The sequence below is a fragment of the Pseudonaja textilis genome, chromosome 1 (assembly GCF_049901715.1).
Source record: "Pseudonaja textilis isolate UNSWEBS1 chromosome 1, rPseTex1.2, whole genome shotgun sequence".
NCBI classification, from domain to species: domain Eukaryota; kingdom Metazoa; phylum Chordata; class Lepidosauria; order Squamata; family Elapidae; genus Pseudonaja; species Pseudonaja textilis.
Window position 1 is genome coordinate 60361728 of NC_141990.1, and position 70721 is coordinate 60432448.

The following is a 70721-nucleotide window of genomic DNA, read 5'->3' on the forward strand; positions in this document are numbered from 1 at the left end:
CTTGGATCCACCCAGTGCAAGCTACCTATGTTCTCCCAAAGCATATGTTAGGGCTTCAGGAAATGAGGCATTCCTATGATAAAATAACAGCAGCTGGAGCATCCATGGAGATTTGCCTTGTCTGCGCTCAACCTTATCTCCTACAAAAGGCCTTTTGAGCAAGTCTGGAATTCTGGTAGGACTTGATTTGCGACAGGAGGAAAATCTTCCATCTGATGGGTGAAATGGGGGGTCCTGAGCTTTGCATGCAGTAGGCAACAGCAGCTGGCACAAGCAGGTGAGCACAGGCTGGGTGGATTCCCCTCCACCCTGTGTTTGCTCAACTGCTGACTGATTTGGAAGAATTATGCAAGCAGTTGCTTGTTGGAAGAAAAAGCAAGTGGTGGGGATGGAGCCAGGCAGCTGAACGTTTAAAGTGCTAAGGGTTCTTTGTGATTGAAGTGCCTGGGGAGCCGGCCAATGGCCAAGAGGAATGGTATGTCAAGGAGAATGTGCTTAGTGGCATTAAATGACATGGCTCTGGAATTCTGAAGCATTATTTTTATACATATATACAAAGGCCCAAATGATAAAGTATGTCTGCATATGTTGTAATTAGACTGCCTTCTCCATTAGTCATACATTTTTCTCTATTAAATGAATATACACAATATTGCATACAGTATAACCCCATTTTGTAGGTGAAACATGAATGCATGCTTTTCATTTGGCCACATTTTTAACTAAAAAGCAATTCTGAATCCCAGCAGATATGGTGGGTGCAATTTAAATGTGAGCGCTCATACTGAATTGCATCATTATTAGTTAGGATATCTCATATGGATGAATTCATTTTCCTAATTTGGGTTTCTTCAAATGCAGTATTGTTCCACAAAAACAACGTAAAAGGCCCCACCACCCACCACCATATGTCTTCAACAACTGAAAGAAGCCAGTTTTTAATGAGAAGGGATTAACAAGTCTATTCAATTCAGCACAGAAATAAACCTTGCTATATCTTCTGAGGCTTGAAACTTTCCTGAATATGCATAGGTTTAAAGAATTGCAGGAGGAAATGACTTCAGCAACAGAGTGGTCAACGTCTGGAATACTCTACCTGACTCTGTGGTTTCTTCTTCCTAAGAGGTCTGTAGGGGGTGTGCATAAGCGCACCAATGTGCCTACTGTCCCTGTCCTATTGTTTCTTTTATTTTTCTTATATGTGACCATTTCATGTATTCATAACTATGTATATACTTACACCTATTATCTTGTAAGCAATTGACAAAAATAAATAAATAAATAAATAAAAATAAATAAATAAATTTAGAAGCTTCCATACATTGTCCAGCATCCTACCAAGGCCAAAGGGTTTCCATGGCTTGAAGGTCCCTGAGATATTTTACTCTCTATATAGTAAGGGCAGTACAAGGTGCACCAATAGTGGAGAACTCCAGAACTCATGTCATGGCAGTCATACAGGTCAGGCTTACCTGTTCCACTAAACAATTATGGACTTGACTTTTAATGTGTGTATGAAGAACTCAGACATGATTTGTAGCCTGTGGCTCGGTCTGATGATAAACCAATTCCTGCTTATAACAGTGCATTGGCATGGATCCTGTTTAGGGTAGCTAGGTCCAACAGAAAGCCCCAAAGGTATTTTCCAAAAGACAACTGGTCTTTCTTTTTTCTTTCCTTCCCTTCCCTTCCATTTTCTTTCTTTCCTTCCTTCCTTTCCTTCCTTCCTTCCTTCCTTTCTGTGTGTTTGTGAAAATGTTTTACTTCTCATCCAAAAAGCTTCTTCAATTCTGAGAAGCAAACTGAAGAATTAAAGAAGCTTCTTGGATGAAAAGCTAAATGTTTTCAAATGAGCACACCCCCCGCCCACCCGAAAGTCCAGTTGCTTTTTGGAAAAGCATCTTCAGGACAACCATGACCTGGATGATTGAGAATCTCCATAGACCTCAAACAGAAAGGCTATTTTTCAATTTTTAAAAATGTTCTGGAAACCTTTTTATTATTGTATCTGGTCAACCTGATCTACCTCGGTGGATTAGGTATTTCGGGCATGCTAGTTTGAATTTTATTGTAAGCAGACTTTAATTATGAATTGCTTTGTTTTTCTTGTAGATTGTCCTGGAAATCATTACAAAATAGCACGCTATTAATAAACAGCATATAGGTATGTGACAAAAGTGAAATGCCAAGCAAGATACTTCCAGTAGTTTGTTTTTTAGACAGTCCCAGGGGGGTTCTTTGAAATGCAGCTCTGTTTGGCAAGTTCTGAATAAGAAGTCACTTGCCCGAGTGTCACATCTCCTTTCAGCACGCCATTCTTTATTGGAATATGCCTAGAATAAAGTTTTACAAGTGGAGGAAAAAAAAAAACCTCTGTCCTCTGTCTCCTCTCCCCAACACACTAGTCCAATTTGAGATTCTGGAACTGTTGATGGCAGCCTGCCAACCCTGGCTAACTGGTGCCACAGCCTCCAGATGGCTTTGTTGACACCTCAAAAGCTGATGCATTGGGGCTGTTCAGAGACCCATACACGAGAAAAGAGGAATGGAAAAAAGATGTTGCCAAACACTGAATTACATTCGGTGAGCCACAGAAAGCTCCACCTTCTCCATTCATACAAGTTTCCTGGAAGTTTTTCATATCCAGCTGTGAGGTGCAGCTTAATCCCAAAACACAGGAAAAGCATACTGGCCTCCTACAAACCCCTACCAGGGCAATGCTTTGTGTGGTGCTAAATATACTGTCTCTAAAGACTGAACGTCAGGATCCTTTCTTACTCCCAGAGTTCTGGACTGTTGAACCGAAACAGAAGCAATATCCAGGAAAGGAAAGAACAAACTGTGCTTGTTGGAGGCTTGGCACACGGTTTTTCAGTTGTAGCCACCTAGCATGATGAATGCTCATGCTAAACGAGCACAGGAAGTCCATGAAAGCTTATTACTATTCCAAGCTGAAGGATATTAAGAGTTAGTTTTTTTTCTCTATTTAAATAAATACTTAAGATAAACATTAAGAGCTGGTTTCCTACAACAGCTGACTTTTGGACCAAATTTTAATTTCTGGATGACTCAAACTGCTGCATATATATATATATATTTGAGTCATCCAGAAATTAAAATTTGGTCCAAAAGTCAGCTGTTGTAGGAAACCAGCTCTTAATGTTATATATATATTTAATGCCACATAGGAGAAGCTTTTCTTTTCTCTAGATCGCTCTCTGGGAATTCCCCCCCAAAAAAAAACACTTTCAAATTGGGAATAACCTGGATTCCAGTTGAATTGTTTAGAGAAAAATCATACTGTAAACTGGCAGCTGATTTAAAATTATCAGTCAGGAGCAGTGCCATGGCAAAGCTAAAGAAGAAAAGTATTTCTAATGTTTTACAGAAATAATCCCTATGTCATTTCTACTTTCCCAAAAAGGATAATTCTAAAAAAAACCCACGATTGGAGTAGAGCGAAAATAACACACAAAAATCAGAAAGCTCAAGGCACATCAATTTTGTATTAAATTCTTTCAGCCTTTCCATATGATATGAATCCAAACTAAGAAAAAAAAAAGGGACTACTTGCTTGGAATACTATTTTACGTATTGCTTTATATTAGTCCAGCATAAATTTAAGATAGCTATTTGTAAATTCTTTGAGGATCTATAAATCCTCATTCTGAATTATATATTACAGCAATGACTGAGCATAATTTCCCTTAAGCCAATCCAACAAACTCTTCCCTATATTCTTAAACCAAGCCACAGTAATCTTCCAGGCATTTTAGGAACCACAATGTTAAGAGGCAGGATTGCAATCTGTGTTAAAAGAGATACTATGCCACCTGCTGGTTTCTGGATAAAATATAGAATTGGATTGGATTTTATATTTTCATCAGCTTTTGTGTATGTGTAGTGCTATTTCAGAGCAATCAATTAAGACTACCACCTATTGCTACAGTACACTTTGACATGAGGATCAGTGTAAACTCTATAGCTTTAATAGCTCTACCTTTTCTACTCTTTCAACTTAATTACTTTGATGACATTTATGAGCTTACTTTGACACGTATTGATTAGTTCTGTTACACTTGTTGATAGACTACGATTTCTGGTCTAAAATAAAAAAAAAATGAAAGCAACCATGCTGATTATGGCAGGTAAAACAATTCATATCTATATTAAGGCAGAAATATTGTAATCAGTCCAATAGAAACTTATGAAATAATATTCAACCCTTGGAGTTTCCAAGAATCTTTCATCAGAACCAGGTTTTTCTATCTGCAGACAATTCCCACTATTTTTAAGATTGTAAAATAATACAGCTATTGTTTGGAAACAGATATGGCTTGGTAATTCTATTTACTTCCCCCCCTTTTCTGAATTTTAACCATCTTACCACATACAGCAAATACATGGTAAATACAACCTTGGAACAGCACCCTTCCATTATGTTATTTTTTTCAGTTTAACAAAAACATAAATGGTATTTTTATCCCTGGATTTTTCATAATTAGTTGTTGGAAATGTACAGTACATTTCAACATTTTTCATGGAACCGATCGGTAGATTTTTTTTCCTAGTCTAAATTTTTATAGAAATATTTATGAAATCTGCTTTAACAAATAGTTCCTAATAAAATCCATTTGTTTCCAATAATTTTAACCACTATTAATAAAATTGCACGCATACATGCACAAACACAAACACCAAACATGAACAGAATTTGATAAATTTCTATAATTTTACATAGGTTGCAATTTCGACTAAGGCAGCAAGAGAGTATATACATCCTTGCAAGAAAGCTGTAAGGTCATTGCCAGCCTCTGGACACAATCAAGGGCGTGAATGAGTTTGGACCAATATTGCACAGGGGAATACTCTATTATTACAAGCGTAATGGTGGAGGCTGTGGATGATTACAATGTCAAATGAAACAGATGAACAAAATGATGCCATTTTGCACTTCTAAAGCCCAAATCTGGTAGTCCTAGTTCTCCTGCAACAGTAAAGATTTCTGAAAACCTAACTCTTCACAAAAGAATTTACTGTTTACTGTGTGCACTTTGCAAATCTGCACTTTCTTAGTGTATATGACTTGAATACAGAAAACAGCCCCCTCTTTTTCTGGGGAGCAGATTACGGAGTGGTGACCTCATCCTTTTAATCAAATGAATAATCTTCCTAGGAAAGCCCAGAAGACATAAATACTTCCCTTATTTGGTTAGTAAAGCATAAGACTTTCAATCTTCCTTTAATGTCAATAACGTAGTATCCCCTCTGCAACATTTCTAATTAAAGCATTAGGCTTTAGTAGATATTCTTATAAATAGTTGTTTTGCACTTGTTAATCAAAAATGAGACCACAATTTTGAGATCATATCTGTATAGTACAAACTCCCCTTTTGCACAAATTACTTAGTGATGCAAGTTGGACATTTGGAGAAAGATGAAACTGCAGGTTAAATGGGAACATTTAGCCTGACCCTATTCAATCAATGTAGGATGGGCAGCATTACTTGAAAGGATATTCTATTAAATATTACTGCAGCAACTTAGTAGTAAAGAAGTGATCTACAAGTCATGTATTTCATGTGAAGACATTTTATTCCACTCTGATACATTCAGAATATTAAAGCTACTAGCAGAAAAAAAAAGATATATTTTTAGCCAAGGATAAGTCAAAGGCATGACAGGAAACAACACTCAGAAATAACATTTTCCTTCAATTAAACCACATTGTTTGTTGTACATAGATATTGCTCTTAAAGCTTGGAATACAAGGCATGTAGTGACCTGATCTATGTTGACAACTTCAACACTAGCCTAGCCCATTCACCAAGCTCCGTCAAAACAACATCCTTAGTTGCATAGGAACAGAAAATATTCTGAAATCGAAGGCTATGTTTGCAATATGTTTATGTTCTCAATTACTGTGTATAAAACATAAAATTCAAGAGACACTTTAGTTTTGCTTTAAAAATAAGTATTTTCGTTGTTAAAAATCTCCAAGTCTAATGGAGATAAATAAAAAAAATACAGGAGAGCATACCCTTAAGCACACTTCACCATTTTCTATGTTAGTTTTTAAAACTTTAAATTAATAAACCCAGAAAGACTGTTCTTACATTAGATGCAGGGGAAGGGGGTCACTGTCTCCAATGTGGTCATTGGTAAAGATGTTTTCCAACCATTTTCTGCCTAGGATTTTGTATAAATCTAGCAGGGCAGACTGCTTAGCTGAGTCTGTTCTAATGACTTGGATGAGTAGCTTTTCTAATTGAATAGTGAAAGAAAATCAGAAACCTCAATATGGAGCACTTCTGTTTCTGGTACAGTTTATGAACTGCAGGGACTCTCAATGCAGCCCTATCTCTTGGAAGAAACAGAGCTTGTAAACTGAGCATTATGCCTCTGCCTCTGTTGAGTTCCTTCATGGAGTGAAAATAGTGGCTCTTCGTGACAGCGGAGTTTCTTAGTCACCTTGGCAAATGCCTGATTTCACCAACCTTTGGCACAACTTCAGAGTGTCACTGCATTACTTTAGAAAGCATTGTGTTGAAAGTTGAATCGGGGATACAATTCCCTTTGTAACTTTCCCACAGAAAAAAAGCAAAGTAGTGAACTGCCCAGCAAAGAGAAAGCAAGTGAGGCTTTCTTGCAAGATCAAAATCAGCCATAGCCAGTGAAGAGGGAAAGACTAACTGATCATGAGAAATAACTGAACTGCAATCCTGCCTCTTGCTAACTCTGAAGGCTTGATAAGCTCAATAAAATCACTAAAACATGCATGCAGTGAATCAACAAACATGCATCTCAGCCCCCTCAGTCGTTTTTTCACCAGTTCCTAAAATGCTGCTGTCAAGACTTATGCTAACAGCAGGAAAAAGCCTGCTTCCTGAAGAAGCTCTGACATGTAAATCTGAGAGAACATAAATCACAGGATTTTTTGGGTCTATTGCCAAGAGGAAGAAAAAAGCAGGTTCTGGACTGGATGCGGTGGCAAAGAATGGATCAGGTTGATGGGCCATCGGATGTCTGCAGATCTGACATATGGAAGGCACTCAGGATAGTCCAGTCCCATCTGGTCGTCTTCATGAATTTCCATCACTGCATTAGCCGCACATCGTGAATGTCAGCCACTGTGGAGAAAACAAAACAACAAAGAAACTCAGAATGATACACTAGGCTATAATCCGCCCTATTTTTCAGAATTATGTAGGAATTAAGTGTCAAAGCTACTTTAATTTTCATAAGTTGTCAGAATTATTTTTTTATAGACCTCCAAATGTTTTTCCTTTTTGGATATAGAAATATCTCCTTGGATATTTCACGAGTATCTTAAGAATAAAGTACTCAAAGCAAAACTTAGCTTTCTCTCAAGTCTTTCTCTCCTACAATTCAATAACAACACTGTTATCTATCAAAGCAGATCTAAACCTTGTTTTTCCCTTCCGTCTCTTTTAATTTCTTCATTTTTTCTGCCATATCCAGTTGATGTCCAAGAGACTCTAAAAATAAAAAAAAAAACAGTCTGGTTCTCCTTACCTCCCCAAGATTCATCACAGCACTCCCAGAACCTTCTGGATCCAAACTACGGAAGAATCCTGAAAAATTTGTAAAAAAATAAATAAAGAGAAAAGCCATTTAGCTAAAGAATTTTTATTCCAGCATTATCATCAACTACTCCCCAAAGAAGCTCACACATCAAACCTTGAATAGTCAAAGGAATAGATAACTATTTAAAAAATGAGGTGATTTTGGTAATGACCCAATTTACCTCAGTAGTAATAGAGCGGTCATCTGGGGAGCTAAAATGGCTGTGCTACATCAATATCTATGGAGGTTTAAATGAATTGTATAATCAGCTGATTTTAGAATTCATTTATACCTCAATAGGAGTTTCCTTCCTTCCCTCCCTCCCTTCCATTTCACAGTTTAAGGATTTGGTGTAGCAAGGCTGTTTTTTTTAAGCATCAAATTGTTTTTGCTGCACTGCAAACATAAAGCAGAAATTCACATATTGTGATTGGATATGAATCTACATGAAATGAGGGTTATTAATTGCCTCTGGGGGTGGCTGCCTTATCAGCCCCTTCACTGTAAACACTTACTGAACATAGTTTCCAGCTTGACTAGACAGCAGACAAAGTTATCAAAGTCCACACCCATTGATTCATCAGCATAGCGTGCCACTATCACTTGATGCAACTTGTTGTCCAGTTTAAAACCTAAAGATTTAGAAATGGAACATTAATCTTGACAGAGTGAAAGTCATGAGGTGTACTAGAAGAGATTCAGGAAATGATTTAAAAACTCAGGAAAGTTGAAAAATACTAGGTATAACCCCATTAGATGACATATCTTAAAAAGGAGCCTAGAATCACTCAGTTGCTGGAATTATCTATATTTATAATGCACAAGCAGGTGCTCCGAGTGAATTCCTGCTAGAGGCTTGAAGCAAATCCTACCATGTTTGTAAAAAATGCAATGGAAATACTAACTTATTGATCTGCATGTATTTGCAGTAAGAAATCACATTAGTGTTTGTTTTGTTTTACCACAAAAGCAAATAATCCTTGGAGTGAGCAAAGAGAAACTCTAGGATAAGATGTTTTTCCTAAGAATCTTTCTTACAGAAATCATATCTTAAATGCACAATGGAGGGGAAAGGATGTGTCTATCTTACTCCTCCAGGGAAAAGCTCTCTAATAGTGCATCATGAGTTATATTATTAAGTGAGATTTTCCTTGGAGGAACAAGATTGAGATGTAGAAAGGAGTCCTTTTCATTTAATTGAACAAGCAATTATTAAATTACCTATACAAGATTAAGAGTGCTGACTGGGAACTTGAACTCTCAAGGCAATATCCTCAGAATTAGAGGAGTAAAAATTCTCTTCTAGATCATGTCTAGTAAAAATAGAAAATGGAGGATCAAGCCTACAACTTTCTATTGAATCATAAGGACAACTAAGTCTGGATTTCTCTTAGCACTTCCTGAAGATAAAGAGAGGAAAGGCAAAGCCACACCCCATACTTGGAGGTACCTGAATAGTCAAGGCTTTTTCATTAAAAAGTTGTACAATCAAGGACAGGAGAAGCTCCACAATGCTTATTTTATTTCTTTTGTTTCCAAACAAACTATGTAAAAAAAAGGGGGGGGGAGATTCTGGCAGGAGCAGAAATGATTGTACTATCTGGAGCTTTGCACGGTTAAGTTCAACAACATGAATAACATATTTTCATTTGTCACAGAACTGCAATTTTCATTAATGTTCTCAAATGCAAAGATGTCCAAATCAGAATGTGAAAGTAGCATTAGCATCGGTGCCCAAGCACTTTCCAAAGTTCTCATAGCCAATCTGGGAGGCTGGAAACCAACCCATATTTATGATTAGCTTTATTTTCCATGCCTGAGAAAGGGATTTCGCTCTCCTTTCACCCTCCATTGATTGTTTTTGCAGGAAATAATAGAACAGTTCAATAAAGCCATTATTCAGCATAAATGAAATAAATGAAAATTCAAACTACGCTGCATAATTGTCAGTCTCTTTGGCTGATAAAGATTCCTACACCTATCAACTCAGCGTTTTCTTTTTTTATATATATAAATTTTATTGAATTTACAATTAAAAATAACATAACAACATTACATATGTAACAGAGAGAGAAAAAGAAGAAAGAAAGAAGGGAAAGAGAGAGGAAAAAACGCTCGGTCTTGGAACCGAAAAAGGAGAAAAAGAAGTATAAAAGAGAGAAAAAAAACAAAGAGACGGAAGAAAAAGAAAATACGTTAAAACCAGACAGATATTCTTTTTGACAGTCTGCAAGATCCAATTCTCCTACCTTACTTTAAATATACACATCTTATCACTATTTATGCTTAAATTACCCATTATTCATTGAACAGTTTATCTCTGATATAACCAATTATACCACGCATTCCAATTATTATCAAATGCTGAAGACTCTTTATTTTTAAGAGCTATGGTTAAATTGTCCATTTCTGCGCAGTCACATATTTTCTGAATGACCAATTGATCTGTAGGTAAACAGGATGATTTCCAGCACTGGGCAAATGCTAATCTGGCCGCAGTTAGAATATGAATTATTATATATTTCGTCTTTTTAGGAAAATGTTTATCAGAGATCCCTAGTAGGAAGAACTCTGGTTTGTATTCGATTTGTTCTTTGGTTATCTCCTCCAGCCATTTTCTAATTTTTTGCCAGTATTTCTGGGCTTCTTTACAGGTCCACCACATATGAAAGTAGGTTCCCTCTATGTTTTTACATTTCCAACCATCCCTTCCAGACTTACCAGTTGATTCCAAGGCCAGACGCATCTCATAAGAGCTCATAGTTCCTGATTTATCCAGGTCATGCTGGCGAAATACATTCTGCCCCACACATAAACAAAAAACCAAAAAAGTGCTTAAGATTACTTTTCCCATACCCTCTTGTCATCTTTAAACACCATCTTCCACCAAAAGCTGTGCTGACCACACACATATGCAACATATCTCTCTTACCAGCCAGTTCCTGATTTTGTTCCACAATATCTGAAATTCTACAAGACCCAGACGGGCACTGCCATCTTTCTGAAGAGCAAAATAGTCAAGGAGAGAACCTCAAAAGGTAAAAAGAATGGCCTATAATCTGAAAGTCTGGGGAAATATTGGTAAATTGATGGGAAAATAGTACTCTACCTCTTTATGAAGTCCAGAACATGCATACAGAACCCATAAATAATGTTGGCAGGATTCTGGGCTTTCTATGTTCATCCAATATAACCTGCTCTTTCATACTATTTCTAAAATTGTTTATTGGTACCTTAGAATGAATTTGACTATATGTCTATGACATATGACCCAGACAACTAAGTCTAGAGTTGTTATTACAATAGGCTCTTCTCAAACCAAGGGAAAAATAAAACAGCAGCAAGTAGTTACAGATAATCAGAATTGGAAGGGACCTTGTAGGTCATCTAGTCCAACCTCCCTCCCAAGCGGGAAACCCCACACCATTTCTGACAAATGGCAGTCCAATCTCTTCTTGAAGGTCTCAAGAGATGGCGCTCCCACAACTTCCGAGGGCAAGGTGTTCCGTTGGTTGACTGTTCTCACTGTCAGAAAGTTTCTCCTTATTTCCAGATTAAATCTCTCCTTGTTCAGTTTCCACCCATTATTCCTTGTCTGGCCTACAGGCGCTTTAGAAAATAGCTTGACCCCTTCCTCTTTGTGGCACCCGCTCAAATATTGGAAGACTGCTATCATGTCTCCCATGGTCCTTCTCTTTACTAGAGTAGCCATGCCCAGTTCCTGTATTATTATACTTCCGTGATGGTGAACCTATGGCACGCATGCCACAGGTGGCATGCAGAGCCATTTGTGCCGGCACATGAGCTGCAGGCAAACTTACCACATTGTGCACATGCATGCCTCACAGCTCATTTTTGGCCGGTTTGAGACCTTTTTCGGAAAAACAGGGAAAACAGGAAGTGATGAAATGGGGCTAGATTTCGGCCTACAAAGCTTGTGGAAGCCTTCCTCAAGCCTTTGGGAGGACGAAAAAGGCCTCAAACCCACTGAAAATCAGCCTTGAGGTGCAGTGTAGGTAAGGGGGCGGTGGGGGTGGGGATTGCATGCACATGTGTAGGGGACGTGGGGTGGCGCACGCATTGCAAGTGCAAGCATGCAAGCGCACGCACAATTTTTGGCACAGGAGCCCCAAAAGGTTAGCCATCATTGTTATAATTATTGGTAAGAAAAATGTGTTGCCTTGCTAAAGCTTGTTTACAAAGCCACTTGCCAATCACTGTTGTTCCTGAAGGGGCTTGAATCAATATAATGAAAAGTAGTTTCATCTCATAGCTTAATTCCATTTATTTGTTCAGAATTTTTCCCCCAGTGATCAACTCTAGGTTCCTTATGCTACATCAGTGCTCCTATTGAAGAAAAAAATCTGAACAAGATAACAGAAGTAAAGATAAGGGTATTCCTCCCCCCCAAATAAGATCTGTAATTAATTTCCAACTAACTCTCAACCCATAACATTTGTAAAGCCTTACTACTAGTGCTAGAATGAATACTTTTGTGAGCAGAGTATCAAGACAATATACAAAACATGAATAAACTCTAGTACAGTATCGTAAACCACCTTAACACATATCTGGACCACTTATCAGCCAGGACAAACTCCACAGAGAGACAAAACAAGCTATACACTAGCTTAAATGGTGGCGCAGGGGTTAGAGTGCAGTACCGCAGGCTACTTCTGTTTACTGCTGGCTGCCTGCAATTTGGAAGTTCAAATCTCACCAGGCTCAAGGTTGATTCAGCCTTCCATCTTTCCAAGGTAGGTAAAATGAGGACCCAAATTGTTGGGGGAAATATGCTGACTCTGTAAAACTGCTTTGAGAGGGCTGTAAAGCACTGTAAAGCAGTATATAAGTCTAAGTGCTATTGCTATTAAATGGGTTTGGATAATTTGCAATTTAGAACAATGTAGAAGCCCAGGGGCTTAACATGGGATAAGCTATATAGAATATATTTTGCTTGTCTGTTTTATTATGACCAGAAAATCCCTCTCATTTATAGCAGAGAGGATACATCCATCAGATTGACCATGTTGCGACAAGAGTCCATGCTGAATCCATCAGTCTTCAGATCTTTGTCTAAACAAAGTAAGAAAAAGAGCCATAGTTATAAAGGAAGTTATTTCTAAAGTAGAACTTGGAATACATATATGAAAAAGAAGATGTAACAATCTCACTCCCTATAATCCTGAATCAACTAAGCAGTACTTACGTCTAGCAATGACTCTATTCAAAATAGTTCTGAGTTCAAAAACACTGATTTCCATGTCCTGGAATAATGGAGAAAAGAGAATTAATTGCTTATAAAATGTCAAAAGTATTAAAAGTCTCATTTTCTTCTGAAAGTAGATTACTGATAATTTCTCACACGTTGACACTACCTAGGGTGGTCTACAAAAGTGTGTCAAGGGATGGCTGCAACATCACCGAAGATGGTCATAACACTGGATACAGTCATGGGAATTCTGAGTGTGGAACTCTGCAGTCCATATAGTTTATTCCAATAACAACCGCTTTTTAAAAAAATTATACCATGATATATGAATTTTAAATTAAATGTTTGTTTCGCTTTCCCAAGCTTCTGATGATATAGACGTGCTTTTAAGTCTCATTTTATCCCCACAATATCCTATGAACCAAATTAGGTTCAGAGATTACTTTGAAGGCAGTTAAATCAAAGAGATCTTTGATTCAAGTGTACAGATAGTCCTTGACTTACAATCACAAACTGACTCCAAAATTTTGGTTTAGACATGTTAATTGAGTTTTGCTCCATTTTATGATCTTTCTTGCCATAGATGTTAAGTGAATCATTACACATAATAAATTAAGTAATCCGGGTGTTAAGTGAATCATTGCAGGTAACAAGTTAGTAATCTGGCTGTTAAGTGAATCTCTCCCCATTGATTTTGCTTGTCAGAAGGCCGCAAAAAGTGATCACATGACCTTGGGACACAGCAATGGTCATAAATATGAACCAGTTGCCCAGCATCTGAATTTTGATCACATGATCAGCGGGATGCTGCAAAGGTTGTAACTGTGAAAAACGGTTATAAGTCACTTTTTTCGGTGTCATTATAACTTTTAACGGTCACTAAAGAAGCTGTTGCAAGTTGAAGAGTACCTGTATTGCTTCTTCTACTAAATTGATTTAAATGGCAATGGCCTTAAAGCCTCCTCAATATTATGTTAGTCACAGCAACTAGCTGCTATTTTCCATACTCCTCATTCTACGCAACAACGGAAGAAGAAAGAATCCACAGGAAAGCTAAGGCACAATACTTACTTCTCCTGCAAGCTGCTGGAACATATTCCTGAAATTTTCATCTATATCATCCTCAGATATTTCTTCCTGAGAAAACAAAAAAAATAGAAGGACTCGATTAAGCCATTGATATGCTACTTCTGGGCAAGGGCCCATTAAATGTAATGGAGGAGGCACAAAGAATAACCTGCCTCATCTATATGTTCCTTATTTCCCAAATGCTGGCTATGGTCCCATGATTAATTCAAGTCCCTAAAATGTGAATTTGATTAGAGAGCCAGTTTGATCTAGTGGTTAAGGCTCCAGGCTAGAAACCAGGTGCCAGTGAGTTCTAGACATGAAAGTCAGCTGGGTGGTTTGAGGCCAGTTCACATATTCAGACTCAGGTGACAAGTAAATTGGTTAATCCCTATTGCAACCACTGGAGCAACACTCAGTTATTCTAAGACAGGGATCAAGATTCTGACAGTCACCCCCATTTAAATCATGAGTCTTGAGCCAAACTTCCAAAACTTCAAAAGGATTTATTGGGAGTTAAAACATCCGGTACTGCCGACTCTGGGTGTAACTGACTCTGGGACACATAATTCATTATCACCCTTGACCCTGGTTTTCCCCCACCCTCTGGGTGAATCGTAATTCATATTCTCCAATGGGACACATCCGTAGCCAAGAGTCATCAATCATGCTCTCCAGTTAGAATTTTGCGTGGCAGAAACTTCAGTCACCTAGTTACTGTCTTTTACTATCTTTGAAAACTATGGAAAGTACTTTCAGTTTGCAAGCTGTCACACTGCTCCCCCTTTCTGTTGGCAACTCTAAAAACACCATAGAAATATTTTATAAGTTGACAACAGGGGTGTCAAACTCACAGCCCGTGGGCCAGATGTGTCACATACTGGCCACGCCTACTCGTTTTACCAAAAGGGAAAAAAGTTTGTGATACATCACGTGACGACAATGTGTTGTCGCAAGTTTGACACCCCTGATGTAAAAAAAGCAGACCCTGACTTACAGCAAATGCTAGGAAGAAAAACAAATATGTCAGGAAATCCAGACAGCCAAGGGGAGGGAAGCTCCACTGACAGCAGAGCTACAGCAATTCTGAATTCCCTTTGACGCAAGGGAAATTCTGGGCTTGGATGAGACAGTGAGATTCAATCAAGCTCAATCCTTTCTTTGCTTACACCTAATGGAGAAAATCTTGCCAAACTAAAGCTGTAAGTTTCTAAGCTACTAGATATAGCTCGAGAGATTCTAGGGTGTAGTTACCCTGAACCTCTCCTTCTCCCCCCTCCCTCCGTCCTTTGGGACTGTGCAGTCTCTTAATCCAGGTCTCTCTCGGGGAAAGCTCTGCGTTGCCAAAATGCTCTCTCTCTGCTCCTGCAGGTGTCCATTCCATCACAGAAATTGATACTTTAAAGCTTCTTTTCCCCTCTCAATTAAAAGGAATGAAATTAGGATAAAGGGCTTATTTGGTCAAAGTTGGATCCACACGAGTGCCAAGGGGATTATATGGACGCTGCAGGGGACTAAGCAAAACTTGAATACTTCTATGTTAAACAATACTTGGCTAAAACAATGTTTAGACTAAACTATTCTTGGAATATTCTAGAAATGTATAAACTTAAACTGAGGATATGTTCTATCCTCCCAACATTAAAATCAACTTAGAACCTTCTTACACCCATTACCTGGATCATCTTGTTTCTGTTCTTTCTTATTTTTCCTTCTACCCAAGCCTATTTTAATTTGTAAGAGAACCTTCGGGTTTTCAGAAAGGTAAACCAAGTATGGAAACATGTGAATTGGAAGCAAGCATTACCAAGTTTTTAAAAAACATCTGCCAATCTTACAGCTTTTAAAACCCCTCTATAGAACAGCTCTTTCTCAACCTCTGCCTGTAAAGTGGGTTGAATTTCAATGCCAGGATGCAAGAAGATTACGAGAACTCAAGTCCAGGCCATTTGGCAGATACTGCACTGAAGAAGAACAATGAAAGAAAAGAACGGCCCCTGGTAGTTCAACTTCACCTCATCTGGTAGATCTGCGGAGATCTCATCATCAAGCACCCTAAAAAAGAAAGAATACTTAGAGACTCCAATGCTTTTGTAAAAATGAGAAGACATGGGAAACATTCTCTTTCTACTGCCTTCTATTCAGAGATGGATGCAACTGAAGTCTGTTTATTACTTTGTGCCCAATGCCTTCTTTTTCCTCCAAGAAAACTCTTTAACACCCCAGGAGATTTTTGGACTGAAGGTGCAAAGCCTAAAGGTTACTTATAGGTCTCTGGAAAAAAAACCACCCCAATATTAGAGGAAGGTCACAAAGCATGGACTCACTCTGTGTCTGACTGTTTCTCTGTGAAGACACGCAGGATGAAGTCTGCTTCTTTGTTAGGCTCAAAGGTAGAGGGAACTATGATGTATTCACCAGGTGGCAGACGAATGTGATTGCTCACTTCTCGCAAGTTGATAAAGGTCTCTGAACGTGCTTGAGATTGGTTCCTCAGAAAAAAGTCCTTCTTCAGATGAACGCTTTGACAGCCCTGGGCCTGGGAGAGAAGCAGTTCAGGGGTTCTATACAGCTGGTTCAACCATCAAGGTACCAACCAATGTATGCATGTGTGTATAACCACACTCACACACAATTCAAAAGCATAAAGGAGAAGATACAAGTCAAAACAGTTTTCTTGAAATAAAAAATACACACTCAATTATTATTTTTTTACATAGGCAGGTTTCTGTGCCCCCTTAATAACTGACTCTTTTAAGTTTCAGAAGATACACAGCATTGAGTATCTTAATACACTGTAACCATCAAAGTAGTTGTGGCAACTTATGATGGTTTCAAGTAAGAGGAGAGGAACTTCTTATGAGAGTTGACTATCTGCATTTCAACCTATTTCAGTCAGCCATTGTCCACCTTCACAAAAAGATCAAATAATGGATTGGTAGAGCTCAGGTATACCTCTTCAGGAACCTATGGGGTGGGGGGGAGAGAGGGGGGGAAGAGAGAGAGGGAGAAAGATTAGGAACAAATTTCTGTAAGCTTTGCTGCAGAATAGGAAAACCAGAAAACCATCTGGTGTTACCTCATAGACAGCAAAGCCAATGGTATGCATGTCTCCTCCAGCGTGGCGTTCTTTTCTTCGATGTTTTTGCATCAGAGCCACTAAGAAGCTGCATGCCAGTTCATTGTCGTCTGGGTCATCATCTTCTTCTAAAAGCTTGATTTTGAATTGTGGATTAATCCAGAACGTAGCTGCAAGACAAAGGGATAAGTGTAGTGAATCTCAGTACCAAACCTAGATAGCATCACTTGAAATGAGTAAGATCCGGGAAGAAGCCAAGTCAAGGAATAAAAATCAATGGAGGAAAAGAGAACTGACTTTCAGACTTCTACCCTCTCAATAGGGTCAAAATGGTCCCCCCTTTTAATCTAATTGCATGTGATGTAGGTAGGTAATCCTCAAATTATGAATATAATGGAGGCTGCCTCTCCGTCGCGGTTTCTTTGCCTGCTTGTAGTCTCAACGTGAAAAGCGTTTGCAACCTGAAGAGACTTTGGGGCAGTGATATCGCATTGCTTCAAACCTCCCAAAGGCTTGCAAATGCTTTTCACGCCAAGACTAGAAGCTTCTGGGGGCCATGACCTCATCCCTGAGAAGCTTCCACTCTCGGTGTGAAAAGTATTTGCAAGCCCACAAAACTTGAAGCAATGAAATTCTACTGTCCCAAAGTCTCGTCAGGTTGCAAATGCTTTTTGGGTGGATTTGGTACAGGTCTTAGTTCATCAAAAATAGAGGCTTAAAGATCTCGCATGATCTCCCACTATTTTAGGCCCCTGTTCTGCACGAATCCACTAAAGCAGACAAAGGAACCGGTGGCTCGTTAGATCATCACAAGGTAAGTGAGTCTCCACAGGACCAGTTCCTGTGGAGACCTGGTGGGTTGGGGTTGAGGAATAGGCAGGGTGAATGTTGCAGTGACTCTGCCATCATTCATAAGTGTGAATGACTATTGCGGCACTGCAACATTCATAACTTCGAGATTGTGTCGTAAGTACTTGGGGAGTTATGTTGTAACCTCAAACAGTTGCAAAGTGAACTGTCGTAACTCAAGGATGATATGTAATCTATAGCAGGGGTCTCCAACCTTGGCAACTTTAAGCCTGGTGGACTTCAACTCCCCTGGGAGCTGAAGTCCTCCAGGTTTAAAGTTGACAGGGTAGGAGACCACTAGTTTATAGTAATCCATCAAGCATGAGGCAGAAAAGACAGGAGTAAGTAGAGAAAATCTCTGTTACCTGGATGGTTTCTGCAGCCTCCAGCTGTACTGCCCCGTCGCCAGCTCCCCTCAAATAATGTAGTGTGCCATTTTTTTGTTTCCTCCACTGTCAGAGCATCTGGGGTGAGATTACAGATCTCAAGTCTAGAAAACTCACGCATAAAGTCTCGAAAAGACATCCTGAAGGAGCAGAAGACATAGTAAGAACAATAGCAAAAGTACATATGATGGTCTCAGTGCTACTTTACAGCAGAAGAAAATAATCAGTACAACTACTCTAAAACTGTAATAGTAGTCCTGCCAGACCAGGTTAAAGCCCGTCTTAGTCCCTCATTTGCTTTTTTCACACGAGCCAACCAGCTGCCTCCTGGGTGCTTGCAAGCAGGAAGTAGAAACATAACTTCTTCCAAAATGCAATAGGTTTTGGGAAACTTACTACAGGAAACTTGCATGCAGTATGAAGCAGCGTTTCTTTTATCTATATATATAAAAACGGATATGTGTATGTGTTTGTGTATGTGTGTGTGTGTTACTCTCTGGAAACAAATACTGTGGGGGTAAGACACCCTTAACACCCCTCGGGGAGTGGTGGTGGTACACGTTAGATCATCACAAGGTAAGTGAGTCTCCACAGGACCAGTTCCTGTGGAGACCTGGTGTGTTGGGGTTGAGGAATAGGCAGGGTGAATGTTGCAGTGACTCTGCCATCATTCATAAGTGTGAATGAGTACTGCGGCACTGCAACATGGTAACGGCTTCACAGTACTCCACAAGGGGGCTCCCTCTCAGCTCTTCAAAGAAACATCAGGCGATTGGCTAAGTGTAATAAAAAAAATGAAACACCAGTATAGACAACAAACTCCTGAGCAGAGGAATAGAAGCCTTGCAACACTGCGAGTCCTGAATACACGATTTTACCCAGGCAATGCCGGGTTATCAGCTAGTCTGTTTTAAATTTCCTTCCATGCAGATACCTAGTTTCACTGAAAACGATTCCTTGCTTATATTTTCCCAACCACATGTGATTTTATATAGTTTTATCAAGTTGCCTTTATTCCAAACTAAAGAATTTCAAGCATTCTAGTCTGTCTTTGTAAAATATCCAAGTCTCCTTATTGCTTTAGCTGCTCTTACATATGTCTTCCAGCTCTATTATATCTTTTTTAAATACAGTGATCAGAATGTATTCAAAATCAGATAGAGAATTGATTTGTATAATGTTGACTGTTTCATTTTTAATTGCTTTTCTAATATACTTAGCATGGAATTCACTTTTCACAGCTGCTGCTTACTCATTCTGATCTTGGGATACTTTCCCTGCAGACAGCTCTGTTCCCATCAGTGGTTTTTTATTTCTCAAACGTGCGTTTTACTTATCCTGAACTGCATTTATTATATGATTGACCGTTTAACCTATTTTTAAAAGATCATCCTGGAGCTTTTCACAATCATTTTTTATATTTATCACCCTGAACAGTTTAGTATCACCCACATATTGGACCAATACATGCACAACAATATCAGGAGTGCCTCCATCCATGTCTGGAGATGCTCTCAACATTAAAAAGCTGATGAGGCAGGGTTTACTTTTGCATTCTGATTTTCCTTTACAAAACTCATTTGTTGTTCATTATGGTTGGTTGCAGAGTCTGCCAGATGTTTAGACTGAATCCGGCATTTTTATCTATTTCTATTTACAAGTATTTGCATTTCATAATTTCCTCCAGTCTTTTCTCTTATCTTCTGTTTTCTTCACGTATTGCCACATCCACTATCCAGCTGTGTTTTATCTTTTTTATCAACAGTTGTAAATCTGGCGTGTCAGATGCAGATGCTTGTCTGTGTGACTGCTAAAGCCTCAGAGCACTTTAATTTCTTCATTTTCTATTACTACTCACTCCTATTATTTTTTGGCACAATTATCCAATCATGAGGCAGGGAGATGAATGCCTTATTGTACTGTATATTTAAGTTGGTCTTTTTTCTCTTGCAGTTTTCTAAAATCATCTTGTCAATTGGATCTTTTTTTCCTCTGCCTTTTGGGCAGTTTCCTTTCTGCTCAGGGGGAAGGAGCTTGTTTTCAATAATACTGTTGCTACCACATCAGTTTGAAAGCAATTTGATAGTTATCAGTACGTAAGTAATTGGCTTGTAATTACCTAGTGCTGTCCCTTTTGTTGAATCTTACATTGTTGGGTAGGTTTCAGAGGTGGCATTCAGTAGGTTCTGACCAATTCTTGAGAACCAGTAGCGGAAATTTTGAGTGGTTCGGAGAACTGGAAAATACCACCTCTGACTGGCCCCGCCCCCATATATTCTCTACCTCCTGAGTCCCAGCTGATCGGCTGGGTTTTCTTTTGCTGCCCTGCACAGGAGAATGGAGCTGGAAAGCAGGTTAGTGGGATGGGGAGGAAATGGGATTTTGCAGTAACCTTCCCCTGGAGTGGGGTGGGAAGGGAGATTTTACAGTATCCTTCCCCTGCCACACTCATCAAGCCACACCACACCCAAGCCATGCCCACAGAACCAGTAGTAAAATTTTTGAATTCCACCACTGGTAGGTTTGCCAGATGTTAATTAATCAGAGGTTTCAACCTAAAATCATTCAGTTTTGGTTCACCTGGAGCTAACCAATTCTACATCTTCCCTGTCTTTTTCTCTACCATATCTAGTATTATTACAAGTTGTTTTCTTTTAGCTTTACTGGAGCAGTCTCTTTACGGACAGATTGGTAAAAATTTCTGATTCAATTGAAATTGGAGATTCTGCTGATAATGTGCATTTCCAAATTTGTATCTACTGATCTTCTTGGTTATAGCTGTTATTTGGTATTTTACTGTTTCTGGCGCTTCCTTGTTTCTAGGTGGTACTTCTTGATCAGGTATTCTTTGAGAGTCTTATTCTTCAACTTCTTTTCCTTCATCCATTTTGGTTTGCTTGCATCTGATCTTGGCATGTTGATTTCATTTTCCAGTCTGATCTTCCATTTTGGTGGTGTATTGATTGGTATTTTTGTCTTCTTTAATGATTTTGCATCCAGGGGCTCAGTTGTAACTGCAGGTGTGCTGTATATCAGCTGCTTTGATTCTTGCAGTCAGCTGGTGCTTACATTTGATATTGTACTACTGACATATTTAATATTTGTGTTATGTGTTTCTTTGGAACAAGCTTCAATGCAGGCAACCTTATTCTGTTGCTTTTATGCTGTTCTCTGTGCTCAGTTATTCTTTATTTCAAGTCTTCTTTTTCAGTTAGAGAACTTTGTTCTTTTGGAGAAGGCAGAAAACAGTTCAATAGCTATACTGGCCTGCATTAGTGGGTCTAACAAGGATATTTTAAGAAGCAATTATTTAGTCTTGACTTCTGCTGTACATGATGCCAAAGTTTTAGGAATGATTAAGATACATGCTGAGTGTACAGCACACAGATTTGGCCCACAGATTTTGGAACTTACCAGAATTCACCATCTTCCATCTTCAGTTGTAATTCATCCTTCTCATCAGGATCTACTTCATTCCATTCAGAAGAGCTAAAATGGCAGCAAAAAGGCAATTATGCTATTTTCCCTGTACTGCTGCTCTACTTCCAATTTTAGCTGGGAACATTACTACTAAAGAACAGCAAAGGGCTAGTTTAAAGAGTTGCAAGCTCAGTGATACGTTGTAGAATATATTTTGTAAGAAAAAAAAAGTCACAGTCAATTCTGGGCATTTTCATATAGAATTGGAAAAGATTCTTCCCAAAGAGTCAATGTAGTTCAAGACTCTCCTTTCTAAAAAGGTCTTTAAAATTTTCAGTCACGCATACAAATTGCTCATATCAGAGACTGAAAATAACATAACAGGACCAAGTCACTGTCATGACTTGTATGGCTGCATTAAGAGGACATTTACAAAATTTGCAGATGACACAAACCAGGCAAGCTGATTAATACTCTAGATGGAGAAGATCTCAAAGCATCCCAACAAGCTGAAGCAGTGAATCAAATTAATACAATTATATTTAATTGGGGGAAAAAAGTAAAGTTCTACTTCTAGGTTAGAAAAATATTCATCGAGAATGAAGTTCTGGTTTGGCAATAGTACATGTGAACGGGATTTTGCTGTACTTATTGTATGTAAATTAAATGTAAGCAAGCAGTGTAGTGCAGTAGGAAAAAAGGAAAGTAAAAAGGGGAGTGTGGCATTAACAGAAGCCAGATCATAGCAAGTAATTGTTTCAGTCTACATAAATCAGATCCCATTTGGGATATGGTGTCCAATTCTGGGCACCACTCTTCAAAAAGGACAGTTGGAGGGTTACCAGGAGGGTGAATGGTCTGAGAAACAAGTCCTATATGAAAACAGTTAAAGGAAATGGGCAGGTTTAGCCAACATAAACTGAAGGGAGGTATGACAGAGGTCTTCATATACGTGTGGGGTTATCACCCAGAGGAAAGAGACTCACTCGTCCCAAAGGGTGGGACCACCACTAAAAGTTAAAATTTCAAGGAGTAAGACTAGCGATCAGGAAGCATTTCTTGACTACACAAGCTGTAGATCATAGTTATCAGCTGCCAAATTAAGTGGTGTGTTCTTCACTATGAACTTTCAAACATGGTCATTTGTCAAAGATGCTCTGGTCTGGTGAACCCTGCACAGAGCAAGAGTTGGACTTGATGTGTCTAAAGTACATTCTAACTCTACAGTTCTATGATTCACCTATCACTCCATGCGCCAGTCCACTCGACCTGACCCCAGGGATTCCTTATGCGAATGAGCTCTTCTTGACGGCCACGATACTCCACCTGCCAAATTTGAGACATTAGGCTATGTACTTAAGTAATTAAATCCTTGAATTGGTATTTGTAAATATCACAGAGAGAAACTTACCCCTTTAAATCCTGTGACCGAGTAGGCGTGACCCTTCACTAGTTTCTTGAAAGTAACTGCTTCCATGTCAAATGCACTTGTAATCTGAGAAAAAGGATAAACCACATTGTGTAATAATTTAGGTGTCCTGACCCCTCCATCTGGAATCAGATGGCATGAGATTAAAGACACAGAACAGCAGGAGTGATAAAACTTCTCAATCAGAGAGACAACAGTCTGTACAAGAAAAATATACCCCCAAGAGGAACCAAGATTCCAAAGTGATGCAGTTACTTAAGTAATGGCTAACTTTAGAATAGACTTTTGTAGCAGGGCATAGGGAATGGCCTTGAAGGATGAGGAAGAACTGCTACTAGATAAGTGGGGTTTGAGCTCAGACCAAGAAAACAACTTAATGCAAAGTCTCAGACATGCTCCTCCTTAGTTCACAAAAAGATAAAATGAAGCAGAAGGTAGCAGATCCAATTATGGTCTCATTTCTTGTATATTATATTTATGTATTATCTTGTTTTTTCATGTTTGAAGTGATATTCTTTTCTTAAAGAAACGAAAGCTGAAAGCTTGGAATGAGCAATGAACAATGACTTTCAGAAAACTCTTATTTGACATTCCCAACCAAAGTGTCATGGAAAAGGAGCTTTGTAATCTAACATTTGTTCTGCCCCATTACACATAACATAGGCTCATTCAATTGTTCAACTCCGATAAATCTACACTTACTAAATCCAATATTCTGCTTACTTCTGGCCTCCTAATGGGTGTCTAAAAATCAGAAGCAAATAAAGGAAGAACTCCAAGACTTTTAAAATTCCCAAACTCAATGAACCCTCTCAGGAGTCTATCTTACATCAATAGAACAGCCAAGCAGAGATCCTCTCTCAAGGGCCTTGCAAATGATTTTGGATAAATTGCGTGGTGGTCTTTTGAGATCATACATTTCTGCCACACCACCTGTGAAATCTTCAAAGCCTTCGGTTGTGCTTCCTCCTGACAGGGCTTCATAAGAGCCATTCAACCTGTATAGCAAACAAAACTCAGAATTAGAAGGGTACCTACAAACCTTGTCAGCGGTCTCCACCTATATAGAAGGTGGGAACTATAATAACAGAGAAACAAATCCAGAGTAGAGTTTGCTTGAGAAAGCAGGCATCCACCCCTACGTTAGCCATCTAATGACCTAAACACCAGCAACACTTACTTGGCATAAGCTTTTTCTAGCAGAGCACTCCAAAATTCTTGACACTCAGCTGAGTGCACAAACACAAGTTCTCCATCCTTGGTTGGTAATCTGTCATCTATTACCACATCTACCCATTCGCCAAATTGCCATATCTGAGGAATAAAAAAAAAGGAAGGAATAAGGAATTTACAGCCAGGCTTGGTTTGAGCAAAGTAAGAATAGTTAGGTTGGAATAAAACATGCCACTTTTTCTGAACTGCCTTTCTTTCGTTCTGTAACACACATGTCCTGTAGCAAAATGCACGTCTTACCAGGAAGTGGAAAATACCCGCATAGTCCTCCTGGAAACTCTGTCCATGGGGTACAACCCGATGTAAAAGTTCCTCATTGAGAGTCAGGGAACCAATGGCAGCCAATAACCAACAGTCACCTTAAGAGTAAGGAAACAGAAGTTACTTGTGTCTGAAATATCAGGTCACTATTTCGCTTCTCTAGATTTTAAAAGTCAGTATCTTCACCTTTGCAATTATAGATACTACTTAGAATATAATATTTTTCTCCCTTAACGATATCTATAGATAATTGAAAATGAGTAGATTTGTTCTGAAAACTTTTAACCAATTTTAGTAAAATCTGTAAAAACAAACTGGAAAGACAGCTCCTATACTCTGCTGTGATTATAAATGTGAGCTATACCCTCTTGGTTAGAAATGTGAGCATAATAAGATAAGAAAAACTAGAGGAGGACGTTGGGTGGATAATCCAATATACTGCTTTGGATCTTGTGGTATGGCCATTTGGTATATGGTGTTAAATCAGCTTTCTCTAACCCACTGCTTTCCAGATGTACTCCAGTTATAAAGTTATAGTTGATTATTCAGCATTAATTGGGTAGGAAAAGAAAGTACTGTAGGAACAAACAGTGAAAATACAGTAAGCATTATTAAAACTTGGTGAAACTCAACAAGTGGAATGCAAGAACTGAAGGATGAAGCAGGGAGAATTCCTGGATGCTGCCGTCCTGGAACAGATTGCATCATTTTTAGGAAAGGGTCATGAGGGAAAAATTCAACTACCTGGATAATTAATTGGAAGCCATGACTGCAAGGTTTTCCAAATTCCTCACTTCCTTGCTGTTTCATTTTCCAAAATGTTAAAGAATAAAATAAAGGAACTGGCTAAATCTGATTCCATAAGGAATAAGTGACTGAAGAGATGAAAACTTTGGGAAGAGAAAGAGAAATTGAAACATATGCAAAGTAGATTTCAAGGGAGCCAAATTCAACAGGCGTAAACGTAGCAGATGAGATCTTATGGATAGAAATATTCAGGTTGAATGAAGCAAAGAAGAATTGGAAATATTTCAAAACTAAGACACTAGAACTACAATAATACCCTGTTCCAAAAAAAATGGGGGAAACAGAAAATCATAGGTACCCTTTGGCTCAGCTAAGAATTAAAAGGAAGATGTATTGGACATCAAAAATGGAAACTTTTGCTAATTATGATGGAGTAATGAAACTTTACAGATTTCTAGAAAATGGAGTAGGATATGGAATGACAAGATGATTTATTATATTTTAAGAGATGTGATAATTTATTAAAGTTATCTATAGTATACTTGCTTGGAGAAAGGGGGAGGTTACCTTTCTTCTTTTCTTTTTTCTTCTTTTTCTGAACTTATTTTTTAAATCTCTTGTATTTTGAATTTTTATCTGTATAATGTAAAGTTTAATATAAATATTTTTAAAAAGGATCTGAAAGATGGATGCAGTTTCCAAGAAGACATACTAGCAAGTAGCTGGTATACGCAGAAAGTAACCCAGAAAGGATAAAGCACAGAGAGAATTTAGACTTGCAAAAAAGATAAAAGCAGTAAAAAGGATTTTTGTTGCTGTGTTAGTGATAAAAATAAAGGAAGAGAAGGGCCCAAGGCTTGGATAAGATAAGATAGGTGATACTCTTCAACTCTTATTGTGTTTGAACTGTTGCCCCAAAGGGAATTATATTAAAATAGATCTCAGCAAAATAACTGACATAAGAGGGGGTAAGGATGAGGCAAGCTAAGATAAATTAAGATATGTTCCTTAGTATATGTTTGATGCAAATGGATAACTTACCACCAAAGTACAGCAATGCTATGTACTATTGAAATAAAATAATTTTGTTTTGCATAAAATGGAAAAATGCACTTATGATTTGTGGTTTTGATGATTAGAAAAAAACCCTGGATAACAGAAAAGAGTGAGCTTTCTTTTGTAAGCATAGAGTGAAACAATTCTTTTAACTGTACTTATAATTGCTACAAAGAAAATGGGAAGCTTCTTTTATTTTTTTTCTTAATACTTCTGCACTTTTTTCTTTCAACCATCAACAGGACGGGAACAAGAAACCAGCAGACTAGAACTTGGCAGTGCAAACCATAAAGGCCTTGGAAAATATATTCAGATACAATTATGTTTCTACACCTGCAAAGATCAGAATAGCTATGGTATTCCCTGTGACATTTTATGGAAGTGAAAATGAAACAGGGGCTTTGAAAAGCAGGACAGGAAGAGCATTGATGCTTTCGAAATTTGGTTTTGGAGAAGACTCCTGAGAATATCCTGGACAGTCAAGAAAACAAACAAATGGATTCATGGAGATTCTCAGTCATCCAGGACATGGTTGTCCCAAAGGTGCTTTTTTCCAAGAGTCAACTGGACTCCAAGAAGCTTCTTGGATGAGAAGTGAAACGTCTTCAAAGAAAAACCAAAAAGTCCAGTTGCCTCTTGGAAAAAACCTCCTTTGGGAAAAACAAATGGATCATCAAACAATCAGTCCACTTGAGATACAAATGGCCAGGTTCAAATTGCCTTACTTCACACACATTATGTGAAGATCTAACTCTCTGGAGAAGGCTCTAATGCTGGGAAAGGAAAGGAAAGAGAAGAAGAATATAATTAGCAGAAAGGTGGAAGAACAGTTACAGTACAGTTGGGGCATTGATGAAAGGTCTGAAAGATTAGTGACCAAAGATTATTATGGAGAAAATCTAGCAATGCAATCACTAAGAGTCAACACTGACTTGATGGCACATAATCAGTTTTCTTTCTCTGATCTCTGTTGTTGTGGCATCCTAGTTTATGCGCTGTAATTTGAGGAATTTTCTGTTTCTGTTTTGGCAACTTTATAAATGTGTCCATCTAGATTTCTTGGTAATAGTATATAAGTGCTTTGCTATTGCCTTCTTCCTGTTTGTTTTTTTCAGTCCAGTAACACATTAATGCAGGAAAACAGTGCTAAGGCAATATTTCACTTGGCTGATATTTAAACATACGGGACGTTCTAAAACTAGAGTTCTTTTCTTTTAAATGGGCTTTTGTATGGTGATGCTTAATGAACATTTTAAAACCACAATTTCTGTTCAATTAATTTTTATCTCGCCTGAAAGAAGCACATTCACTTAGCGAAGATTTTGCAGACCTGTCCTGCGGTCTGAAAAAAAAAAAGGCTGGGCCAGGAGCTTTATCTCACAATAAACGGCAAGTAAATTGCCATTAAGGTGGGAAGAGCCTTTTTAGGATGTCTGAGAGAAATGAGGAGTACGTGCTGGTTCCTTCTAGGCTGCAGATCAGACTATGATGTTACTGGTTGCTTGAAGGACATACCTCCTTTCTCTATTTCTATCATAAAATGGCATGCTGAGGAGATGAAATGTTACAGCTACTGATTAGCAAATGGAAATATAAAAGCTATCAGAAGCTGCTACTTGGCCAGGAATTCCATTCCATTAAGAACTTAGAGGAGCTATATCTCCATTCATAATTGTCAGGTTGATAGGTTTCAGCGAGTAGCAGTTGTTTTAATCAGCTCTTCTTCATTGTTCACTAATGCAAAAGTTATCTTACAGGAGCGGTTTCTCTATCCACATTTATAAATTACCACTGTTGTTTTAATTACTTCTTTTCATAATTTAGTGATGTAGAAGTCATCTGTTGTTTGATGGCATAAATGTTTTAGAAAAGGCAGTTACTATGAAAGAGACTGGAGAAAAGAATGTCAGGGAATAAGTTCAAAATGCATATAAGAGATTTCAGACAGCCAGACTCTATTTCAGAGATCCTGTAGATCCCCCACCTGTCAACTGAACAGGACCAAAACTTTTCCATGTTGGAAGAACAATAAGAAAAAAACCACACTGAGCTAAATAATTTAGTGTCATCAAGTCAATATTGACTCTTAGTGACCACATAGTTATTCTCCAGGAAAAGTAAATAAGGAGAATATAAATTGCAATTGGGGGAGGGGGGTACAATTAAAATGAATTAAAGCTGATGTGTATCCCCCCCACTTCTAAACTCACAATAACCCTGTGAGAGAGTGACCACCTGAATGACAATAAATGTCATGGCCAAGTCAGAATTTGAAGCGTAACTTTTCCAGAGAACTGCTGCAACACCCTTAATCACCACACCATATAAACACTCAATTTTCCTATATGAAAAGGAAGGTATAAATATATCCCAACACAGCACAGTGCTATTCAGCTCATTCCATCCCCCCACACTGCAATTTATATATTAAATATTACTGCAACTACACATTAAAGTAGCTAGTGGCGCCAAGAGGAAAAAGCACATGTAGGCTGTGTGACTGAGAGGGAGAATCACCTGGGAACTCCTCATTTTTGAAAAATTTCCCATATTGTATATGGATCTATACTCTGAAAAGTTATTCAGAAGGTTCAATCCCTGAAGCTTTTTTTTCAGAGTGGCAATAATGGGGAGAACACATTTCCTTTCCCAGCTATCAAAGGAACAAAGACCTTGTCTTCTCTAGCAGAGAAAAAAAGGGTGGTATCACTGATTGAGAAGAAGGTACACATAGCCCTGTATTGTGCCATGGTTGCCACAGTAACACCAATGCCACGGGTCACCTTGTTGACTTCCTTGATATCCTTGGGAAAAAAATATATCTGTTGAGGTAAAGGCCCTTCCAATTAGGCGACAGAACTGTAACCAGCCTATTCTGGTAGAACAGTTAGGTAATGGCTTCCCCTTAGGGCCATGCATTTGTTAACCCTGTACAGTAAAAAGGATGGGTGTAGGCAACAGCTCTAGGAGGTTGGGCTGGAAACATATATTAAGTGTTTGCTAATTCCCAAATTTCTATCTTTTACTCTATTATAATATATTGGTTCTTGTCACACATATAGATATATATTTAATCATGCACAATCTCCTTCATTTTGATTTTTCTCTCCTTGCAATTATTTGCATAGAATATTATTTATTTCAATATTTATTTATCTACAGAATATTGGTAACTTGCTCTGTCTCCAAACTGATGGGAGTCTGGGTGAGGCAAACCAGTATCAAAAATATGCATTAAAAACATATGTAAGTGACAAAAATTAAGATTTAGCGTATCAAATATGTCATTTGTTGGTTAATTTTTATTGGCTAGTTTGTGTGTCGAAAGGATCAAAATCCATCTTGGGAAGCAAGTATTCTATTTCCTAACTTCTAAAACGGTCCTTTCTCTATCATCCAGAATTATTTCAGGGCATGCTAGCAAGAAGAGAAGGCAGATTCCTTGGATCCAACAAGAACTTGCTGAGTTTAGATCCTTCAGCATCAGTTTTGTGAGCAATACATTTCAATTGCAGCTTAAGTTATCATGAAAGAGAGACTGAAATTTTTTCCTAACCCCTGGATGTAGTTATTCTATACTTGAATATGGAAAAACTTATTATTCTTAACTATTGCTTAGGGAAAGATAACACCAAGCTGCGGTTTATAATTCTATATCATTTTTCTAATTGTTTTTCCTACTTTTAGACATACCAGGAACCCAAATTATTTACAAGTAGCAGGAGAAGAATGGGAACCTGCAAACTCCAGGCTCATATATATCATTATGAACACTGCTTACCATAATGTCTGAAACAGATCTGACATTCTTTTTATAGTCAGCTATTCTTTTCTTAGCAAAGCATCCCTTTAAGCTGTCTTGTTTAGGAAGAGGGGAAAAGTTAACATTTTCTATCACACCTTATAAGGCAGCTGGTACAAGGGAGTGAGCTCACCAAGTGAATGAACAAGGAGAGCTAGTTTGCCTTAAAGAGTGTAAGAGGAATCTCTGTTTGTTGTTCTAAATCAACAGTTTTTACTTGTCTAATCTAAAAGCCTGAGAGATGGGAAGGAAAAGGCCTTTCCATAGGTGGTACTCTAAGGAAAAAATGAAGATGGATTTACAGGAGCCTGCAATGTTTGCAATAAATTTGTCCTTCTGCCTGAAACTAATCTTGGATATTTTTGCAACAAATGCAAAAACTGGAGCAGAGAATGGTTACAGTTCTGTTGATGAGAAAGGACAAGGAAAATCTATTAAAAAATCTATGATAGGCACACAGTTTGTCTTCGTTTGCCATGGAGTTTCTATCTTGCTATGCTCCAGGAAAGGACATTTTGAACCTATGAGACACTTCAGAAATACATTTTTGGAAATCACATGTCATAACTCCTTCCCATCTTCTTCAATTTATCAAAAAATGACTATACTGATTCCCATTCATCCAACATGATCGGTGTGTCAAGAAATATTGACAAATGCACACAAAAAATGCCCTGCCAGATGGCATTTTTACTGTGAGGCGCTTCCAATCCCTGCTTATAATTTAATGCTGACCTAAACTGAACATTTGTTTTGGAAAAAAATATTTACAATATCAAATTTCTTTTTTCATAGACACAGAACTTTCAGATCTAATGAATCTACAAAGAGTTTAAGCAGCAAAGTGATATTGATCTACCTTGAAAAATAATATAATGTACAGAGACTCCTCATGGCACACTCACTATCAGAAATGAGTATTCTGATATCTCCAGTTTAATACAACTAATCCTCTTAATTTTGAACTTTACAGCTCTAAGGGCTGCTGTATTTTTAAATACAGTATATTTGATACAGATTCAGAAGTCAGAGCAGGGTGAAGCTTCTTAATTTTTCTGCCTGGTTTGCTCTGCAGCCTACACAACTATCTCTATACTTTTTTTTTTTTGTATAATTCCAGTCCTAATTTGTAAGGTGAAATTGGTTATTTGAAAGACCAAGCTTTAAAAGCTTCCTTGGCATCTTTTGGGTTTTTAAATAGTGCAAAGTATAGAATATGCATTGCATTAAAAATGTATCGCTCTACTTGCTAATATAATAAAGAACAGGTCTTTATTGTCCATATCAATGCTTTCGAGATGCTTGAGAGTTTTGAATGGTTCTCCTACAGCTATAACATACATGCAAAGACTATTACTTTTTATCTGAATAAATATTCTGTGACTAACCCATTTTATATCAATGTCAGATTTCTGTTATCTTTACCATTTTTTTACAGAAATTATGTTGAAAACAGAAAGAACACTGTGAAGGACCCTCCCTTTCTTAAGATGTATGAAAAGACCATCCCCTTTCTACATAAATAATTGGGATCAATATGATCAAAATACACATCCTTCTCCATGTTCATAACCTATGTAAAAGGAAGACATTGTATTTGCTCCCAATTTTTTCAAACAATTGCTCCCTTTCTCCTTCTCCATATTACTGAAGATTCAGTACACAAGAGAAAAGGCTCTTAATTATTCCATGGAAAGATGGAAGTCACACTGTGTCTGTGAACAACCAAAAAGCCCTACCAGATTGCTGCCCTACACTGCCAGTTATACGGGACTAAATCCATCAAAGATTTAGCAGCAATGAAAACAGGAAAGTTCAATTTACTGGTCTAAATTTATTTTTAAAAAGCCAAAACCTAATGACCACACAAGGTTTTAATGTGATGATAATTAATGAAACTAGTAAATCACCCCAGCATCTCTAATGCTTATGTAGCCTCTTTTTATGTAATTAACTATACAATACTCACCCAAAGCCCCCTGGCAGATATCTGTCCTTGTTGCTCCTCCAACAATAAACTGTGGGTCATCTACAATTTCCTGTCAAAATATATGTTATGAAGGAGGTTTCCTCATTTTTTTTTCATACAAATACAAGGGAAAACATGAAGTACAATATGCATGCAATGTGGCTAAAGAAAAATTAGGTAAATGGATTTCTGAGCAAGGCTAAAGTTACACTCTATCCATTCTTCTCTAGGTTCTTTTATTGTGTTTGCTAGCCAATAATAAGTCCAATCTTCTAAGATCCACTAATTCTTTTGTACCTTTACAAATGCATGTTCTCCTTTTCTTCTATTATGATTCAGCATAATGCTTTATTTAATCAAATAGGTCTATTGTCTTTTATAACCAATAGAACTCACACCCACTGAGATTATGTAACCACCTTCCTTACATGGCACTGTGGGACGTTGTGAGCTTTTTCTAAAGCTCTGTAAACCAGGGGTGTCCAACCTTGGCAACTTTAAGACTTGTGGACTTCAACTCCCAGAATTCCTCAGCCAGCAAAGCTTTTTTCTGTAAACAGTCGCTGCTTTACAGGGAGTGGTGGTGATTCTATATAAATTGATGGTTCTGTGGTCCCATAGTTGATGGACATCATCCACAGTAGACAGACACTATTAGGAGTTGCGCTGAAGTTTCCCTAAGGAGATCACTTCAAACATAACCATGTTTTCAGGTAGGTTCTCTCTTTCCCAGTTTTCTTCCCAGTTTGTTTATATCAATCAGGTTATCTGGAAAGGCCTATTTTTTAGGACTCTTTATTATAACTTTATTTTTGCAACCAAACTGTTTTATATCCTGAATCCTGACTTTGCCACCCACAGCCTTGTAACATTTTCCTACATTAGGAGCATAAATGGCTGTATTTGTTCAATTTTATTTCTCCATTCTGTATTCGTAACCAAAAACTAGAGGCCTGAAAAAACTAATGTCAGTGATAATGAGCCCAACAGATTCCCCATATATTGAAACTGGTGCAATTTCATGTTTAAATGTTTACAGTATTTAATTGCCGTGCAACATGCAATTTCCTATGCATATTTAAATAAAAATGAATGTGTTATGAGTTGTGTGAATGAATCTTTGCCCCACATATTTACCCTAAACTGTATTATAAGTTCATTTTCATATCTTGTAATTCTTTAAGAGAATAAAATAAGCCATTTAAAGAAAAACTTCACCATGCTCCATATTTAACATTTGCTTTTGTATCTGCTCAGACAATTATATTGCTTCAGTAATGCTTAAATAATCTGCATGGCAAACAGGAGTGGAAAGGGGAAAGAAAGTCACAACAGAACTGAGATTTGAAATAATGAGCTTGCATCTCATAGTTTAGTCACGCTATATATGAAGTTTACAAAATAAATGTCTGTTAAATTATAGACCTGGGATATATCAGTCTACAAATATGTAACAATGAAGTTTTATGGCTTAACACAATACAGTATACTAACCAGGCCATCTGTGGAATACTTAACATTGCATAGTTGTTTGAGTCAACACTTAATACAATACATTAATCCAGTTATTGAATAGTGTTGCAATCAGTCTTGGAGTTGGCTCCTGTCCATACTTCATAAACTGCACAGATGTTTTGAAATTAGGAACAGGAAATATTAGTAATAAGGACACAGATAGACACCATAAAAATAACTAAAGTAAAGCCTTGACTTAAGAGACTGTTGTTAAATTTGTAACTCCTAAATGTCCTTTAAATCCAAACATATATTATTTAGTGCAGTGTATCTTTAATGCTTATTCCAAATTACTTTGCATGTAATGAATTTGTCAGTTAGTTCAAGATGATATCCAGACAAAAATTTTGTCTATTGCATCTGAAGTCTACTCAAATGGGTCTGTTAAAATAAGGTTTTGCCAAATATATGAGAATTGGTTCAGTAAGCCTCAATGAAATCTACTATATTTGAATGTAGACCACAATAACAAATCATCCCACTACTAAAGCTTTCTTTAGCACACTGATACTCACTGATGGACGCTTCCAGCGCACCCCTCGGGTCTTGCCAGAATTAGGGCCCAGTTCCTTGAAGCCAAGGACTGAGGGAACAGCAGGAAACAGGGGGTCTTCAAATAATGTTCCACTCTCCAAACATTGTTGCTTCAGGGTATTATAATCTTGACCAAGGTACTTCACAGAATTCTGATGATCACCCACACCCTCAGCTCGCAGGCGGTCTCTTTCCAGCTTGGCAGCAATTCCTCCAAAAGAAAACATGGTACACCCTGCTTGACAGGGACAACTGGTGCCTCAGCAGTTCTCCTAGAACCCAAAATAAGGACATATGATTTAGACCATAGATCAAAAATCAAACCTGCAGTTATGGGAAAGGGTATTCCTGGGGAACTGGGAAATATTAGCCTAGCTTCACTTAAGAAATCTATACAGGTCGTATGCTGCCATAAATTTAGGGTCCAAATTATCATGAACTCATTTCAGATTTTGATTTGTAACCAACAGCCCCTGCAAGGTCATCACCATTTTCTTTTCATCTAAGAATAACATCAAACCAGTGGAAGAATGCTGTTGCTTAAGATTAAGCCATGATAGAGGCCAGAAAAGGTTTCTTCAAAATTACTCATTCAATTCTGACTAGCTTCACCTTTCCATAAAGCAGGGGTATCAAACTCAAGGCTCAGGGGGCCAGATCTGGCCCACGGGGTGCTTAGACCTGGCCCACAGTGCTGGTCTGGAAACAGCAAAGGCCCATGGTGTCTCTGCCAGTGAAAATGGAGCTTGGTTCAGTGGTGGTTTTCCCAAGCTCTGTTTTTGCTGGCAGAGGGTTGCAGGAGGCCATTGCAGCTGAAAATGGAGGTTGCAAGGGCCATGGGCAGCCCTGGCAGATCGTTACAGCCGAAAACAGAGCTCAGGAGCCCATTTTCGCTGGCTGAGTGCTTGGGCCCCCACAGGCGCCTCTGACATGAGTGACATTGAGTAGCCACACCCACCCTGGCCCCCCAAGGTCAGACACAACCCTGAAGTGGCCCTCAGTGAAATGAGTTTGACACCCCTGTTCTAGAATAAGAGCTGTAGAGATTGTGGTTAGCTCTTGGTTTGCAATGGAAAAAAGTCTTAAAATCTTCAAGAGCAAATTGTTAGAAGATCCTTTGCTTACATTTGTTTCTGAGGAAGCTATAAACCTAAAAGGTCTCTGTGTATAGATTTAAATAGTTGCAATTCCTCATAATTATGGTTCCTCATAATTATGGTTTATGGTTTTTAGAGGTTAAGAAGCCTGGGTTTTTTTTGTCTAAAGTAATTTGTACATCCCAGCTGTCTTTCCAGATACTGCTAATTCTCAGTATCTGTCATACTAAGCCATTGTGTTCAGGACTAATGAATGATAGGCATTGCAATCCATATCTGTTACTCATCCTGCTCTAGGGAGCAATATGTTCAAATTCTGCAAAAAAAAACCCAAAAACCCATCACATATGGTGATGATGATTTATTAAACATGTAGGCCACCTAACTTTTAATGACTTGGGATGACTCACAATAACCAAAGAAATTATAATGACAATAACACAAAAAAAAATTCTCTCTTTCAAATATTATTTCTTCTAACACTGAAAATAATTCCCTGAAGTCTACTTATTTCAAAATAGTATCTTAAAGCTTCAGATTTTTCTGTAAAAGTGCAACATGGTTGTTCATACTCTGCCAAAAAGTTAATATTCTGTGTTAAAAATTGTTTAATTCTGCCTGAGGTTCCTACCAGAGGTATGGCTTCTCTTCTTTCTCTAACTTTAGGCTGCACAGAAATAGAGCAATGTTCTTTTTAATATTTAAACAATATGAATTTGGCCAGGATGTCTCTAAACTGAGCTTATGGAATATTGCCAAAAATGTGATTTGTGCAACAGTGTTTTTTTTTAATGAAGTCATAATTGCCTGGATTCACACAACATACTTGGCCAAACCAAGCACTGTACTCACAATACAATTTAGCCTGATATATGTAAACTCCATAAATGGTAATTACCTGTTGTATTTACTGTAAGACAACAGTCTAATAGAGAGCAGTTAGCTTACTTGAAAAATCCAGATTTGAATCCTTAGAACCTTGAAATAGGAAGCCAAAGGCAATAAAGACATGCCTTTGCAATAAAGACATACAAGGGAGAGAAGTAATTATAGTCAAACAGTGTAAACTAACACTACTTACTGTAGTGTTTAGTAATTTTCTACCCTTGGATCACCCTAACTTCTACCCCACCAATTCACTATATCAGACATTACGTTATAGTTATAACACATTAATAACATATATAATATATATTCTATGTAATATATTCAAAGTTGGTAGGGCCACCAGAAACCAGATTTTAGAGACACCAGTTGACTATTACAAATGTATTAATCTTGAATATCGTGTTTCATGTTTTGGATTGCCACTTTCATTGAACCAGAACAGTTTGCAGGTAACCTGATTTTTTCATTCAATATCAATGCTGCTCCAAAGAATAGATGCTAAATTGCTAACAAGAATATCTTGCAGGTCACAAAAAGGACAGGTGGCACGGTGGCTCAGCGGTTAAGATGTTGGGTTTGTTGGCTGGAAAGCTGGCAGCCCACGTTCGAACTCCACACAACAGGGTGAGCTCCTGTCTTCATCCCAGCTCCCAACTCAGCAGTTTGAAAGTTTGAAAGCAGTTTGAAAGCATACGAAATGTCAGTAGATAAATAGGTACCATGTTGGTGTGTAGCAGACCTGTCAAACTGACAGCCCATGGGCTAGATGAATCACACGCAGGGCATGCCTACCCTGGCTCTGCAAAGGCAAAAAACATTGCAATGCATCACGATACGTCATGTGACGTGATCAAGTTTGACACCTGTGTGAAGGTAACAGAATTCTGTGACGTCATGCTGGCCATATGACTGCAGAAATGTCTTCAGACAGCACTGGCTCAATGGCCTTGAAATGGAGATGAGCACACTGTCCCCTAAAGTCTGCAACAATTAGAGGAGCAAAATCCACAGGGACTCCAAAAAAAACCACGCACATACAAAGTCAGATCTAATATACATATAGTGACTTTATGGCAGGGGAGTCAAACTGGATTTCTTTGAGGGCCAGATCAGCATGGTAGTTGTCCTCCACAGGCCAGCCGGGGGTGGTGGGAGAGAAGACGGGACAAGCAGCAGATGGGACAGACTCCCCCTGCAGCATTTTGCTGGCCAAAAGGGGACACCGGTGTGTGGGTGTGTGCATAGTCACCCCATGCCCCATTTTGGGCTTGGATGGCCTCCTGCAGCATTCTGCTGGCCAAAACGGGGCATGGGGAGGCTGAAAACAGGGCATGGCCACGCCCCATTTTCACCAGCAGAGGCACCATGGGTCGGTCCTTTGCTATTTCCAGACTGGTTCCCACAGCCCAGATCTAAGCACCCCATGGGTCAGATCTGGCCCACGGCCCTTGAGTTTGACACCCCTGGTCTATGCTGTTGTGGAACAGCTCTGATCATCAGGATTTTTCTTCTGACATCCAAATGAAATCTACTTCCTTGTGATTTCTTGTCCAGTCTTTTGCCTTTATCTTCTACAAGACAGATCTTAAGATTAGGGAAGACAATTTCAGATTTATATTTTAAATTCTCTATAGAATCTCTACGTCTGCCCAAATCATTCTGAATGGACAATATATGCATAAAATAAAAATGAATTAAAGCTTTATAGGGTGACATGTAATTAAAATAACACACATGAAACTATCTTCCAGCATAGAACCACACATCAGTTTGTTTCTACTAATATCTTGAATTAAGGGTTAAAGGGGAAAACCCAGGTTCTTAAGGCCTTCCAGAAAACCAACAAGCACAGGATCATCTGGATCTTAGATGGGGAAGATGAAGGTCTAGGTCTAGGGAAGAATACTCACTATTATATTTAGTTTGGAGGTTGAATCTTGTTTGGTTTTGCTCAATGTTCCAGCAACTATTTCCAACTAACTCAGACTTTCTTCTACCTATGACTCATTAGTAGGGTGGGGTAAAATGGAATCTCCTCCATTCATCAGCACTCAGGCAAGTACTTCCTGCTTTATACAGTTTCATTGTTCTATATATAAGTTGACTGCAACCAGAATGCAAAGTAGAATAATTCTGATATAAACTATATTATTCACACTTGTATTTCTTTCAAAAAAGAAAGGTCTTGCTTTAGCTACAAAATGATAGCATGGTGGACACCCACCAGATGACACTAGTTTGTCTCCTTTAATTGCAAGTGTAATGATTGCTTGCCCTGAGGCAGCAATTGCATAAATAAAGGTTATGATCGGTAGGATACTTTTGCACATATCTACCTGATTTTTCCTAACTTTTTCCTGACTTATTGACTAGTAAGTGGCAGAAGTTAGACTCATCTTTCTTAGCTATCATCCAGTAATGTAGTTGTTTAGATTTGAAGAACTGGAGTTTGTCAAATTGCAGAACACAGCTCTGATCATTCAAATTGACAGGAGAGGAAAAAAACAACTGCATGTTGATGCTCTATTTTTGCCAAGATATGTTCCACAAGGGAGTGGATTTTTTAAAAGGATATTTCTGTGAGGACGGGAAGTGACCAGGCCAGGTTTTTCTCAACACTTCCTACATTATTGGGAAGGAATTCTCTGTTGTCCAGGCCAGGGAGTAGATAGAAAGGCCAAAGGTGATAGAAAAGAATGATTCCTTTCTATCACCTTTTCAATTAATAATAATAATAACCTTTATTGTCATTGTACATATATACAATGAAATTGATTTTGCTCCTGCTGGTGCTATCCATAACAAAAATGCAATACAACATAAATAATATAGAAAATGGTCCTCATACAAGTAATTAGGGAGGAACCAGTCATATGTTTCCATGTATGCATGGAGTGATTGTAGTTGTATTTAGGAGTCTGACTGCCCATGGATAAAAGCTGTTTTTAAGCCTGTTTGTCAGGCTGGCTATACTTCTGTGCCTTCTGACCAATGGTAAAAGTGAGAAAAGACACTGGCCAGGATGTGGATCGTCCCTAAGTATCTTCCTTGCTCTGCTGAAACCAATGAGACCTGTCGATGTCGTCCAGTGGTGTTAGGGGGGCAACCAATGGTTTCTTGTGCCGAATTTATCACTCCCTGTAATGCCTTCCTGTTTGCAGCTGTTGAACCAGTGTACCATACTGTTATACAGTATGTAAGGATACTTTCTATCATAAAGGTTGTTCCACCTGATTTTTCTACAGGATCTAAGGAAACAAAGTCTCTGCTGAGCCTTCCTAACCACCATGGATGTGTTGTATTCCCAGGTGAGACTTTAAAAAAGGAAAGCCTCTCCACACAGCCCACCCCCCCTTGATATACAGTGGGGCAAGTACCTCTCTGTGCATTAAATTGGGGATAGACTTGTCTATTTGTATGACCAGCCCACAAATGCAGGTACTCCTTCCTTACTGACCACTCATTCAGTGACCAGTGTCTTGTGATCATGATTTAGGCACTAGGCAACCGAGATGCTTTTCCAATGATGCTTTTATATTCTGCAGTCAGGCAATTGCTATCTGTGATCTTCACAGTCAGTTTCCAACGAAGTCAGTGGGAAAGCTGGCAGGAAGTTGCAAGTTGTGGTACTACTATGTTATCACATTTAGCAAACCATGGTGATTCACTAAACAACTGCAGAAGAACTGACATCAGTCATGTGATGTTTCAATGAATGACTGCATCACTTAGCAACAAATGTCCCTGGTTCCATCCAAGTGTGATAAGTGAACATTACCTGGAGCTAACTAAGAAGTGGCTGCAGAAGCCAGATTTCAGTCTCCCTTGCAGTTCAAATAACTGCACAACCAACACAGAGCCAAGGAGTGGATACTAAGAGATATTTCAAGAGACCTGCCAGGCTAACTCCTCTTTCATGTACTATAGACTGGATGGAACCTCTTCTTCCATTTTCTTTCTTTCTCTCTTATTTAGTAATAATGTCTAAACAGAACAACTGATTGTTTTTCAGAAACACCCCCCAAAAAGCAACTGTACAGTGTGAGCAATGAGTTAGATTAACAGTTTGCACCCCCGTGATATTTCCATGATCGAATGAAAAGCCCACCTGATCCTCTAGTTCAGGGGTGTTAAACTTGCGGCCTGCAGCCTGGATGTATCACATGCTGGCCCCACCTGGTTTAGCAAAGGGGGAAGAAGTCCCGATACGTCATGTGACGCCGCCATGATGATGTGAGTTTGATACCCCTGTTCTAGTCCCACAAGACCAACAAACAAAAGTACAACTACAATTTCATACCGATGCAGAAGAAAAATGATACTTTTGTTCTTTTCATTGTCTTGTTTCTCATTTTTTAAATAATTTGTAAACCACCCAGAGTTGCTGGAAGTCAGGTGCTGTGAAATTATTAATTGTAATAGCACCTTGTGAGGCAATACCGTGACATAGTTGCAGGGCTTATGTGCTCCTCCGAAAAAGATGAGAGCTATGCCGGAAGTTCAACCATACTGAACAGGTCTCCTCAGAGGAACCAGACAAAGACTGCCTCTCCCATAACCAATATGGTGGGATGTAATTTGCAGAAACCTGTACCACGTATTGATATCCATCAAGCTGACAACGCTAAGCATGCTGAAGTCAAGAAGAAGGTTAGAAGTGAACATATCACGAGAGTGAAGAAGTTCAAATTCAATGAAAAAAATACAATCAAACCAATTAACCCCATGATAATTCCAGTACAGATGTTTAAATTAAACACCTCAAAGCAAAAATGCAGAATTAGAAAGGAAAATAATCATAACAAACAAAACTGAAAAAACCCTGGAAAAACCTGGTGGTAGTGTGTATACTTACATATACCCATCTTCACACATGTAATCTTAAGGGAGAAATGAAAATATTGTAATTATCCCTATTCAATCTTTTTACTGAAGAATGTGTGTATATATATACACACACATATATATATACACATATATATACATATATATACATATATATACATATACATACACACACACACACACATATATAAACAAAACTATCTGTTAGGAAAAACATTGTAATTGTGCTTAAGACACAATGACTAGCTTTGACTAAACTTTTCTGTAAATGTACCATTTTTCAAAAGTTTGTGCACTTCTAAGAAACAAACCTCTTTATTTCTACAATTCAAACTACAGTGAGGGGAACTTAGTCCATTGTAACTTGGCCACTTTACATAATTTATTTTCTACCTCTTTTCCGAACTAATTACTGTATATTGACTTTAAAAAATAGGCTTTATAATGGCAGAATGCTGAAAAATAGACACACCAGGTTATATTGCCAACAGTAAATATAAGCATTTGATAACATATCAATCACAGATAGCTGACAAGCTTATTCTGGATCTCACAATTCAAATGTTTGTAACTCCAATAGCAAAGCAATAACTCCTTGTAATATACCAATATAATATATTGTGTAATTCCTTGTAAGATAATGTGCTAACACAGCTAGTAGCTTTTGTTATGGTCCATATCAAGAGAAGTCCTACGTGCTCCGCTAAGTGAAAGCGATGGCAAGCAGTAGGACTTGTAAGTCAGTAGTCATACAAGAGTTCATGTATAGAAAGATTTTGGGCACAATTAGGTGGGAGAGAGCTCAACGGCTCCCATAACTCTGAAAGAAAACTGACAAGAACAAAAGGTTCCTTTTTGGCTGACTACCAAAATTGAGCCCAATTATGTTGCTAAATGAGACATTTGTTAAGTGAATTTTGCCCCGTTTTATGACCTTTCTTGACCTAGTTGTTAAGTGAATCTCCAGAGTTGTTAAGGTAGTATCATTGTTAAGTGAATCTGGCTTCCCATTGACTTTGCTTGTTAGAAAGTCACAAAATGTGATCACATGGCCCCAGAACAGTGCAATTGTCATAAATATGAGTCATTTGCTAAGCATCTGAATTTTGATCACGTGACCATGGGGATGCTGCAACAGTTCTAAGTGTGCAAAATGGCCATAAGTCACTTTTTGTCAGTGCTGTTGTAATTTTGAACTAGTCACTAGGCCAGGGGTCTTCAAACTTGACAGCTTTAAGACTTGTGGACTTTAACTCCCAGAATTTCTCCTCCAGTCATGTTAGCTCAAGAATTCTGGGAGTTGAAGTCCACAAGTCTTAAACTTGCCAGGTTTGAAGACCCTTGCATTAGACGAACTGTTGTAAGTTGAGGACTAACTCTAGTATCACCTTTGTGAGTAAGTTTGAAAGTAAAGCAAAGATATACTTTACTGTTATGTTTACCTTTTGTTCGAACATGTCATTCATTAGTTTTATAGGTTAACTATTGTGCAACCAGTCTGTTGGTTGGGTGTGAGCATTACATAAATATGTTGTTACACTGAGAACACCATCCCCTTACTCCACACACACAACAAGCAGAAGGCAATCCTTTAGTTACTGGGAAAACACAGGCCTTCTATTAAGAGATATGCTTATGTTTACCAAATGTACAGATGGAAGTGAAGAAGTAACCATGATGGTTAATTCTGTTTTCTTTGGCTCAAGAAAGATACAGATGGAGAAGATGTCAGAGAAGTAAAAAAAATAAGCTTAGGAAGGTAATGACAAACTTAGGAAAGATGATGAAAAATAAGGAGAATTTCTATGACCACAAACAACCTGAGAAACAGTGGAGGAATTGGGATGGCCATCTTCAAACTACATATTTAGATATGTCAAGGGCATCAGGACTCTTATAACCCAACATTCATTCCTAGATCAAATATAAGAGTGATTGCTCCCTTGAGGTGATAAACAGCAAGAAGACACATAAAGACACATTGGACCAGGAGCCTATGGATTATGATAAACAGGATTATGATAACAGAGATTAGTAGACTGTCCTTTGAAGAACTAAGAGATGTTACTAAGGACAGGAGAGCTGGCAAGTTATTCGTCCATGCAGTTACAAGGAACCCAACTCAATGTTTCCTAACAAGAAGTAAGAGATGAAAGAGATTAACTGTTTTGCCTATTTTAATAGTGAGATATTAGAATGGAATTTTGCCCTTGAAATTTGGGTTTTCATAAAGGTTTGTATTTTTTTCCAATGGCTTTGTCTCTGACAGAACTGCAAACTTTCTGCATTATCATGTAATTGTTGATAAACAAGAACACCATTTTCTTTCCCCAGGTTGGCTAAATCTTTGTGCAAATAGGTCACAGAGACATGAAATAGTCATTGCACTCTATATATCCCTATGTTGGTTAACACTTGAAGCTTTCTGAGCCAGCTCCAAAGTGAGCAAGAAGCTATGACATTAATGGGTGAATTTTCAATTCAATGGCACTACTGCACTATTTATATGAGGCCCACCAAACTCCCTCTCTTCAAATCTTTGAAATTCAAGATCCACTTCTAAAAATATCAGCATAACAGAGATTTCCTTAACCAAAATCTAAGACTGGAGACTGCTGATCTAATAGGATAATATCATGAGAAATGTCAATTAGATTGATACAGAGAAGATGCAGATATGGACAGTATACTGTGTCCCAGATTCCCACTATTTCTCAAGTCTAGCATCCACAGACTGCCAGTTAAATCCAGAATAATAATTGCGCTTCCCTAACTGTAAAATCTGGAGCTAGCCTTTCAGCAAGTTTCACACAAATAGCTCTCCCACTAGCTTTATTCCCTTTATCACAACACTATCCCTTGAACTTGACACCATGACAACTAGAGTCATCAATGCTTAGTCAGCTTCTAAACATTTGCAAATGATGTGCAAACCAGGCAACCATTTCCCTTTTTCCAGCAAAGTCTGGTCCATGCATTTTTGTAAAAGCTTATTGCTCACAAGTCGTAGGGTCCTTTGCTTTCCTCTCATTTCTATTTCCAACCACTTTCACTTAAGAAGGAAATGGTACTTCTGAATGGCCAGCAGGGAGAAGATATATTTTTGCAAGGTCTCTTCTGCAATATTGGGACTACAGAGAAAGGGAAACAGGGAAGATAGGCCTCTATGGATGACTTTGTAATTTGAGGACAGAAATAGTTAATTTGCTAAATAAAAGATAAGCATTTTATTATACTCAAACTTAGTATATAAGTGTTGTCTTTCACATATGTGTACATGCACAATAGTTTTTTTATAAATCAACTAGTACAAGCTACTTTATTTAACTCCCAGGTTCAAGGGATTTTGATAGACATTCTTCTGAGCATGTTTTGAACTTTAAAATCTATTTAAGATAAAGAGATAAATCTATCAATAGAGTTCATTGGGAAGTTATATATTTTTTATTTAAATCATAATATAAAATGAAAATAAAGGTAGTAGGGAAATAGGGAGGGGAAAAAGAAGTGCAAGATAAAGAAAAAAAAAGAAAGAAAAGCAATGACTTCCAACTTTTTCTCAATGGAGTAGCATAAAAAATAAAGTTGCGGCTTCTCCATGGTCATGTGAACAAAATTTTGGCACATGGCAACAGGCATTTATGATAGTTGCACTGTTCTGGGATCATGCGATTGCTATTTGTAACTTGCTTAGCTGGCTTTTCACAAGCAAAATCAATGGGGGAAGCCAGAGTATGATTTAACGACTGCAATGATTTGCTTAACGACTATGGCAGAAAGGTCATAAAACGGGGTGCAACTCACTTAGCAACTGCCTTGGTTAGCAATGGAAATTTTAGGCTCAATTGTAGTTGCAAGCTGAGGATTACCTGTGTACTGATTATTACTTGCGTTATAGCCCTGCAATATTAACTTATCTTTATTACTTATGATAAAGATTCTATAATTCATAAGCAAACAACCGCTCAGCAAGGCAATAAACCAAACAAACTGTTTAGATGGGCAACCTACATTACCTACAACTTAAAAGTCCCATTTGCGCCGAAGAGTACTGATTATTTGATTACTTAGTGTTAACATCAATGGATAAGCTGAAGTAAAACCTGGCTAGGCAGGGGTGGGATAGGACAGGGTTAACTACTGGTTCGGGATTGACGAGCTTCCCTGCAGGTTGTGAGCCGAGTGCCTGTAAAACATCAGCAGCAGCTGCCTGCAGAGAAGCAGCCTTTGAAACAGCCCTCTTTTCTTGCTTTTCTGCCTCAACTTTGGCAGCTGAAGTTGAAAAATCAGGAAATAAAGATCAGGTAAGAGCCCAGGTGGGCAAAAACATCAGCAGACATAGAACTGGTTCTATGTCTGCTGCTCTTCAGAGCTACCGGTTCTACAGAGGTGGACAGAACCAGTAGAAACCCACCCGTGGCTAGGTAAAATTCATCTTCCTGAGAAATATCTATTATACCTCATGTTCTTTGGAATATCTTACCACTTGGGATGAAGTTGACCCTGACCTAGTAGCCCTTTGGAAGCCTTTTAAAGACCTGGCTATTTTCGAAGAATGGCATCAGAGTTAGTTGAGCCTGCCAGAGTTTGTTAACTTACTGCTGATGAGCTTGACCTGTGGTATTCTTTTATGTCTTTTTATTATATGCCTTCCTTTTTTTTGTTATTTGCATCTGGTATTTTAATTGGTGATAGCTGCCCAAAGTCACTATTGCAAGAGGAGTGGCCCTACAAATGAAATAAAATCAATTAATCAGTCAGGCAATCAATCAAATTCTTGGCCTTTCCCATCCCATTCATTTCTCCTCTAACTGAATGTCTTGGGCGCTTCTGCTCCATTCTGAGGTCTTGCCATGGTCTTGGATCCCTGCCAACCTTCAGGATCAATAGCAGGTATCTTCTATAGTGCAACACAAGTTATAGCTTTCTTTACAGCCAAAATGGCCTGGTTGAGGACTCTATCTACAGTAGCTAGGCTTTCTGGCAATTGGTAATGCCAGCATATCTGGGAGGAATACGAATAGAGCAAGATAGCATCTTAAAAGCCTGTGGTTAATCTCAAATTCTCTTCTATTATTACCATTCTTATTGTTCCTGAGAACTAAAATACACCTGAGTATAAATTTATTGATTGCTTATTTAGTATCCTACTACTATCACTTGAATGTTGTATCTTATGCTTTATGATGATTCTACTTTATGATTATGATCATGATTTATTACTTTGCTGTTGTGTGCACACTGAGTGCTGATGCACCGGAGAAAAATTCCTTGTGTATCCAATCACACTTGGCCAATAAAGATTTCTATATGGGGCACAGGGTGGGGAAAAAAGCAATATTATAAATGCAACAATGCAACTGCATAGCTTACTTTGAATATAGTGCTTCTGGTTTTGGGGGTTTTTTTTGGCAAAGAACTTGGACTGGGAGGTAGACATTACACTATAGATTTCTCTCTGTACATAAGCCTCCATCTCATTGTCATTAATGTTATTGCTTCACTTTAAATCTGGCAGTCATCCAGAATCAAAACAGCAATTTAAATCAGGATTCACTCTGATCAGCAAACAAATGTCATTAAAGTAACCCTCCAACTCTACCACCACACAGGTACACACAGGTATGGTGTGACCCCTTTGCCTTCCATTTTACACCAATCTGTTAGTTTCTTTCCAAGGTCCAGCTCAGAATGAGTCTTTTCATCAAGGAAATGGGCAAGTTACACACAGCAAATTTTGGCTAATAGGGGGTTTCTAAGCTAGAGTTCAGATTGATTTTTGGGGATCTAGGAACTTAAAGGGGAAAAAAGTACTAGCTTTTAGCTGAAATTAAGTTTTTCCTTAAATAATATATTTAAGCAACAAGATGATCTATAGCCTAAAATGTTTATTAACTTTGATATATCTCATTATCTAATATCACTTTATCCTAGAAAAGGTTATATGGTCTTATTATTGATTTAATGAGTAAAGAAGCACACATTACTACATTATGTATTTATTTCAAAATATTTTGATAACTATATTAGAGCATAATTGGATTTTTTAAAATACAGTCAATCACTATATATTTATTTTATGGACTTAAGTGCAGTTTTCTGAGAAGGGCTCCATTGACCATCTCATCAGAGTCTCAAAAGGATCCATGGCATTGAAGGTAAAGAACCACAGCTCTAGAAATTTTTTAAATAAATTTAAAAGAATTTCCAAAACAAGCATTTGAATAAAAACCCACCTTAAACAAATCAAGGAGAGGAGATAATACTGATAACTAAGTTAATGATACATGCCATGTTTCTTCAAAAATAAGACTGGGTCTTATTTTCTTTTGGGTCCCAAAATAAGCACTAGGGCTTATTTTCAGGGGAGTGTCATTTTTCCCTCCATGTATGGGAGGCCCATTTCTTCTGCTTGCTCACAGTGGGGCGGGAAGCCGTGCGATGTGTCAGTTCTGTCACTGTGAGGCAGCGGGGATGGAGCTGCCCCATGTGCCCTGCACTGACTTACCTCAGGGCCCCCACAGCCAGGCCACCCACACCCCAACACCTGCCTCACCTTGTGGCCACGGTACCAGCAGCCCCATCCAGCAGGACGCCATGTGGCTGCTGGCCATTTCTGCTTGCTCACGGCTACAACGGAGGAGGCCAAGCAGCACATTGGTGCTGGTGCTGCAGCCACAAGGCGAAGCAGGTGGACCTGCCCCATGTGCCCCACACTGGCTTATCTCAGGGCCCCCACAGCCAGGCCATCCACGCCCCGACACCTGCCTCGCCTCGCGGCTGCAGCTGTAACTTTCTTCTATTGTTGCACAGCTTACAATTCAACCCCGCACAATTTCTTTCTTAGACTTTTGAAAAAGAAAAGGCCAACATTCAGCAAAACATACTTGTGAATTGCATCCAACCATCCCACCTTATGTACTAAGAGGAGAATGAATATTCACAGGACCAAAGGCATCTACCGATGAAAGAAATATAGCTGCAAGCAAGCAAGCAACAGACTGTACCCATCAGGAAGATTTAAAGTACGCTTGTTGGGAAGTGAAGATCTGCAATCCAGACCACAATATAACACCTGTATTGTGGGCACTTGCATACAAGCACTCTGTGCCAACTCAGAAACTGTTTTACACTACTGAGATCATACAGGGTTAGCTATTTCTGGGAGTTGAGCAGATTTATTTCTGACTCAGTTCCAGACTGTTTCAAATGAATGTTGGAAATGTAAATGTAAAGAAGGGACTTTTTATCATTTATGGTGGATGTTTTATAAAGCAAATAAATATTGGAGTGGGATTCATATCTTAATACAGACAATGCTTAAAGAGAATATAAAGAGAAAATCAAAGACTTTTCTTTTGGTTTTAATGGAAAAAGACCTGGGGGAAAAGGAACTTTGATGTTATATATGTTGACAGTAATAAGACTACTTTATGCACAAGAATTCTACTGTATCCACACAATGAGTGCAGGGGGAAAAGTGTCCCAATAAATCAAGAAAATTAAGAAAACAAATCAAACAGGCTTATATGCAAAAGCATTCCCCCTCCCCCCACTGGCATCCTCTGGATGAGCTAGGCTTGCACCATAGTGGCCAAAAATTTGGTGTTGCAGGCTCAGCATATACAGAAGAAGCCAACTTGGAAATGGCAACCTCAAACCATCAGTACAAGAAGAGGAGGATTTTGAGGAGTAGCATGAAAAGATGTTTCCCTCTGAGATCTTTCAAAAGAATCCAAAACATCATAATCTACAATCAGGTACAGGTCCCAAGCTGGCGCCTGGTTTTTGTTTTTGCACTGCCAACCCAAGTCATCACACAATCACTGCAGAGGGAAGAGCAGGCAAGGAGACACTGCCGCAGAGCTAAACTGAGCTGGCTTATTCTGAAACAAATGTCATATTAGGGATATTGTTGGTTGGGACTGATACAACTTTTAAGAAAAGCTTTCCACCTTGGAAAACTCAAGGCAACTAAACTCCTGCTTATTCCTGGTTAGGCCTTCCAGGAGCGTTACTCGCTAATTTGGCAGCCACTCAAATCAGCTTCCAGCTACACAGACTAAGAGTCACAGATGGTAATCCCGGTGAAAAGATCTTCGCCACACCTACATGAAACACCGCGAGCGCACCTTTCACGCAAGGACCGATTGAAGCTCATTACTCAGTTCATTGTACAGAACCAGCCTTAATTTAGGGCGGAAGGCGCGCCCGCTATCTCGGTCACCCGGCGATGAGACTGTCGGATGACGATCCACGGGGTGACCAACTCTGGCCAGCTGCCCCCATGGAGGCTACCAAGATTGTTCTGCGGCCAGTCCTGGAGAAAAGCGGAAGCTTTTTTCCGCTCAATCAGGGAAGGGCGCTTGGCACAGCTGGTGTCTCAAGGCCTTGCAGCAAAAAAAGAAAGAAAGAAAGAAAGAAGGAAAGAGCTGGAATCTCTAACTGCGTCCCAATCCCACCCATTCCAGGGCTCCAAATGAAACCAAACCCTTAATCGGATTGCGTAGAAGAGCCGCTCGCTGGAATCTACTTACCGCCGGCTTCCGCAAGGCCACAATTCTGCTTCTCGGAACCTCTCCCTATGCCCAGCACATCGGCTCCGAATTTAAACGCAGCAGCTGCCCTTCCAAGTTCCGGGCTACGAAGGTGGGGTTTTGCTGACTGAATGTGCGGGCGGGTCCACTGGAGTTTGGGCGGGGGGCGGGGATTTAAAGGCGCCGCCGCTGTGCCGGGCTGGGAGAGTTCAAGCTGAGTGCAGGCGCTTCTCTGCTGCAGAAACTGGTGTCGGACAGTAAGAGACGAGATGCCGCTGCTCTTCCTTCTTTTGCCACACAACCCATAAATAACAGCACAGCACAGCAATCTAGGGCTGAAAGGGATCTTGGAGGCCATCTAGTCCAACCCCTGTTCCTCGGCACCTACCGATTGATCTTGGCCCACATTCGTTCTAGGTGATAGAAGGGGGAAGGATGAGACGATGCTGCAAATTTGCCAATCGATCCGCGTTGATTTTTTCCAGATATATTTTTAAGTCACAGGCTTACTCCTCAAGGAATAAGGGTTTCTGCATTTCTGCCCAACTCACCGGAGTTTCTCTTTGAGGGAGACCTTTTTTTTTTGGTCTCCAAGGATTGGAGTCCTTAATGCTTCTAACGTGGCCGAAGGGTTTAGGTGAGATCGGTAAAGATTTGTACGTGGATGGACAATGGGCAAAGTTTGGATTTTATTCCCCCGCCCCAATCCCCCCCCCACTGAGGGAAAATCCTTGTCTTTCTTTTAAGTATAGCAAGCCTGCTTTAGCACTTGCACTAGGACAGGTGTGTTTTCTGCTTCAGAACAGTGAGCATTCATCTTGCTGACCATTAACGATAGTGGTGGGAAGGGCTTCTGGAATCACGAAAGAAGAGGGCTGGGTTGTACATTGCCAACTCTGATTCATGGCAACAGGGTGGAACTGCGTCCAGTCCAATATATTCCTTACAGGCAGGTCTAGTAGCACTTTCATTCAAAGGAGGACAAATAGACAGCCAACTCCCCTCTAGCCAAATGTTTTGTTGTTTGCTTGCACAGACGTTCCGGGAAAAGAAGCATTTTCCTTTGGGTGGATCAATGGTGTAATATGAATACTGTTCAAAAGTCTTTCATTCATGCAGTGGTTCAATACTTTGCGCAGAAGCAACTTTGAAACTGAGAAGATGGTATATCTTTAATTGGACCTTTTTGATACAGTAAAAGTATACAAAATAAAAAAAAAGAAAATAGGGGATAAATGTTGAGAAAAAGAAAACATAGTTATGCCTTCTGCCTTTCTATCAAATAGCTATCATCTTATATTTTCTCCTGATCCTCTTTAACCCTTTTTAATGCCCAAATCTGAAAACCATCTATTCAATCTTTTCTTCTTTCAACAAAATGTCTATATAAAGTTTCCAGTCTTTCCAAAAAATAGTATTTGCCATGTTTTCCTTGACCAAACTGTTCAGCTTCGTCATTTCTGCAACTTCATTTTATACTCCAGTTTTCCAGTTTGGGTCAAGGACTCTTGACCCAAAGGAAACTTGATATAGATCAGTTTCTTTCTATATAGGATACCTCTCCAGGTATACAAAGTATATGATCCAATGTGACTCTGGGCAGAATCTCAAGTTTTCTATTCTAATTTTGGCTCTTATTGGAAAGGAAATTTTACTTACATCCCTGGTTCCTGCTTATTAATATAAGCAAATGCAACAGTTGACTGATTTTCTCTGGACTGAAACTAGTCAAAGGATAACAAGCAAACAAGTATTTGCATGGGAGATAATGAATGCTAGGGCTGTGCCATAGATTGGGCAGTGAAAAAGAAATCTAGAAGAATGTAGAAGTGGTACATCTGCTTCTGTACTAAGGCCAAGAAACCTGATAGACATGTCCATAAGGTCAGCAGATTGGCTTGATTTAAATGAGACTTTACCTTTTATCTTGCTTTTGGGATGACTACGCTTATCCCCTTGCTTTTCTATTGTTTTCACCTCATGAGAATTTGCAAATTTTGTGTTATTGCTGTGGTATGTACCAAATGTCCATATGTGTATCTTCACTGGATTGAAAAAAAAATCTAAAGGAAGTCTGCTTTATCAGAAATGGAAGCTGGTGCTGCAGAGATGGTTTGTCTGTGGACGTTCATTTTACATATCCAAGGGTGATGACAAGAGCTGCTTAGTTACATGCTTAGGAAAATAAACCCCGAGGAATGTAGTTGAGGGAGGTTGGACTGGAAACTCTACCTCCCTATTTGTTTAAGCTCACCCAAAGCTTAAGTCCTTAAAATATATGCAGTGCATAAATTGCAAAATTAGAAAACCAGACATGGCAGCCACTTATTTTCAGATCTATTTGCTTCAAAATCCTACTGCTTTTAATGAAGCTAGAACCCCTGGTAGTATCACAAAACACCAGCCATATATGTTGTTTGCTGTATGAATATAGAAAAACTATAGAAGTACATGCATTAGTCTTCTTCATGATTTCATTATGGATGACTTGGCATGTATCCCTGAGACTTGGCTGGCTGAAGGGTGGGAGGTTGCAGATCTGCCCAACTGGATTTTATGTTAGTCCTTAACTCTGGATCAAAACAAAAAAATGAACAAAAAATCATCATTACTGCACATGTGAATGTGCTGCATGAAGATATTGTTTCTTAACAGAGTTGGAAGGGACCTTGAATGCTCTGCTCAAGTAGGAAACCCTATTGCTTGAATCTTTCAGACAAATGGTTGTCCAATCTCTTCTTAAAAACCTCCATTGTTGGGGCCAAAATACTTTTAACAGCGACAGTGGACATCTAAAAATATGGTTTCCTTTGAAAATAAAGTTCACTGACAATATTTGGCTTACATACAAGTAACTGAGGACAATGAATCCTCTGCGAATGAGCAAAGGATTCAGAAACATCACAATTCCATTGTTTCATGTGAAATTGGAGAAAAGGCTTTGTAACCACATAATCTGGCATTTAGATCTTTGGACCCTTAATAAAGAAAATAATCTTGTGTGAACTGAAAGAAGATACCTCATGAATCCTATTACCTGCTTTTGAAAATACATCCTAACATATAAAGATGAAGCAATATTTTTCAGTATGATCTACAGTAGGTTCAATAAGCTTAAGGATATGTGAAAATAAATTCTATATTGGTAGTACATGGCTAGTATATAAATCTTTTTCTTTAACTAGTTTTTCCCATTTTTTCTTTCTTTTTACGTTTATTTCAGTCATCCCCAATGTATGAAGTTATTTTTTCATGGTGTAACAATTAGTCTTTTTTTACTGCCATTGTTGTAGCTCTTTGCATCTCTCATTTTGTTTCTTTAAGTGTCCCATGTACATACAGAACATTGGGCTGAGCAACTTACTGTCTCCAGCTATGTTATATGAATTCCATCACAGAATATTTGGGTGTTCGTTTTTTGCTGGGTTGGGGGGAGCGGAGAATATTCGGTGTTTATTAAAAGAACAGTGGAATAATAATGACATAATGAGTTGTGGTAATTAACTCATTAGCACCCCATACTTAAGCATTAATAACTAACTATTCAGCTGTTAGGTTGACGGTGGTTCGTGTCGCAGAGTCTGGGAAAGCTATTAAACCGGCTCGAGTGGATTTAAACTAAGCAAAGAGTTCGTGCACACGAGATACGCGCCTCCGCATTTCCCGGACGGCCAGCAGTCCCTCGCGAGTCCAAGGAGAAGGCGACGGGGGCCGGGGCCATCCATCCAAGCGCAACCCCGAATGAGAGGCAATTTCCGGCGCCTTTAAGAGTCTCCTCTGCGACGGAGCAACCCTGAGGCCTTCTCGGGAATCTCGGCCCCGCTTTGAGTCACGCTTCAGCTATGTTGACTGCGGCAGCGCGGCGGGCCGCTGCCACACCCAGAGAAACCAGGGAGGGCAACGGAGCGGGGAAAGCCATAGAGCTACGGAACCAGATTTTTTTTTATTTAAATAAACAAATCTGATTCCGGATTTTTGTGCCTTTGTTTCTTCGCCTCTGAGATACTTCAAACAGTAAGTCATAGCGCGAAGTGCCTTTTCTCTGTCACTCTTTCAGAACTTCGCTGCATTCCAAGGGGTGACGGAATCTTCAGTTTCAGGCAAATCCCAGCTTTTCACTTAAAAAGTTTCCCGCCTCCTTAGTGTAGCCTCAGACGGCAATTGAAGAAGAGCGAAGCCTCCTTTGAGCCACTCATCAAGTTCTGATTCGGCCAATAAAGAACAAACGGGCTCGAAATCTCGGCCGTGGGTGTAACAACGCTCAACCACACCAGCTTGTAACTCTCGGGCTCCCTCTGTTGGCATGAACGAGCCTCTGGTTACCCAAAATTGCAGCATCAACTCAAGATACCCTGAAAAGGACAGATTTTATGTAGTTGGGATGTAATCTAAATTCGAACCTTGGAAACGCATATCAGAAAAATATCCACTCCAGGCCAGCATAAGCATCTGCAAGGGCTGTGCAGGCAAACAAGCTCATATTGTGACCCATTTGTATTTAATATAGCTCTAAACTGTTGCTCAACTTCCTGAATAATCTCCAGAAGCATTTTCTGCTAAAAATATATAAGAGCAGGTAATGTCCCATCTAAATTAGGGGTATTAAGTTTGGGCTAAAAATTTTTATTTATTTATTTTATTTGTCAATTGCTTACAAGATAATAGGTATAAGTATAAACATGGTTATGAATACATGAAATGGATACACATAAGAAAAAGAAACAATAGGACAGGGACAGTAGGCACGTTGGTGCGCTTATGCACGCCCCTGGATATCCTGATGGCCGTTGGATGGCAGCAAAGAGGTGGAGAAAACTTAACTATTTTCACCATGAGTTGGCAGCTCGAATCTGGTACCTCTAATTCTAGCTAATGTTTTGTGTTCCCCTATGGGCTAATCATATGAAGGTAGCAAGCTCATCACCATGAATACAGGGCAACTGCTGTCTCCCTCTATTCTCTCTATATGTGGTATTTAAAATATACAGCTTGACACTAACCTATCTTGCTGGCAGCACTAAGCTAATTCTGATCGATCTCGAAAAATGCTAAGCAGCATTTGATCAGGTTAATACTTGCATGGGAGTCTACTAAAGGAGGAAGGGATTCAAGCTATTTTCTAAAGCGCCTGTAGGCCAGACAAGGAATAATGGATGGAAATTGAACAAGGAGAGATTTAACCTGGAAATAAGGAGAAACTTTCTGACAGTGAGAACAGTCAACCAATGGAACAGCTTGCCCTCAGAAGTTGTGGGAGCGCCATCACTTGAGACTTTCAAGAAGAGATTGGACTGCCATTTGTCAGAAAGGTATCCTGGGAAATGTAGTCCATGTCACGTGACCACATCTGTAATCCTGATTGGTCACTAAATTGACCCTCGATGGGTAGTTTTCCTTATTCTTGGCTGAACTCACGGACTCTATCGCCACGAGATAAGAGAAAAAGGATAGAAGATAATCATCTTTTTACCTACAAGACAGATATGCAAAGGATTGGTCATTAAAGAAAAACTTCATCACAAATGTGAGCTATGAGGATACCTAATGAACCAATAAAAGTACTTTGTTATGGATATTTTGTGGAGTTTATCTGCATCTGTACAGAAGACAAATCTACCACTGTACAGAATACAGAACGCAAGCAGTCTCCATGGTTCCAGTCTTTCTCCCCACTTGGAATTGAACCCAGATGGACATTTCTTCCAATGCTTACGTGAAGTATCAAGTCTCTAATTTTCTGGCTGAATTTTTCTGGCTGAATAGAGACAGGCAGTTCAACACTACAACGGCTTCCCTACAAAATTACTTTATATGGATTATATCAGGCATCCTCAAGGTATAACTCACAGTTATGCTGAGATTCATCTAATGTCCAATCTTTGCATTGTTGTCTTCATAGTGTGAAAAAATAGTTATCTTCATCCCATAACAATACAGCAAAGGAAGACTCCCGTATGTTGCTGGGGTCCAGGTAGGTATGACCAAAACTCCCCCCAACCCAACCAGAAGTCAACTAAGTGACCAATCAGGATTACAGATGTGACCACGACATGAACTATACCTCCCATGAGGCATTAACTACATTTCCCATGAGGCATTCCCTTAAGGGGACAGCTCCCATTCCCAAACTAAATATGCTGTCTAACCAGCACATGAAGAGTCATCAACTAGCAGCTAGTGAAAGCCTAATGTTCCATGTATTTGTTCAAAAGTCATCTAAATTGATGTCTATGATCATATTTAACAGATAATTTATTCAATTCTCCAGAATCCCTAGAACTGAAAATCTCATTGTTAATTTTTTTTTTAAAGTTACAATGGGAATATATAGCCTGTAATTCTCTTATTAACTATTAACTTACTCCTGGATCCAGGCTGATTAGTTTTAAAGTTTATTTCCTATAGTGATTTATCTGCAGGTGAGTTTAACTGAATTGATTCCTCAGTAGATAATCAGGAGATGTATAGGACTGTACTATGGAGGCAATTGGTGGGGTTATTATTCAGAGGAAGGCTGCAAAATACTGGATTTCAGCATGATGATCCTTCTACTCAATGATTAAGATAAATAAAACAAAGGCTAATAACACAATTGAATTGCATGAACATATACAGGGCTTGAAGACTCTAACAAATGAATTCATTTATTGGTACTCACGATAGCATAAGGATTGTGAAAAGAGGTGAGAATGCCTTAAATGCTATAATATTCAGATATCATTTGCTTCAGCCTTGGTTCTCACCAGGGCTTCAGCAACAAAAGATGGAGGCAGCTCTCCTTGATGGCCTCTCTGCAAGTCAGAATACATGGAGAAAAAAATATTGGGACTTGGGGACAAAATGAGGGAGTGAATCTCCAGTGCCTGTCTTGTTGTAAAGAATGAAATTTTTAAAAAACCCTTTCTTTGCATCTGAGTTTATATGGGAACGTTGAAATTAGTAGTTGTCTCTAGTTGCAAGCCTGAGTTATTTTTTGCTCCTTAATCTTGTTTTGCGTTTACTTTAGAATAAAGCTACGTACATTCTCCCACCTATGCAGTGCAGCTGTCTTTTCATCCCGAGAACCTCTTTTTTCGGTGTTTTTGCTTCCAGTGAAGATGAATTCATTTCACTGCCATCTCATTCAGATCCAGTTGGCAGCGAGATTAGGAAGCAACAGATAGGAGTAAAAGAGTGTTGTGTTCATACAGTAGCTGGCAGATATCCAGAGCCTTTTAGGCCATAAAAGATTTGGCTCCCTTAACCATACTTTCAAGTCAAGAGAGTCTATTTTGCCTGGGTTGGTTTTGTCCCAAGCTTGGATTTACATAGTTGCCAAGTAATCAGAAATCTACATTAGCTTTCAGTTGCTGTAGGAAGGGCAAATGTCTGGGGATATGGACTTTAGATGGATGCCTTTTCCCCCCTCCCAATACATCACTGATGCTGAGAATTTTGGAGGAAGCAGACAGAACCTCAAAGCCATGCTTGGAAAAACATATTCTGTATTTACTTTGTATTAGCAAATAGTTTTTTTTCCATGCCCATCACTCCCTCACGCTATGAAAAAGGCATTTTTTTTTGTCAAGGATTCCCCCTCCCCCTTTGTATTTTAAATTGAAGAAAAGATATCTCAGGATGTATTGTCTAGAGCAAGGGTCACTAACCTTTTGGACCTCAGGGACCACAAAACTCATAATTTTAAATCCCGGGGCACCATAATATCAATTTTGACTGACAGTGGCTTCCTGACATTGGTGAGAGAGAGAGAGAGAGATCTGATCTAACCTCTCTCCCTCCCTCCCTCTCTCTCACACATACACAACCACACAGAGGCAGGGGTGGGATTCAAATTTCTTAACAACTGGTTCTGTGGGTGTGGACTAATTTGTGGGTGTGGCTTGGTCATGTGACTGGCTGGACATGGGTTGTATGTAGATATTATAAATATTGAATTTTTTATAAAAAAAGAGCAACTTTTACCGAAAATCAGAAAAAAACAGGCATGCAGATTGAGTTGCTCACAGAATCACAGATTCATTCAGAGATCTATCCTTCTGTCATCGGTTACCTGCACTGAATAATAGAAGCTTAGTCCTAAGGAAGGTTCGGCTCTGCTTAAACACAGAGCCAAAGATCTAAAGATTAGCTAAAAAGCAAGAAATCCAACAGTTTCCTGCTTTCTAGCTAATCTAATTCTCCCGGCACAGCAGAACAGATGATGGTTGGAAAAAGGAAAAACAGCAATTTAGCAGGCAAGTTTGCCGGGTAAGGAGTGAGTGGGTGGGAAGGGTTCCCATGGGCCATGTGGGCAGCGCAGCCTTGTGTTCCTGCGCAGCCTGGATTAATTGTTCCAGGGGGGTACTTTGGGGGTGATATTTCTCTGCAGACAACCAAAATTTCCTCGTGGACCACCAGTGGGCCACAGACCACCAGTTGGTGACCACTGGTCTAGAAAGGCAAAAAAAAAAATGTGATTTAGCTTCAGTGCATTTCATTTATGGGAATGATACTGGCATTCTTTTTTTCTAGGAAATGCACTGCTAGCCATTTCTCCTCTCTCCAATTGAATGAAAATGTTTGCAAAAAACCATTCAAGAAATGTTCCGCATAGCACTAGAGAGCTTGATGATGGTTAATCCACCTCATAGTGAGATTTTTCTTCTCAATCTTGAATCAGGATTATGGTGACAGTAGGGAGGGAAATGTAATTCCCAGTGTCCTGCTGACATAAAAGTGCTTCTCCCTCATTAAATTAAATGCTGTCCAGGGTCACTTTCCACAGTGAGATGGGTGACATATAAATAAAATAAACAATCCCCGTACAACCTAACCTTGTTGTTTGTTACCTGCTGCTTTTCAAACAGTGGTCAATCTTGTGTTTTCCCTCCAACCCACTTTTAGGTAGCCTCTGTATATATACACACAGACACAGACATATGGAAATATGATAAGTTCCTCTTTTTTTTTCATCCTTTTTTACACAAATATGTACAGGGTGTTTATACACATCTCTACATAGACAAAGTGCCACTTAGAACAGAGCTCCCTGCAGGAGGGGGACACCAATGATCTGCACCCAATGTCCACTAGCAGAAGCCAGCCTTGCCCTGCAGCTGTATCTACACAGATGTCAGATCTCTCTCCGTGTTCCCAGCTGGAAGCTGTGGGGCTGATGCTTGGACTTTCCTTCTATTGCCTTTGCTTTTACAACTGGGAAACTGGCAAGTACAGAACCTCTGTAGCATGGAAGATTTGAAAGCATTTTACGAAACAAATACTATCAAAAAATGGATGATGATGGAAATGATCACAGTTACCGTAATCTCCTCTCTATTTTCCCTAAACGACAACCAATCCATTTCAAGTTATATAAAACAAAGCTGTTATTTGGAAGATTTTTTTTTCTAAGCTTTTGGCAGCCACCTTAGAGGGCGTACGTAATACTCTCCATGGCATGACTGCAACCCTTCACACTCCCAGTTTTTCTTCTGGACAATTCAGGCATTGGGGGCACAGGGAAGGGGCAAACCATAAAGCCTCTAATGAATCCATGTTCTCATTCCACTTAAAACCACTTTGCACTGGGAAATGATGGGCTCAGCTCTTTCTGCAGCACTTAGAGCACATGCCATGTGTTAGAGCCACAAAGCAAGAGAGAAAGGGGGGGAGGGCACTGACCAGTCAACTTTCACTGTCCAGCTGAGAGACAAAGGCCCGGAAGTGAACAAACAGCACTGAGAAGGGAGCAAAAACTGAGGTTTGCGGGTCTATCATTTCAGGCAGGGCCAGTAACAAAGTCTGTTTCCTGCCTATCCTCCTTTGATGCTGCCTGTGTGTAGCCAACTAGGGGGGAACCTGAAAGGTAATCTGTAGAATGACTACAGACCAGTTGCTCTAATATAAAGAGTTATGAAAACCTTTGAAAGGCTTGTGCTGTCCCACCTGAAAACCATCACGGATCCGCTGTTAGATCCCATGCAGTTTGCATACCGAGCAAATAGACCGATAGATGATGCTGTTAAAATGGCTCTGCACTACATCCTACAACACCTTGAATATCCAAATACCTACGCATGGGTCCTCTTTGTAGACTTCAGTTCAGCATTCAATACCATCATTCCAGAAATTCTTCTAACTAAAGTAAACCAGCTAGCAGTAACTGAACACACTTGTAAGTGGATCATAAGCTTCCTAACAGACAGGAAGCAGCCAGCGAAGCTAGGCAGAATCACATCTGATACCTGTACAATTAGCACAGGGTCCCCCCAAGGCTGTGTGTTTTCTCTACTTCTCCCTATATACCAATGACTGCATCTCAAATGATTCATCTGTTAAAATACTGAAGTTTGCAGATGATACAACAGTGATTGGTCTTATTCAAGAAGACGACGAATCCGCATACAGTCAAGAGGTTGTACAAGTTGCCTTGTGGTGTAATCGGAACAATCTGGAACTGAACACACTCAAAACCGTAGAAATGGTGGTAGACTTTCGAAGAAACCTTCCCATACTACCACCTCTTACAATAATAGACCACACAGTATCAACAGTAGAGACCTTCAAGTTTCTAGGTTCTATCATATCACAAGACCTAAAATGGACACCTAACATCAAAAACGTCATCAAAAAAGCACAACAAAGAATGTTCTTTCTGCGCCAACTCAGAAAGCTCAAACTGCCCAAGGATCTGCTGATACAGTTCTACCAGTGGTGGAATTCAATTTTTTTTACTACCGGTTCTGTGGGCATGGCTTGGTGGGCGTGGCAGGGGAAGGATAATGTAAAATCTCCAGCCAGAGGTGGTATTTGCCGGTTCTCCAAACTACTCAAAATTTTCGCTACTGGTTCTCCAGAACTGGTCAGAACCTGCTGAATACCACCTCTGAGTTCTACAGAGGAATTACTGAGTCTGTCATTTGCATCTCTATAACTGTCTGATTTGGTTCTGCAACCCAACAGGACAGACACAGACTTCAGAGAATAATTACAGAATAACTGCAGAAAAAAGCATTTACTACCAACTTGCCTTCAATTGAGGACCTGTATACTGCACAAATCAAAAAGATGGCTGTGAAAATATTTACAGACCCCTCACATCCTGGACATAAACTGTTTCAACTCCTTCCCTCAAAATGACACCATAGAGCACTGCACACCAGAATAACTAGATACAAGAACAGTTTTTTCCCGAACGCCATCACTCTGCTAAACAAATAATCCCCTCAACACTGTCCAACGAAATCTGCACTACTATTACTATTAATCTTTTCATCACTCCTTATCACCCTCCCCTCCCACTTGTGACTGTGCGACTTTAACTTTGTCGCTTGCAATCCTATGATTTATAGACTGTTTTCTAGTATGATTTGATTGCTTATTGTACCCTATGACTATTATTAAGTGTTGTATCTTATCATTCTTGACGAATGTATCTTTTCTTTTATGTACACGGAGAGCATTTGTACCAAGACAAATTCCTTGTGTGTCCAATCACACTTGGCCAATAAAGAATTCTAAGCGCCTCTCCCTCCTCCCCAAAGTCAGACATAAGAGGACACAGAACATCTGGCGAGGCAGAAGGCAAGCAGAGGAGCTGGAGACTCACAGCTAATTTGGGGGGCGGAGGTTGACTGGCAGCAGGCTGCCCATTCTCTCTTCTATCCACAGCATCTGCCTGTGTGGTCAATCTGGAAGACAACAATGTGCCACGAAAAAACAGCAAACCCAGTTCTCATTCCTCAACTATGTAGCCTGCAGATTGGATACATGTGACTGTCTTAAATGAGTTGGGTGAGAGTGTCCTCAAGTGGCAGGATTTTATGACTGCACTATGATTGTGACTGTTTTTCATTTGTTGCTTGTTTTTTTTTTTTCATTCTATATTCATTTTCCAGAGTATAAGATAAGACGGCTGTATAAATTGATCTAACAAATAGAAATTTCTCTTTCTACCACTTCTCCTGCCATCTATTCTGGACTATTTAGCATTCGTTCTTTTTTCTTGCAGGGCTCCCATAATGAAAGAACCATCTAGCAGGTTCATGTGTCAGTATTATTCTCTGCAGGGATTGTTCAATCTTCACATGCACTGCTAACCCATCACTGCTTTTCTTTCCTGCCCTGTAAGAAGCCTCAGAACTGCACCTTCTAGATTGCACATGGAAAGAATCTTAATTTCCACATCAGTCCTGGTTGAGATTGCATATGGCATGGATGACTAAAAACCTCATTTCAAAATTAATAGATATTAACATCGAAGACAAATTTATGGGTAAATCATAGCACAATTAGACTTAGTTGGATGGGGCAAAGGAAAATTTGAAGATGGACACTCCAAAGGTCAGTTTTAAAAGAGAAAGTTTTTAGGTTCAAATTGGAGAGAGAATTGGATTTTTTTTCGAAGAGAATAAAGAAGAGGACACATCTCCACAAAACAATTGAGATACGGTAAAAGCATTTATGAGAGGGGTGGCAATAAAATACATGGAAAAAAAGAGAAAAACAACAAAAATACTAGAATAAGAATATATGGACTTGGAGAGGAAGTTACAAGATTAACCCCATAAAAAAACAAAATCACAAATGGACTTAACAAAACATAAAATAAACTTATTAAAGAAGGAAGAACTAGCCCAACAATTGAAAATGACAAAGCAATATTTATTTGAGAACGTGAATAAACTAGGACAATGGCTGGCCTATAAATTGAAAAAAAAAAAACAAAGAGAAAAGAGATGGATTATTAAATTAAGAAATGAGCAAGGGGAGATCTGTTATAAAGAAGAAGATAAAAGAGAGATAATTCAAAAGTATTATGAGAAGTTATATAGGAAGAAGAGTATTTATTAGAGGAAAAAATGATACATTGCTTAAACAAAGCAGAACTTACAAAATTACAAAAAGTTTGGAAGAGGAAAAAAATACGTTGAATGGGAAAACAGGACTAGAAGAAGTAATTTGGGTGATAAATAAACAAAAAAAAAATGATAAGGCACTGGGACCAGATGGGCTTCCAGAGGAAATTTACAATACTCAAGAAGATATATTAAGTATTAAAATGCTCAAAATATTTAATGAAGTCTTAGATGAGGCAAAAATCCCACAATCCTGGAATGAGGCTACGATAACAGTTATCCCTAAGGAAGGAAATGAACAAACAAATATCAGAAATTGTAGACCAATTTCCCTTTTAAATGTGGATTATAAAATTTTTGTCACATAATAGCGGAAAGACTTAAAAATTTTCTAAATGAATTTATCCATATGGACCAGAATGGATTTTTCCACATAAACATCTTAAAAGTAATATAAGGACCATTTTAGATGTTATAGAATATTATGAAGAACATAACTGTGACCAGGTGGCACTACTGTTTCTGGATGTTAAAAAGGCATTTGATAACATAAAATGGAATTTCATTTTGCAGCAAATTAAATACATGGATTTTGGACAAAAATTTCTAAACGTTATATCGGCAATATATAATAAACAAGAAGCTAGAATATTAGTGAATGGGGGAACACATATAGGTGTTTCTACATTAATTTGTCTTTTGGTTTTATTCCATGCATGGCTGCCTAATTTTGTGTCTTTGAAAGTAAGTATGGTCTATTGGTTTGTCCTACCACAGAAAGGCGTGCCATCCTGCCAGGAAATTATAACCCCTCTAATATTAATATTCTCCATGGCCCCGGAGCGGGGCGTAACCTATATACATTGGAAGCTTTGATGCACCCACACCTACTCCAACAAGTGAAAATTATTACCTATGAGGATATATTAAATGATAGATGGGAATTACGATCGAGATAAGATTTGAAGGAGCAGGGAATAGATATAGAATGGTGGGCTTATTTGCAACTCCAGTCGAGACATTGGAAAGATACAAAAGAGTAGGGAATTAGCAGGTGTAAAACAAAATTAGATGAAGTACGGTTGGAAACTGGTAAGAAATTGATAAAAAAAATTTATAACATTCTATTGGAATGCAAATTAGAGGAAGAAAAAGTAAAGGAAACGATGGTAGCATGGATGAAGAATTTCAGATATAGTATAAATTTAGATGATTGGCGAATTTTATGGGAACAAAACGAAAAAAATGACTTTGGCCACACCATTTAAAGAAAATTTATACAAAGTGTTTCATCGATGGCATATGCCACCATCAAAATTGGCAAAAATGCATCCAAATCTTTCCCCTGTATGTTGGAAGTGTAATAAGGAAAATGGAACATATTATCATTTATGTTGGAATTGCAAAGAAGCCCAAAAGTTCTGGCAGAAAATTCAGAAATGGCTAGAAGAGATATGTATGATTAAAATAGAATATAGACATGATTTGTTCTTGTTAGGAATTAATATGGGAAAATACAACAAGGATATTATATATTTAATAATTCATATAACCACAGCTGCAAGATTGGCTTATGCACAACAGTGGAAATATAAAGAAACTCCAAGTGAGATAGAAATAATTAGGAAAATCTGGATGTGAGCAGAAATGGATAAATTGACAAAAGAATTAAAAAATAAGGAGGAATCAGATTATTACAAAGTATGAGGTAAGTTTTATGGTTAAGAGAATGGATCAAGATAACAAGAAATGATTACATTATATATATACATTATTTATATAGAATGTAAATATGCACTATTTTTATATGTGACTTAGCAATGTAAGACAACTATGTGGGTTAGGAAGATTGTTATTGTTTTTAATGTTCTTTTCTGATTTGTTTTTGTGTTTGTCTAATAAAAAAATTATTTAAAAAAAGAAAGAAAGACAGACTCTTAATTTCCCAGTGGGAACAGCAAGTCTTTCTCCTCTTCCAGCAAGTGCAAACAGCAGGGACCGGTTGTCTAGTGTGTTGCTCCTGGGTTATTTCATAAAGGTAGTCATGTTGCCAAATGCTCTGACACAACACTGTTGTATGACCTAACGTGGTTGGTATAATTTTTCCACACTTTGAGGTAAGAATCATGAAAACCATAGCAGACACCATAGAGTTAACATAATTGAAGCAACAAAATAAATCCTAATGTTTCTCATAAACCCCCAGAAAACTTCCTGCTCACATATATGATCCAGCTATGCTCAATTTTTATCACACTGCTCCTTGCAGCCACCAGCAATCGCCCTTAGATGTTGAGAAAGCTCCAAGTTCTGTGCCTTTCTGCATCAAGGAACATCAGCCGGGGGCTACATTACATAATATGATGGAAGCCGTTTCTCTTCCTCCGGAGTGTGCCGGCACTTAACTCACCAGCTGCTGGACAATGCAAACTAACAGAGATTAAAGTCAGGGCTAATCCCTTATCCCGTCCTACCACCTTTATACACCCGATGCGCCCAGCCCGTTATCCTGGCACACCCGACCGGCTCACAGGGCTTCAAAGCAACGTCCACAGCCGGCCCGCCCCAGGATGACGTCGGGCCTGACCCCTAATATTATTGAGAAAACACTTCCTCCAATCCAGATTGTCCTTCATGAGGCTACTTTTTTCCCCCCGTTCAATTATGAAGGAAAGGCAAAGTGTTAAGAGTTAAGACAGTAAATTAAGGAGGGAAGCGTTAAGGAAAATCTGGGGAAATGCATACTGCCTGGAATGGAACTTTTTGTCTTCCTACCCTTGGCCACGCCTCTTTCTCCCCCAGTGTTCTTCCTCTGAGTTTGCTCCTTGGCTGACACCCCCCCCCATCTGTCCCACACGGCCCCTCCGCTCCGTTCCACGCGCTTCTGTGCGGCCGTTTCGCCGAAACAGGGTTCGTCCTGGGGTTTTCGCTGCCAGGGACAGTTAAGCTGCCAATCAATTGGCTAGCACCCAATGCCGGCAGCCATAAACCACGGCGTCATCTTGATGGTGGGGGTTGGGGGGAAGAGGCTGCAGCCGAATGGCTTTAGGAAGGCCAAATGCTTTTTAGGGGAAGGAACAGGAGGTGGGTAAGTAAGGAAGGGAAGGGAAGGGAAGGGGGGTGACTACACCAACTTCATCCAAGGGAGGAAGGGAGAGAGAGACAGAGAGAGGGGGAGGGAGAGATAAGAAAGGAAAGGAAGGGAAGGGAAGGGAAGGGAAAGAAAAGAAAAGGAAGGAAAGAAAGAAAAGAAAGAAAGAAAGAAAGAAAGAAAGAAAGAAAGAAAGAAAGAAAGAAACCACAAACCTTGGCACTAGACACAGCTTCAGAGGATGCTTTGAAACAGCACAGCAATCCAGGGCTGGGAGGGACCTTAGTCCAACCGCCAGCTCCAGCAGGAGATCTTATATCATCTTGGTTATTTTGGTGCCTCTAACACAGAGAAGAAATTCCCAGAAAAGGGAAAGAGTTTACTAGGCAAGGCTGCCATGAAGAGGAAGGCAGATAGTCCTCGACTTACGACAACAATTGAGCCCAACATTTTGGTTGCTAAGCAAGAGCTTTCACCCACTTTACGACTGGTCTTGCCACTGTTGTTAAGAGAGTAGTTGCAGCTCTTAAGTGAGTCACACATTACTAAGTGAATCTGGCTTCCCTGAATCTTCATTGCTAAGAGAGACAGCTGTTCAGTGAGCTTTTACCCACTTTATGACCTGTCTTGCCACCGTTGTTAAATGAGTAGTTGCAGATCTTCAGTGAGTCACGTGGTTGTTAAGTGAATCTGGCTTTCCGGTGGACTTTGTTGGTCAGGTCGCAAAGGGGGACTCTGCCGTGACACTGAGACCGCCATAATACGTCATCAGCCAAGGCTGGCTATCAAATTGGAAAACAGAACAGGTAGTCCTCAACTTATGACAGTATCATATAGTGACTGTTCGAAGTTGCAATGCCACAGTTGACCATTTTTTACACTATGACCATTGCAGTATCCCAATGGTCACGTGACTTAGTTGAATGCATCTGACTCGCATTTATGGCGGTTTGCAGCATCCTGGGGACACATGATGTGATCTCCCTTTTGCAACCGTGTCGCAAGCAAAGTCACTGGGGGAGCCAGCTTCGCTTAACCATTGTCTGACTGACTTAAACAAAGATCCACTTAATAGCAGTGGCAAGACCGGTCATAAAGTAGGTCCAAGCTCACTGAACAGCTGTCTCTCAGCAACAGAGATCTGGAGAAGCCAGATTCACTTAGTGACTGTGTGACTGTTCTGACCCAAACCCTTTTCCAATAAAACAAACATGAACCAAAGGGAACAGAAACCTTTTAATGATTCTTACGAATCCCTGGTTAAAAGGCTGCTGCAAACTACTTTGATAACCATGAGCCTCGCCAAAACTGAGTCTGCCAAGAATAAGAGATAAGGTTACCTAGAGATATTGTACAATACAAGAGTCTTCAAATACCAACTTAAGATACTGTAATGTCCACGAGGCTGAGTTTCAAAAAGTCTTTGCTTCCTGCAAAGAACGTCGGATTCTCATCTGGCTTTTATCTTCTTGAAGGAGGGGCCATTACCTTGCAGCCTTACACCTGAGTTGCCCATGCTGTTGCAGCTGCTCTTTCCTGCAAGCAACCCTGCGTGCATGCACATTTGGCACAGGCCCCTCGGGAACCTCCTCATCGCTGCTGCCAGCCCCCACAATCTCTGAAGGTAGCAGTCCACTCCATAATGGTCCTGGCCCCTCATCTGGGTCCTCGCTCTCCTCAGCCATCCACACCTGCTGCCGGCTAACCACAACAGTGACTCATTTAACAGCTGCAACTACTCGCTTAACAATGGTGGCAAGACCGGTTGTAAAGTGGGTGAAAGCTCACTGAACAGCTGTCTCTCTTAGCAATGGAGATTTGGGGGAAGCCTGATTCACTTAGCGACCATTCAAGTTACAACGGCACTGGAAAAAGAGACTTATGACTGTTTTTCACACTTAATGACCATTGCAGCATCCCCATGGCCAGGTGATCCAAATTTGGACACTTGGCAACTGACTCTCACTTATGGCGATCTCAGAGTCCCAGAGTCATGCAGTCCCCCTTTGCAACATGACCAACAAAGTCCACCAGCTTTCCTGCAACAGCTGACTTTTGGATCAAATTTTAATTTCTGGATGACTCAGACTGCTGCAGATAGATAGATAGATAGATAGATAGATAGATAGATAGATAGATAGATAGATAGATAGATATGGATCTTTGGTTATTCGGGTTTTCTCCCGTGTAAGATTGGAAGTATCTAGGCAACGTTTCGATGAAGTTTCATTGATCATCTTCAGGCTTGTGTCTTCGGCTCTGTGCTTCTCAGAGTGATGCGAGCTTGCAGCTGCTTCTTCCTTTTAACTGCTAGTGGGGGTGTGACTTGATTGGGTGGGGGCTTGGCTGTGTTCTGATTGGGTGGGGTGTGTTCTCATTGGTAGGGGTTTGGCTGTGTTCTGATTGGTTGGGGGTTGGCCGTGTTCTGATTGGCTGGAGGCGTGTTCTGTTCAGGTGGGGGCTTGGTTGTGCTCAGGTTAGTCTTAGTCGCTGGGGGATTTGAGTTGGTGAGCTGTGATCTTGCTGTTTGGCTTCGAGTTTGTGGTCATGCCGCATCTTCATGGTGGGTGTCGGTTTGCTTCATGTATGGCTCGGAGGGGTTTGAAGTGGGTAGTGATGCAGCTGCAGTGCGGCTTCTGGTCCGTAGTCGTGTTTCATCTTCTGTGTGGGTGTGAGTCTGTTTTCTACGTGGAAGTGTGGTGGTGGCATCTTGTGTGGCTCTCATGGGTGGGTCTGGTGTCATTCTTCATGTTAGGTACTCGTCTGTTCTTGAGGGCGGGTTTCCAAATGGCTGGTAGGCGGGAGGTGTCATCTCGTTTATTCATACTGTGTGGGCGTTTTCCTATCTCTATGGCTTCTCTGATTATTCTGCTGCTGGAGTGTTCAGTTTTGGCGATAGTTCTGGTATTGCTAAAGTCAATCTCATGTCCTGTGGCTTTGAGGTGTTGGACCAGGGAAGAGGTCGGTTCTTCTTTTTTGATTGAGTTCTTATGTTCTTCAATGCGTGCACTTATTCTTCTGTTAGTTTGTCCAATGTATGTGGTGGGCAGGCAGTGCAAGGGATTTCGTATACTCCTTGGTTTTCTAACTCGATTTTGTCCTTAGGGTTTCTTAGGATGGTGGATATCTTTCTGTTTGTGCAGAATGCTATCTTAATGTTGTGTTTTTGGAGGATCTTGCTGATTTTGTCTGTAGTGCCTTTTATATATGGGAGGAGGGCTTTGCCATTGTCTTGTTCTCTGTCTTGGATTTTGGTTGGGGTTTCCTTTTGGATTAGGTGGGTAATCTTCTTTCTTTGGAATCCATTGGCTGTCAGCACGTCAGTGGGAGTGTGTAGTTCAGTCTCTAGGTGTTGTTCGTCGGCTAAGCATTTTGTCCTGGAGATGAGTGTCTCAGCTACAGAATTGATTTGTGCTGGGTGGTGGTGTGAGAGTGCGTGTAGATAGCGGTTTGTATGTGTTTTCTTCTGGTAGATGGTGTGTCCTAGGGAGCCATTGGATTTTTTGTATACCAAGACATCTAGGAAGGGAAGTTGATTGTTAGCTTCTGTTTCCATGGTGAATTGTATTTTGGGGTGTAGGCTGTTGAGGTGTGTGAGGAAGTTTTTCTTTCCCATGTGGCCAGATTATGAAGGTGTCATCTACGTATCTGAGCCAGAGTTTGGGTTTGTGATCATATTTTTCTAGAGCTTGTGTTTCAAAGTGTTCCATGTAGAGGTTAGCGATGACAGGTGAGAGGGGTGATCCCATGGGTGCTCCTTCTATTTGTTTGTATTTTTGTCCGTTGTAGGTGAAGTATGTATTGGATAGGCAGTGGTTGGTCAGATCTAGGATGTGCTTGGGGGGGTTGTATTTGTTTTGGATAGCTGTCAAGGCTTCTTTTATTGGCACTTGGGTGAAGAGGGATATGACATCAAAGCTCACTAGTATGTCGCTGGGTTGTAAGTTTTGTTTCTTTATGATCTCGATGAACTGGAATGAGTTTCTTACGTGTGAGTTGATGGATTCTGCATAGGGCTGTAGTTATAACTTATAGAAAGAAGATGATAAGACTCTAGAGAAGAGAGTTATAAAATTGTCTGGAACTTAACAAAAATCCTTGAATAACTAAATAGGTGCAGTGTGTTCCTTCTCTCTCTCTCTTTTTTTTTACGTTGGGTTATTCTCCACTTCAACAAACCCCCTCCTTACTAGTCTATTATTTTTGATAGTTATTTGGACCTTTGGTCTTTTGGAATTTGTTTTTGTTCTCTTTGCTTTTGGAGACTATTTTTTATTTTTGTATCTTATTTTAAAGGGAAAATTTTAGTATTAATTTTTTCTTTTTCTTTTTAAGGGAGTAGTCTTTTTCTCTCTCTTTTTCTCTCCCTTTCCAGCTCTTTATTCACCTCCTATATTGGCTTTTTTTTGTGGCTCTTTTTTTTCCTTTTTATTCTCGAGACTTTTTAATTGGATTAAGGTGTTGAAGAACCTGAAGAACTTTATTTCTTTTATTCCTTTTGCCACCCACAATACTTAACAATCTTTCCATTTTCTGTTTATGTTTTTTTCTTCTCTTTTTTGGATTTTTCTCATTGTTTAACCAATTGATTGGTCTACAAGGACCTGAAGAAATTTTCTTTTATTCTGCTTCCTTTTTACTTCATTATTTTTACTTGGAATTACAATTGGTCATTACACGAGCGAGTTAAGATCTAGAAGAACCTGAAGATTTTGAATTGTTTGAAATGAGCAGGAAGCTAACAGTGACTGGTTCTTCAATTCCTACTTCTTTCCCTTCACCATCTGGAGAAAAACACTCAATACAGACAATGTTACAACAAGAAAAAGAACAAAAAAAGGTGACACTGCAGATGATAAATGCAAGGAATTCAAAACATACAAGCAAGAACAGAGAATATTGAAAAGAGAACAGAGAAAACTGATGAAAAGGTGGAGAATATTCAACAAATGATGATGAAGTATGATGAGATATTCCAAAAAATTGAAGAAGATAACCAAAGAGATAAGAAGATTGGAGATATTGATGGCAGATTAACTGTGGTTGAACAAGATCAAAGTGGGATGCTGAGATGGGAGATGGACAGATCAGAATTTTATCTTAGATTCCAAAACATAGAGGAAGAAAAGGGACAAAACTTGGCAGAGATAATGACAGAAATCTTGGCTGAAGCTCTGGAAATAACTAAAGAGAAGATGATGGAAGGAATAGATGAGGTCTTTTGAGTTTTCACAAGATACGCAATGAGAAATAGTTTACCAAGAGAAGTTCACATTAGAT

At 39.2% G+C, this 70721-nt stretch overlaps 1 protein-coding gene across 1 annotated transcript; it reads right to left on the bottom strand.

Annotated features, from left to right (window-relative positions):
- Window positions 1-5576: 5576 nt before the first annotated feature.
- On the bottom strand, window positions 5577-49675 carry CAPN11 (calpain 11). Its single transcript, XM_026695568.2, has 22 exons — window positions 49515-49675; window positions 34129-34419; window positions 32099-32168; window positions 24504-24622; window positions 24211-24344; window positions 23860-24028; window positions 23013-23096; window positions 22842-22927; window positions 21596-21670; window positions 18161-18321; window positions 16947-17116; window positions 16823-16834; window positions 16195-16406; window positions 15883-15922; window positions 13871-13936; window positions 12797-12854; window positions 12599-12663; window positions 10520-10588; window positions 10309-10387; window positions 8103-8219; window positions 7537-7595; window positions 5577-7130 (listed from the first exon to the last, which is right to left on the bottom strand). The coding sequence occupies exons 2-22, from the start codon at window positions 34372-34374 to the stop codon at window positions 7104-7106; spliced, it is 2118 nt and encodes a 705-aa protein (XP_026551353.1). The 5' UTR covers window positions 34375-34419; window positions 49515-49675; the 3' UTR covers window positions 5577-7103.
- Between the last annotated feature and the right edge of the window lie 21046 nt (window positions 49676-70721).

Bases quoted from the DNA above. Each gene is read 5' to 3' on its own strand.
- CAPN11 (XM_026695568.2), bottom strand. From the start codon at position 34,374: ATGTTTTCTTTTGGAGGAATTGCTGCCAAGCTGGAAAGAGACCGCCTG. The intron at 12,664-12,796 runs GTAAGTACTGCT...TACTTTGTTTAG, and splicing joins GAATAGAGTCATTGCTAGAC to ACAAAGATCTGAAGACTGAT. The intron at 10,388-10,519 runs GTAAGAGAGATA...TGTGTGGGGCAG, and splicing joins ACAAAATCAGGAACTGGCTG to AATGTATTTCGCCAGCATGA.